At 42.1% G+C, this 61,616-nt stretch overlaps 3 protein-coding genes across 8 annotated transcripts; 1 reads left to right on the top strand and 2 right to left on the bottom strand.

Moving 5' to 3' along the window:
- Nucleotides 1-1,768: 1,768 nt before the first annotated feature.
- micu3b (mitochondrial calcium uptake family, member 3b) lies at nucleotides 1,769-23,730 on the bottom strand. Of its 4 annotated transcripts, none has more exons than XM_079669659.1 (15): nucleotides 23,618-23,730; nucleotides 19,461-19,608; nucleotides 17,254-17,285; nucleotides 17,024-17,102; nucleotides 14,509-14,556; nucleotides 14,343-14,425; nucleotides 14,190-14,261; nucleotides 12,939-12,980; nucleotides 10,556-10,651; nucleotides 9,997-10,085; nucleotides 9,632-9,803; nucleotides 8,017-8,125; nucleotides 6,921-7,078; nucleotides 6,312-6,380; nucleotides 1,769-2,804 (listed from the first exon to the last, which is right to left on the bottom strand). In XM_079669659.1, exons 2-14 carry the CDS (start codon nucleotides 19,570-19,572, stop codon nucleotides 6,312-6,314), a joined length of 1,161 nt encoding a protein of 386 aa, XP_079525785.1. In that variant the 5' UTR covers nucleotides 19,573-19,608; nucleotides 23,618-23,730; the 3' UTR covers nucleotides 1,769-2,804. The 4 variants fall into 4 exon arrangements, with proteins under 4 accessions (XP_079525785.1, XP_079525783.1, XP_079525782.1 ...); XM_079669657.1 differs by lacking the exon at nucleotides 23,618-23,730 and adding an exon at nucleotides 22,550-22,852 and having other exon boundaries at nucleotides 1,769-2,387; XM_079669656.1 differs by lacking the exon at nucleotides 23,618-23,730 and adding an exon at nucleotides 22,550-22,849.
- fgf20b (fibroblast growth factor 20b) lies at nucleotides 23,624-25,504 on the top strand. The gene is made up of 3 exons (XM_079669661.1): nucleotides 23,624-23,918; nucleotides 24,186-24,289; nucleotides 24,463-25,504. Exons 1-3 carry the CDS (start codon nucleotides 23,636-23,638, stop codon nucleotides 24,706-24,708), a joined length of 633 nt encoding a protein of 210 aa, XP_079525787.1. The 5' UTR covers nucleotides 23,624-23,635; the 3' UTR covers nucleotides 24,709-25,504.
- A 4,912-nt stretch (nucleotides 25,505-30,416) lies between these two features.
- LOC307031250 (uncharacterized protein) lies at nucleotides 30,417-57,345 on the bottom strand. 3 transcript variants are annotated; one of them, XM_079668190.1, is made up of 7 exons: nucleotides 56,664-57,345; nucleotides 55,247-55,340; nucleotides 54,495-54,878; nucleotides 54,180-54,312; nucleotides 53,783-53,910; nucleotides 52,270-52,399; nucleotides 30,417-30,903 (listed from the first exon to the last, which is right to left on the bottom strand). In XM_079668190.1, exons 3-7 carry the CDS (start codon nucleotides 54,633-54,635, stop codon nucleotides 30,890-30,892), a joined length of 546 nt encoding a protein of 181 aa, XP_079524316.1. In that variant the 5' UTR covers nucleotides 54,636-54,878; nucleotides 55,247-55,340; nucleotides 56,664-57,345; the 3' UTR covers nucleotides 30,417-30,889. The 3 variants fall into 3 exon arrangements, with proteins under 3 accessions (XP_079524316.1, XP_079524315.1, XP_079524314.1); XM_079668189.1 differs by lacking the exon at nucleotides 30,417-30,903 and adding an exon at nucleotides 42,163-42,300; XM_079668188.1 differs by lacking the exon at nucleotides 30,417-30,903 and having other exon boundaries at nucleotides 45,207-52,399.
- Between the last annotated feature and the right edge of the window lie 4,271 nt (nucleotides 57,346-61,616).

Here is a 61,616-nt window from a genome sequence, read left to right as displayed (position 1 = left end):
TAGAAGTAGTCAGATATTGTACTTGAGTAAAATAAGAAGCACCAGAGTGTAGGAATACTCTGTTACAAGTAAAGGTCCTGCATTCAAAAAGTTACTCAAGTAAAAGTAGAAAAGTATTAGCAACAAAATATACTTAAAGTAACAAAAGTAAAACTTATTATGCAAATTGATTGATAGTTTTCACACAGCTAAAATGCGCAAAATACAGGAGTTTTTTAACTAACAACAACACCAGCATATAATCTGACTTTTTAACACCAATACACGCAAAAAGCGGTGGATTAACTAACGCATTGAAATAGTGGCGTTTTATGGCACTGTTGGCTTCCTTTACTTCAAGTATGATGACCAGTGCAGAGGTTTCATAAAGTGAGTATTTCTTTTCAAATATATATCTTTTGTAATTCCTTTATATCATATTGTAATGTATATTGGTGTTATGAGACAATATCAATAAAACATGGGACTGATAGCTGTTTTTGGTTTGTTTCAGAGGTGCAGCACATTGTGTTTTCTTTACCTGACATCTCCACCTGCTCCTGCTGTTTCAAGCCCAACTGCACCTGCAAAATATTCTGCAATCCTGAAGTATATACTGTACAATACATTTTACAAGCCCACTGTCAAGCTACACACTGACTGTGCTATTTAAATGTGAGAATAAGTCAGATTTAATTTTCCAACTTGTTGCCAGTTATGCGGGTGGTTGGCTCGCTGCAGCCAATGATATGCTCCACAATATGTCTAAGTGTTGCAGTGAGGACAGATGGCTCAGTGAAATGGCAACAATTACAATGTTTTTCAAAAAGCTACTGAGCAGAAGCTATTTCAAAAGTACAAATATGATACAACTGACCCCAAATCAACAGTCTTGATTACAATACAAAATGATATTCCATCTACACATTTAGCTCTATCTTATATCTAAATATAAGCATTGATAAATATCCGGGAAAATATTACAATGTTGTCAGCCAGTCTAACAAAATTACTCTCATATTTATTTATATTTGCCAAGCTGAATTATGGTAATTGTAAGATCCAGTGTCTTTCGATTCTTAACCATAACACAGCCAAAAAGTTTGTACATCTCCTCCTCTGCAGCATCAATTTCGACCTTTATTTCTTTATTATATATTGTTCTGAGTGTAGGTGTTGACAAGTCCAAAATCATTAGCAATGCATGGATGCGGTGGGTTGCATAGCCATTCATTTTGCTTTAACAGGTAATGTTCAGAACATTTTATGCATATACAAAATACGACACAAGCATTAATTATATTGGTTTACTAGTGGCCAATAATGTCACATAAGATACTATTGGATCCTTTACATATAAAAAGAAGATCAAAACACCTGGTAGTGATCTATTGCTGAGTTAATAGATGAACATTAACACTTTTCATTATTCCTCAGAGATCTTTTACAGTCGCCCTTTATTTTTCTTCAAAAGTTCAGGATTAGAGTGTGAGGCTGCAAATGATTACCTGGCAGAATGAATCATTTAAGGTTAGGAAATACTCTGTGATTGGAGTCTCATACACCGACACAGCCGCAGGTTTGTGATGATTAATGCTGTTAATGATTTGCCTTCAGGTTGAGAATAAAACCGATAATGTATTCTTCTGTGCTCCTGCCATCAGTGCACTGTAGCTACAAAGAATAACAGCGGTTTCCTGAGGACGAAGCAATCACTTTATTTATTAGCGGACTTACCATGTGTGTGCTAAAAGAGGAAAACAGAGAATACAAAAAAACCAACAATCAATGTGTTTTCTATGATATTTATTGCACCTTGTCATGTCAAATGCATCAGTGTAACAGTCGCGGCCTGCATTAAAAGACTTATATGGAGCATTTAAAGCTCTTTAAAGAGGCAAAACTAACGAATCTAAACAGAACATTAGTCTGGTTAATATATTAGCGTGTAACATTTTGCTATCTTTTTTCAGCTCCACCCAAAGCAAACATTACAACAATCATTAAGAATGTCTCAGTTACATACTGAACAGTAGTACAAGAGAGTATATTTATAAAGAAGAAGAAGTACAATCCTTTCAGAGCGTAAAGGGAATACGATTTTAATATATTGCTTCTAAACATTTATTTAAGATGAGTGTCCCAAGACACTCGTATGGCTTTGATATATTTATCCCTGCCAGTGGCATGGAAATAGCACTTGTCCTTAATAAGTTAAGAAATGATTAACACTGTTAGCTGCCTGTAGTTAAGCAGTGAGAAAGAGATACAGATTGAGAGGGTTTGTTCAGTGGGGGATCCGGGAGGATTTTAGCTACAGCGCTTAGGGAGAGAGGAGGAGGGGGATATAAAGGAGGGGAGGAGGGGGGGGTGCTGTCCCGAGCTGATCTGTGCAGGGGCTGCAGAGCCTCAGGACAAAAGGAGAATCAAAAAATCACTGGTAGAGCAGAAGTTAGACAAAGTTGGACTTAACAAATAAATAAATAAATAGGATCAGTGTTAACAATCTTAAACTGATAAATATATTTACAAGTCGATGAATCAATAAATATTAAGTATCTTTTAAGCAGTTACATCAACTGATTATCCTATTTAGAGTCCTGCATTGCTGCATTAAGGGGATTGAGGTTCATAATGGGTCATTCTTGTTTGTTTGACCGCTTGCAACAGCTTCCCACATCCTGTTTGTGCAACATCCTGTTTATGTAAAAACATAGTGCAAGAAGATGCTGGAACATGCATTAACCCTTCAATCCTGGTCGTGAGCGCAGATAGGAGGCACAGCTCGTCGTAGTTAAGACATGCACTGATGGTGGGGGTTTCACCTGGTGACAAAACAGAGGGAGAATATAAATACAAGTCCAGTGAGACACTTTGTAAACGTTTAGGGGCTCTATTATTCTCATTTTCAGGTTCCTATTTGTATTTTGGTCCTCTACTGTAACATGTATCCATGCTTTAATGTTCAAAAAGATCTTTATGTTCCTCATACTGCTGCAGCACCTCTTTTCACCCTCTGTCTGAAACCAGAGCCCAGTCTGCTCTGATTGGTTAGCTGGCCGGCTCTGTTGTCATTTGTCAACCACTTAGAGATGTCCCGCCCCTTAGTCTATCACGTACAATGTATTGGAGCACTAGCCAATAGAAGTGTGAATGTTACATAGTGATGTCACTTGAGGAAGTTAACAAAGGAGTCCAATGGAGGCATTTCAGGCAGGAGGGGGAGTGTGTGGGAGAGAAACTCCCTCTGGAGAGAACACAGGGTTTTTAGCCTTTGCAGAACATTTACATGCACAAAAACCTATAACACACGACGACCGGAAAGAGAAAGCCCCAAAAAGCATAATGGGCCCCGTTAACCAACACATTGTGCTGGTATTGTGAATAAGCTGTATTAAACATAACTGCAATTCAATTATTTCTAGTGTGTTAGGTGCTGTTTACACGAGAACGCAAACAGTTGTATCCGCTACTTTTCTCTTTCGCATAGCCCGTTCGTTCACACGAGGCCGTAACGGAAACGCGGAAACGGAACCCGCAAACAGTAACGGGTCCCAAGGTGGATAGATCTGCAAACGGAACGCTCTGGGGGGCCAAACGGCTCCGTGTGTACGTCCTATATGATCATTTCCTGATAACGATGAAGCCATAGCCCCGCCTCTGCTGCTCACTGCTGTAGCATGGTCAGTAGCTACTGTCAGTAGCTACTGCTAGTGCTACTGCTACTGCTACTGACCATGCTACAGATGTTAGTGCAAAATCTACAGCTCCACCATGCTACAGATGTTAGTGCAAAATCTACAGCTCCTCTACCACAACCATCAGCAACAAGTGGACATGGAGAATTAGATGAACTACATGTTGCTAAATCCACCGTGGGGCATAAACAGAAGGGCAACCATGGCAACCATCCTCGGGGGTCTTCTTCAGTGCTTTTGGTGTATTTTGTGGCGGAAGTACAGCGCCACTTACAGGCCCGGCATATGTACTACAGCGTCTCCAGCACTTTCGAGCGGCCTCGTGTGAACGGAATACTTTTTTTATATCGTATTCGGTTCGTTTGCGTTTCGTTTGCATGTAAATGGGGTCTTAGATACTGAGCACACAAACAGAAACACCAACTCTTACAGCCCTTAATCAAACAGTCCTGGAGTGCAGCAGCAGTTCTGCAAGCATGCAGAAACAGATCGGCTCCTCTGCAGGGACCACAGCTGTGGAGCCCCAGCACACAGCAACCAGACACACTGCTCCAAAATGTCCACACTTTTTACTCATGAACTGTAATCTAAAAATATTAAATTAAAACAATTTCCAAATGTGCTGTAGCAGGTAATGATGAAAGTTAAACAAACAGATAAGTGAACTGCTTTCCAGGAGTGGGGTGAGCACATTTAAACTACTTTTTCATGTCCAAGAGGATTATATCTTCTCCTCTAATTTGGCAGGAAACAAGGGCGTAGCTTTCATTTTAACATTAGTGGGCAGATGCACATTTTGAGCTAACCAGTTGAGCCCTGAGCCTGTTTTTCAGGCCTCAGGCTAGAAAATGACATTCCCAGAACAATTGACTATATCTTCACTTCTAAAAGGGGTAAATGAATAATCTTTTTTCTCAAAGGAATGATAAACCTGTGAGTTGGATGTAGAAAAGTCACAATCAATATAGCATTTTTTTTATTTTAAAGTAAATTCAGATTGAACATAATGTAAATGATAGTGTCCGTCCAAAATAAAAACATTACTTATAGTGAAAACCACCCTTGGATGATGGGATAGTAGAATAAAAGCTTTAGGAACATATAATAAGTACCCTGTATCAAGATTGATGCACAATAAGTGACATTTGACCTTTTTAGAGAGAATTAGAAAAAAGAACCCACTTCTGGGGTCATTTGGGTGCATTTTCCATATCTATGGCCCCCCTCGTCGATTTTGATGATTGACACCACTTTTTAACCGTTATAGCCAATAGAATTGAAGGGAAGTTCCTAAAATCCATCTAAACATTACCCATTGGTGAATGAGTGATGCGTAGCCAGAATGCCCAATACCGGAAGCTGTCATACACTCTCGTAGCAGCTAATGTGAAATCTCCGTTATTTACATAAATATGGAATGATGGATTATCAGTAATCATTTCAAAGTGACACAGACACATTGGATTAACCTATGGATTAACCTTCAGCAGTGTTTTTATCGTTCTAATGCCATTGAACACAACTTTGGATCAGAACAACAGCATAGGTAAGAATTTCTCCCGTGTTTGCTCCGTAATGCTACGTGTTGTGATGTCTATGTTTGCTTCCCCTGTCGCGAGTTCTGGTCGCTCAGTGATGATACTTATATGTCTGGAATCTGTGGAATCTCAGCTTACTAATCAATATCTGGTTTGTGCAGATCCGATAAGTAATAAGGGTATTTTGCCTTGAGTTCTGTGCTAATTGCGTTAGCATTTTTTCACTCAGGGCTAATTCAGAGCCTTTGTTATTACCCTTTTGTTTCGTTTAGCTAAACATGGTTAATATTGTCTGAAAGCTGAGTTTCTTCACGTTAAGTGGATACAACAGATTCATAGTTTATTAAATGTTAAGAAGGCCTCAGGCGCTTTTTCTTGCAAGATTTTGCGTTTTGCCGCGGGGCCGTGGGGTTTAACTGGTTTTAAACACTACATTTCCTGCATTTGGATTCATTTTAAGGCAACATTAAAAAAAATTCAATCATAAGAATTCATAATATTAGTACTACCTGTCCTTTACTCTGCTCTGCATTATATTATTGCTCAGCTTATATGGTGGCTTCCGTTTTCTTCTGATAATGCATTCATCTCAACATACATCTGTTGCCAAGGACTTTATGTCAGCAATACAAATGTTGTACCAAAGTAAAAAAGCAAATTTTCACTGTGCTTTCACTCAATGTTCAATAATGAGGAAAACAAAATTGAGGCATATCTCAAAATAGATTTGTTTTCATGTTGTGGCCCTGTCTGCACAAACATCCAGGTCAGGTCCTTCCCTTAGATAATCAAGCGCTCTCCCATGAGGTGCATTTGCTTTGAAACATTTATACGGCTTTAAACTGCACTGCTCACTGCCCATGTGCGGACTTTAAGCTGGTATCAGGTTGCGGGTGATCAGGCGTTAATATTACAGTGAAACTCAACGCCTCAGGCCAGCAGAGTGAGGCCTGGTAGCACGTCTGAAAACACTGACTGGCTGTGTGTGAGGGAAACACTGTTAGGGAACAGTTTTTTGATGAGCTCACATTAAGCATTGGTAGTATATTTTTATTTTTGTTTAACAAAGAACGGACAGTGTGAGATAAGAATTTACCTATTTGCCTGAAAGCTGCTTCTTCATACAGGACTTAAAGCTGGTGAACTTCTCCTCCATCCTGACACCCTGCGAAGAGAAAAAGAGAAGACAGTTAGAGGAACATTCCCCACAGCCACTAGATGGCAGTATCCTTTTACTTAAATCACTGCCTCGCAGGTGAGATGTGTTTCAGTAATGAGAAGTGGCAGGAGTGTAATTGAGACATTATGGTCTGGGAGTATTTAAGTCTACCACAACCTAAAGAAAAAAAGAGACATAATAAGTGCTTGGCTGAAGCTGTAATTGAACAGGAAAAGTGGTGTTTGTGAAGCTAATGGCTGCTTAAGTAGGCCTAATTGTGGGAAAGTACTCTGAAAATAAAAATGTATTTCTGAGCATAAACCCATATTTCCCTTTTTTGCCCTTAACCCACTTGACTTTGCATCCATGTTTCTATCTGTGAGCTTTTTAGTGTCTGCGCTGACAGATAAAGAAGTAGTTGGCAAAGACTGACAATGCAGCTAATGTCTCCCATACTGTAAGTCAGTGCTGCTGATGACACCTCTGTCACCTTCAGAGTAATAAAAGAGAGATAGATGCCATCTTTAATGGCCTCTGCTGTCTCACCCCCCCGCCGCGGTGCAGCCGGTCCTTCATGACGCCGACGAACTCCTTGTGGCTGAGTTTACCGTCGTGGTCCTGGTCGAAGATCTTGAAGACCGTGTTGACCAGATGGCGGGTCAGCTTGATGCTCGTAGCCACGTAGACGGCACGGGTAAACTCCTCTGAGAGGGGAGGAAGAAGAGGAGAAGAATAAATCACCACTGAAGAGAGAATTAGATTAGTACAGATGTATTTAATACACATATTAACATTACTATTAGAATCAGAAATGCTCCTTCCTCCCAGAGTGGCGATATTTACAGAGTTACAGCAAATGGACAGGGCAGTTCAAAAGTAAGGGATACATCAAATGGAGGAAGATGTGATGTGAATGATATACAGATTGTTTTGTTTTCTAAGGGTTTTGATTGAGACAACATTTTAAAGTTTTTTGTCACCGGAAAGGTTTCTACGGAAGCCCTGAGAGGCGAATGAGAAGAATATTACATGAGATTATACTTGCACAACTTTTCACCTCTACTTAGGAAGCAGTTTTATTAATTATTATTGAAATGTTGCTATCCGAGAGTCTCTCTTCCCTCTCAGAGCTTTTGTTTGCTTACCTCAATTGATAATCTCACAGATAAAAGAAGAAAATAGAAAAACGTGTTGAAATTAAATGATCCTGTGACTCAATTGTAATGTTTGTACCCCCATAAAGTGACTAAAACTAGACCTGAACTCCTCAAAAATCAATGCCTTTATTTGTAAAATGTAAAGCTTATGAAATGCATCATGCCAAACAAAGCGAACAGCTGCATGTTTATCAATTAGCTCCTATAATTCCCTGAATTCCAAACATTTTAATTAAGTAATTTCTCCAATATGTGTTTAGTAATATGGAACCCAAAAGCGGTCTTTATTTACATTTTTTTAAATGTAAATTATGTAAACATGAAAATAATTCCACCATATTGTTACAATTGTCCATGTTTGCATAATGTAATTTGAGTGGAAATCTAAATAAAATACAATAACCCAATTAACATTTATATCATAACCATATTGACATTATAATTGTTGTCCATATCTATAATGTCACTACAAACTGAGACTTCACCTTGACCAATGGCGCGGTTGGCGAAGTTGTACATCTGCATGGCGATGGCAAAATCCTCCAGGTTGTTAAGGAACTGGAAGAAGGACCTGAACTCCTCAAAGGTGATTCCCTGCAAGGACAATAACAGCAGTAAAATAAAACGCCTTTATTTAAAAAACATAAAGCTTGTGAAATGCAACATCCTAAAGTGGCACATAAAGCTAACGGCTGCATGTGTCAACACTCCGGCGAAGGATAGCGCTACAATTCACACAGCCCATAATCTGCCTCCTTTCATCCTGCGGGGGGGAATCCTTTAGTGTGTGTGGGACCTTGAAGCCATCAGATAGATAACACAGCCAAACAGACAGAGTATACATTGCTGGATTTTCCCTGCGCGGTATGGACACGCTGAGCTGTCAGCAGCGGGGGGAGGATTGTAGCTTTTTTTGGGAAGAGGTCAGGCCGTTTGCAGACTTTTTCTAAGGCAGATTAACCTGATACTTGAATAAACAAAAACAACAAAAGTGATGAATCCCCAAACATCTCAGGCTTGGCTGATGACTCAAACAGTGAGCCTATTGATCTCCACTCAACCGTCCCGCGGCTACTAGCTCCTTCTCGCGCCGGGGGCCTCGCCAAACAGGCAGTGCACACAGCCGAACAAATGGAGTAATGACTAATCTGTGACGCTTTGCTGTTTTAACAAGGTGGGAGCCATAAAATATCTCTTAGCCTAACGATGAGACCCACTTGATGGTGAATGGGGATCTAGCAACGGGCTACTCCAGGAGTGCCGAGAGGAAAAACACATTAAAGCTAAAATGAGGATGCCTCACTCAACAGCTAATTCACAGAGCGGTACTGAAAGAACCGGAGGAATAAAATACTGCCATACTCACACAGACTTAGAACAGGGGGCAGAGCTTGCCTCATTTAGAGATCTCGTAGATTTGTGATCTCTCTGTGAGTTATGCATGGAACTATATGTTGTCAAAGCGCAGAGACGTCCTGTTATATTGTCGTCATAATGAGGTTGCCAGTTTTGGAACCACAGTGCCTCTACAGTGCCTATATCCCACTGACAGTCTCTGGTGGCTATCTGAACTTCAGCCGGTGCAACAGGCAGACAGAAAAGCTGTTGTTTGTCAATTAGCTCCAATAATTCCCATAAATCCACAAATTGTAATTCCAAATATTATTATTTCTATCCTCTCAAAAAAAAAAAGTGTTTTCAGCAATATGGAAGCCAAAAGGGCCGTTTATGATCATGAATGCTTAAAAAAATTTTTTTTAAACTTACGACTTTACACGTTTGTATTTGTTGTATGATCAAGTGCTATGAAGGGACTGTGAAGAACTATAGGAGGAAAGGAAACTCCTGACCCGGAGTGGACAAAATATCCTGAATTCTAATATAATGTCCAATTGAATCTTTCAGCCTTTGTGAATCTTATAAATCTAAAGAAAGTAGTTGATACATTTTTCTGCATTTTCTGAGGCAGTGGTTTTTGAAGTTGTATTGGATTACATCCTATTGTGAGGCGTAAGTCATATGTTGTCTACCCTTTGTACTTTAACATGAGGAAAGGGAGCTGTCAGTAGAAGAAGTGACGACAAATCTGAAGGGAAACACCTTTTCGTCCGGCAGGCTGTGGCGCAGGTTCTCCAAGTACTCGCTGACGTCGTCCACGTTGGTGTAGCGAAGCAGGATCCGAGCAAAGTCTTCCTCGCTGATGGTGGGCAGGCCTTTGGAGTAGGAGAGGAACTCTATCTCAAGCACCTCTGTCTGCAGGTTGTCCATGAACCTGGAGGAGGAGAGAGACGCATTGCTGACAGGAAACGCCACCACCAGAAACTCACATGTACAAAGGAACACTTAACATGGTCCCAAACAAAGCCACTCAAGGCTCCTGGAGGTATGAAAATGATTAATGGCCATATGGATAATGATTTTCTCCAGACATTATCACAGAGAAGACAAAAGGTTTTTCAACTCACTCGTAAAAATCTTCAAATTTCAACTCAGCTTTGCCCTTCTTCCCAAAGAAATACACCAGCAGGGTTGTCTCTATCTTTTCATCCACATGCTACCAGAGGGAGAAGGGATTCATTATGAGCTTTAAACGAAGACTCAGCCAAACATCTATAAAATGTGCACAAATTCTTAGTTGGAGCAACTAGGATGAGCTGTTTTCTAACGTTTTGATGTATCATGGTTATACCAGGTAAACATTAACAATGGCATTTATCTAGCCATGCTGAAAGCTTCAAGTAAAGATGCTAGTTAATACCCAGATTCTGCTATTGAATAGTTACTCAGGGTTAATGGTTAATCGTTCACTGTGAAAACCAAACAGTGGGCCAGCATTTCTCATCTCTGCAAGATACAATCACGTGCCATGCTACCGATTCGTTAAACATGCTAAAGAAATCTTTGTTAGAATTTTCTGTCCCTAAACTGATGCATAAATCAAAGACTTTTCCCTCACAGACTACAGACAGTGAGAACATGGTGTGTACGGTTACTGTATAACCAGAGTAATGAGGGCAAGGCTACCTCAGTGAGATCAGAAAACAGAACTTGACTTGTGCCACGTCTGAGAACATCCCACATGCCTCGGGCCTCCACATGCTGACTGTCTTTTTTAAGAACCTGTGGCAGCAGTTGAATCAGATGTTAGGAGACAAGATACATGTAGCACATTTCACCGAGATTAGGAGGAGGAATATGGGCAGAAAAACAAGGAAACAATGAGGCAGGCAGGAGGACTGTACGGAAGCCCAGAGAGGCCAGTGGGATGAAAGCATTCTGGTGATATATTATTTAAAGTGTGATTTAAATAGTTTTTTTCCTGCCCTTTGTTTATTAATTCAGGATAATCTTTTGTACGTGTTGTTGTTTTTAAACGGACAGGACACAAGAGGATAAGGAGCAACACTTCATCAGGTTGTAAATAGGACCATTTGAATTTGTCCATGCAATCTAAACACAAAGTACACATTTTGATGAATAAAATAAATGTCTTGTCAAAAGAAAGACATGACAATAATGTTACATGTTAACATTATAACACATAATACATGTACCTTGTGATTATCATGGAGAAATTGATCACCTGGAAAAAACATGAATGCTTTAAGGTCCTTTTCAGAATATCGGGCAGTTTCGATAAGAGTTTTAAAAAAAAATGATTTGCAAAACTTTTTTTTACCTGTTTCTCAAATGAATGTTGTTTTGTAATTCAGTTAAAAATATTATCCTGCAAAACCCTCATACACAGAAAATAAACAAAACTGCATATTTTCTTTTCTCACTTGCCTCTCAGGGGCTCCATAGCACAGACATGTACATACTGAAGCAAGACAAGGAGTCAGACATTATCAGAAGGCAAAGAATAAAAAAATCAAGGGCCCTGGGACAGATGGACTGACATCCATCCACACTCAAACAGGCAGACACAGAGTGGGGCTGACACCGGTGGATCTGAGGGCCCATTAGCCCCGCATGAGCCAGCTCTGCAGCCATGCATGCAGCCTGTTGGCAGGACATGGAGCCAACATCGCTAACACATGTCCAAAGCATGCAGGGCGTGAGAGCTGAGGGGAAACTGAACCCTTCCAGTACATCATCATTTGATGCTACAAGCTAAGAAGTACACATCTTTCACCTACCGTTGTGAAATCGGTTCAAACTATATAAAAGTTAATGGTGCAGATTTAACCAATTCAGTACAATTCACAACGACGTGTCTTGAAAAAACGAAGCCACAATTTTGCTCTCGATGAGGTCATGCTCCTGATCTCAGATTAACATATCATTATCTTTATTACAGTTTACACGCTGTGCTCACTCTGTATAACTACAGCTACACTGAAACACACACATGTTCTTGTAATAAGTGTTATAAGCAAAGAAAGATCACAGGAAATCTATCTTGAGAAGTCAAAAACTAGAATTTCCACTAATGTTGTTGCCTCTCACTCTCATTTTGTTTTTCCAACCTATCATTTCCTCGGTCTAGATGTTTCTCAAGTCTCGACATCACCTCATTCAACATCAGCTCACACACTGCGGAGCGGGAACAGCTAGCTGCCTCCGTCGACACGTGTTCTTAAGTATGGCTTGCTTCACTTCATAATATTTCTTTTTCTTATCGACAGTTTTTTTTTCATCTCTGCAGCCTGAGGGCGAATGTATGTGAGGCAGCCGATAAAACAGCTCTTCCTCTGCGCCGCATCGCCTTCCACCAGAGAGAGATTTACGACATGATCCCACAGCTAATTACTGAACAACCTTTTAGTGCACCGTGCTGCCTGGTCCCATCTCCTCCCATGAAAAGATCCTGATACTCTTGTAATCAGAATACGCTGGGGAAAGCCCGACCGCAGCAATGAACACAGTGTGTTGTGTGTTTCTGACTTTTGAACTTTTTTTCTGGAAAGATACCTGCACAAATCACAACAAAGGCAAGACACACCTAAAGGTAGAGTGTTCAAAAAGATGTCCCTCTGCTAGCCTCTTCTATGTGAGTGCTTTTCACAGTTATCCTCCCTGACTGGCATCTTCATGGTCAAACCCATCACTAAAGGTAACATGAGACCAAATACCGCTCCTCTAGAAACTGTAAAAATAAAACATGGGGGTCCGGGTGAAACGTTGTCAGTCCACAGGTAAGAGCTTTGTGAAGTGGAATCTCTCGCTGACAAAAGGCGAGTACATAAATCATCTCAGCTACCACACACTAAGGCAAGGTGTCACAAAATGCTGGAGCACACAGCGCTTTACTTCGATTCAAGTGAATGTGAAAAGGGTTATCTTCGGTGTCAGCCCCCGAGATGCATGTGTGCAAAAAAAGAAAAACAGGTTTGGAGGAGCACATGCCAAAAAAAGACATGCAATAAGCAGGTCATTTTCCTTTAGGAAAGAGAACAATACATACACTGTGTGGCTGGGATTTGGGTTGACCGTACAGCTGCAGGCTCTGAAGGAAAGGAGAGGGAACTCATTTTAGAGCAATGCATCGTTATGTCTCCAAATCTAGAGTGCCCATTCTAATGATCTTTTTGATGCTTATACGGGCGTCAGATTAATGCAAGACTTTCCAGAGATGCTAACATTTGTCCCGGGAGAGTTTAAGCTCCTTCATGTTGTGTTTGCGCGATAAGACCTCAAAGAGTCGCTCTTATCGCTCCATTCAGCTCTGCCTGTTTACATCCACCTGCATGCGGCGCAAGACAGCCCCGAGGAGATGAAAGGGTCAGGCATGTTTTACCCTGTTTGACCACATTCACCTCTGTACAGCCCAGCTTCTCTCGAGGAGCACAAAACCCTGTCATGTCAGACATTGGCTGAACTGTAAGATTCAGGTCAATGGCAGGGGGCTTCTCGAAATGAGAGAAATACATATAAATAAACAGATATTAAAGTGTACTCAAAGTGTTTATATCTCAAAGAAGAAGCATTCTTTTTCGATTTGTTCATTACGCAAGTTGACATCATGATGATGATACAAAAACGATATTGTACAATCCTAAGCGCCATTGAGCTTTTTTAATTAACGGTACAGTAAAAAGGACTTATTTTCAAAGGTGTCACTCGTTCTGACAAACCCTGAGAGAATCACCTGACTGTAGTCCCTGTCAGCTGTTTAGAGATCTCTTACCTTCTGGAAACTACTATGCGTTTCATTTACCTTAGCTGGAAGTACAATATTGGAGTTTGGACTCCCAAAATCCATCAAATCCGACAAATAATATCTGTTCCAGCCAGGTGAATTACACTGTACACATTGATGCAGATATGTTGACAGGAGTTGTCTTTCATAAGAAACAAATAAGAAAGAAATGCTATGAAGAGATCATTTCACGCCGCCATCTTGGATTTGACCCAGACTTTCCGAGTTGTGTCTCAGACTTAAAGGGTGCATTCCAGTAGAAATGTTTAAGATGTCCGGCTTAAGGTTAGCTATACATTTTTCTGATATTTGGCTTTGAGAGCTTTTGAATGCTGAAAACAGCGGCCTGCTACAGTTGGAAAAAAGGTGGATAGTGGACATTTCAGGAAAGCAAAGGAAAGGAACTGCGAAGTTTGCGATCAACCTCTGTTGGTTCATAACAACCTATAATGCATTGAATTGTTAACATAAACAATATTGACTACAGCGATTTATTCATTTGAAAGCCACTCATACCTGCTGGTCAAACCTATGCACGTCATCAGCAACTTCCTTTCTCTCCTTCTTCTTACGGAAAATTTGTTCCAGCTGGTGAGAAGATTAGGTTATTGTGCAACAAAACACTTCAAATGCATTGCATTGTATATGATCATCCAACGAGGCTCATACCACCAAGAACTCCTTTTTGTCCACCATTTCGTTCCCATCTGCATCAAACATGTTGAACGCAATCCTGAAGCCTGCATGGGGCTCTGAAATCAAAACAGTCATCTCTTTATCCCTGAATCATTTTCTAAAAATATTTCTGTTTAAGTGAGTTTGAATATATACCTACTTGTTAAAATGCAGATCAGGAAGAGGTACTCTGTGTAACTGATGACACCTGATGACAAAAGAGAAAAGGTTAGGAAACCAAAACCTTAGTGTTCCCCTTTCTAAACAAGACAGCATCAAATAGCGTTAACCGGTAAGCTGAAGGTGTTTACATGTGTTCAAAGTCATGCTCCCGAGATGAATAAGCCATCCAAAGAAACGCCTTCAGACGAGAGTAATCTTCTCGCGCTCCCTGATAACATCTTAAAAGGTGCCTTTTACTTCATGCTCGGTGTTGCCCAAACACAAACACAGGCTTTACAACTGAGCTGACCGATCTGGACACAAACCCAAACACATTTTCGGCCCACGGCTTCTGATCCTGTTTGGGGTAACAAGGTGTAATACATTCTCAAGTGATCTGTCACTGATTTGAGAATGGCCGATTCAGGTTGTGTGTCGCGTCCTTCAGCTCCCTTTGTTGTGTGACACGGAGAAGGGAAGAGTAAGTGTCAGGAGGAGACATCTCAGTCGACTCGGGAGGCTTCTCCCCTCTGACTCTGAAAGCATTCCCAAGCTTTTGTTTGCTCAGGGAAGATAGAGAATCGAGCGCAGATAGTTCTGGGTGACTGCTCTGGGTGTTATGGGAACTGGAATCAGGTACGAGGGTTTGCTGCAGGGAGATATTGCAGACTAGAAGAGGACAAAAATGGCGAACAAAGATGTCGTTTTGACTCTGCTTTTTCTTTAGAGGCTGGAAATAAGCTGCTAAAAATATGATGTAAAGGCAACTGAAACAAACTCAGGTGTGAAAAGAGATTTAGTGATGCATGCCATTAGAGATCTGAAAAAAAAGCTTCTTGTCATCCTATCTCTCTCTGTTTGGCAGGTACAGCCTTATAATGACAACAGATCTCTGGCTTCAAAGCCTTAAAGCTTAAATGGGTGGAAGAAAGAACAAAAACACTTTTAAGATTCCTGCCATGTTTCAGCAATACCACACACCTTCACCCCCTCCCCCCCCCCTCCCTGCAGCTCAGCCTCTGAGCTCAAGTAGATGTTGTTAGACAATACAAAGAATTCCACAGAAACACTTCATACAGAGTGGCAGTCCCGGAGATGTAATCCAATGCCATTCTTAGGCTTCATAATGTCCGCGGTGATCAGGGGGGGTGGCCGGTGGGACATGTCTCGACATAGCTGGGTTCAAACAGCTCCCTCATTCTCTAAAGCGACGCTTTGTTCGCAGATCAATCCAGCCCTTTTTCCCTGACAAAGCCGCCACATTTAACAGCAGGATTAAAAGCCCCAAATCCCAGCATTGGCACTTAGCTAAAGCAACAGAGGAGGGAGCAGAACAGTGAGATGTGAGGCTCCACTGGCTCGTATGACCTACTGAGGTCCAGGTGGGAACATCGGAAAGATCCTTAGTCACTCAGACAACTTCATTTTCTTCATGAAATGTTATTTTGGATCAAGGTTTGCAGGTGATCATTACACAAGTCGCATAAGGGAGAATAAGGTTTGTTGTGAAGACTCCAATTGTGATGCTAATGCATTTTCCGTGGATACAACTTTTCATACAATTGACTCCAATTTAGTTTGTATTATGCACAGTAGTAATAAAAAGGGAAGCCAAGCAAAATACATATTGTCATTAGCATTAGGCCTTTTCTCCTGTGGCTCCCATTTACAATGTTATGAACCTGCGTAATCAGTGGCTATTGGTACCATTCTAACACGTCAGACATCTGATCATGTGCCTAGGTTGTTAAAATGTGACCGTTGTGAAACTGAATAAAGCTGATTCAACATAATAACTTCTTTCAGTTCAGACATCAATATACTTGGTTATGTTTAGGAAAAGATTGAAACAACATCTTGCTGCTTACCCATGTGAATCTATGACACAGTAGTTGCTGTAGCAGCCCCCCTTGTGAGCCACATCTATTAGGCTGTTAACCAATGACAATGCAGATGTAATCGCCGTGTACTATTCGGGCGCCTGTCTAGGCTTTTATGGAGATTTGTGGTGCAAAACTTTATTTGAGTCAGCCTGATTTTAAATCCATTCGTTTAGAATCATTTCCAACTGCTAAAGAAAACGTTTGAGTTTGGGTATATGGCAATATAGAAGTTGTTCAATCAAAGCTCAAAAGAGCATCCAGTTAAAAAATATACAATAAAGTCTCCAAAAATGAATAAATAACTTATTTCTCGGAAATGTCTACTTTCTCTATAATTACAGTTATATAGTTATTTCCAGCAAAAGTCATAGTTTTTTGCATTTTGTATACAAGAAAGCAGGAAGAATCATTATGCGTTTCATCAATTGCAGTCCCTCCTGCAGAGGTTCCCTGAGAATGAATCTAGATGTTAGCGACTGATGGAGAGATAAGATAATGTTTACAACACTGCTCTGGATTACACGAGGATGACACACAACAGCGCACACTCTGAACAAAGCATTAAGAGGAATTACTTCAATTCAGTGGATTCATGTGCTGAGCTGTGGCACATGGAGTGGGTTAGCTCACCTCGTTCACGCAGATTTCTAAACAAATTGGATGATCCTTTCCAAACAGGCGGGGTGTCAGCCAACATCTTGTCTAAATCCTGAGAGAATAGAGGGAGATCCCAAATCACTCATTCATTTCTAAATCCTGAGTAATCACAGCGTCACGCGGTGTTTGTGGGAATGACAGTAATTACAGAGGTTTCACACAGAGGAGAGGAACCAGCGCTTTGATGACAGAGAGAATCTCACCTTGTTCGTGAGGGACTTCCATGCTCTCCTACCTGAAAACACAACGTTAACAGTCAGTGTGTGATGTATGTCTGACTGAGAATTCAAGTACATTTACTCAAGTGTTTTGACTTGAGTATTTCCCTTTAATGCTTTCAACTTACAGAGGCGACTCAACTACATGTATCTGTGAAACTTCATTTATAATATCTTTCCTGTCAAGTAAACACAAAACAAATAAAGTAAATAAACAAAAGGATGAAGTGTTTCTTTATAAGTTAAGAACGTATTTAAATGATTTTAAATACACTTTTTAAAAAGACTCTTGGGTCAGCTGCAAAGTGTATTGTCAAAACGCTGAAAACAGCTATTTCTCTTATAAGAAAATGAATTTTAAGAGATAAGTGGTTAACAAAAATGCTGCACTTATATTAATCCTAAATCAACATATATATATATATATATATATATATAGTCAAAATCAGGGATTCTGAACAGTGACTTCTTTCACTTTTGATACTTTAATACTTTAAGTATCAAAAGTTAAAGAAGTCACTTATTTACTTAGAGTTGAAGTAAATGTTGCTGTTAATACTTACAAACTTTAATTTGAGTTTTGAATGTAGGACTTGTAGTGGATTTATTTCACAGGAAGTACTTAAAGACATATAAAGGATCTGAATAAGTCTTCCACTACTTATGAATATAATAGTACGCTTTTATCGGGAATTCTATATAAGGAAAATAGAATTGGGAAACAGAAATTAAAACAGGTGTTTATGTGGACAGAAACACAAGCTGTGTATTTGCATGAACGCATTCCGATGGTCAATAAACCAGCAGATAAGATAAGGCACGGATAACAGTGACAATAGCCCTCGTCCGACACATTTTAGAGCCTCTTTCTGAACCTGGGATTATTGTCATGGCTTCCTCTCCAACAAAGAGAGTGAGCATGCTTTCCTCATTAAAGTTTAATAACCATACCTCATGGATCTAATATGAATAATTGACATGGCAGCACTTTTAGTTTGGACTGTAATGATTCTACATCCCCACTATCCCCTGCTTCACTTCTTCACTGTCAAACACATCCACAATATAACCATAACACATTCAGATCATTGTGTGGCAACACATCAGCCAGCAGAGGTCAATTACTCAGCATGCTGATACATTAGAGCCTCTTATTGACCTTCCTCATTAGATTCCAGTGAAGACATGTCCAACACATTACAGCGTGCCACACACCTTCCATCATAATCAATCACAGTAATCACAATGTGTTATCGGTACATTTATGACAGTTGTTTGGTCGCTCCGAGTCTCTGCGAGTTTGTTGCCACATAAATGAGCCATAAAAATGGGGTTGCTGGTAAAGATGCCTATCTTTATGCAGGTGTTATGACTGAAGCTCTGCAAGCTGCAACTTATTGTCTGAGGATGACACTTCACAGGCCCTCAGCAACATGTCAAGTTCCAGGAAAAAACACAAAAAAAATTCTAAGTGGAGAAAAGCGGGTTTATCTGATGACTTGAAAGAAGTGTTATTAGGTAAATGGTTGCTCATTAGAGAGGAAATGGACTTATTTCACTCTGAAAGAATGATTGAGCTAAACTCATTTGAAAAAAGGACATTTAGTTGGGAGGTAGTGAAACGTTGGCCTGCAGAAAAGGATTATCTTCAGCATCGATTCATCTGCAACTTCATTTCTTGATTTATCATTCAGTCCATAATATTTCAGAAAATTGAAAAAAAGGCTGTCCAAATATTTTGAAGTCAAAGGTAATGGCTTTCAATGTCTTGTTTTGTCAGTTCAATATGATTTAAAACAGAAAAAAGCAGTCAATCTCCATGTTTGAGGGACTGGAAACAGCATTTTCTGACATTTTAGCACGACAAATGACTTTCATTTTAAAAGATACGTTAACTAATAATGGCAAGGTCTTTTTATTCTGCCTTTTCGAAAAAGAAAAGAAGCAGGAACTTTATTAGGAAATCACAAAATGGTGTTTTAACAAGAACAAAACAGGACCTTAAAATAGAACTTGATCTGTTTCATCAAAATAAATGTAGAGAAATCAATGGACGAGAGAAAAACACTCCGATTTAAGAAGCTATAAAACAATTCATAAATGAATCGTGAAAACTGTTGTTGGTTAATCTTCTTCCTCCCAAGGGGTGTTCAGTATTATTGGAAGGAGCTGAGTAATAGGAATACACTCACTCTTTGGTTGATTCAAGGTGACGGACTCCAGGAAGTTGAGTGGCGTCATGTAGAGCTGGCCCTCGTGCTCTACCGAACTGAACTGGCGAAATCTGTTTTCATTGGTCGACATGTACACATCTCCATCGTCCAAACCATAGGTCCGTGCCTGTAACCCACGCACACACATACACACACACACATATACACACACACACACACACACACACACACACACACACACACACACACACACACACACACACACACACACACACACACACACACACACACACACACACACACACACACACACACACACACACACACACACACACACACACACACACACACACTATCATGAAATACTTCAAATCATCTGTACAGTGATAATACCGTCTGAAAGATGCTTTTTGTGAAGCTTGTCTTGTCACGAAGGGCCTCGCTCACAGGGAACAACAAAGAGGCCGATGCTTTCGTTCAGTAATGGGGTGCATGTTATGTCAGCCCTATTTCTCATCCCTGTGCGCCAGATAATGTCCCTACAACTGTTCAAACCAGCCAGATCAGAAGGCAGGACTGGTGAGGACTGAGTGGATCTCTCTGTCAGGTGGCACAGCGCCAGGTCCACTGGGCACAGAGCAAACACCTAGGGAATGTGTGCCCCCCTCTGCTTAACCATTAAACCCCCTCTAACCACCCCCGCCTCTCATCAAATGTCAGCCCCTCAGCCAAGAGGCCAGTGTCCAGTTTCCTGTGTCCCTGGATTCCTGCTGCCTGTATGGACAGCAGGCAGGCTTTCCTCACTCCAATATGAAACACGGAAACGTGTGTAGCTGTGTGAAAAGATCCTCGTTGACATGTTTGTTTACATCCTCTGTGTGCTCTATGAAATCCTGTTAACAATGTCTGAACTCAAGAGACTTGCTGTAGCAGGGCTGGCATGTAGGCCAATTGAGAGTAATAGACAGGGGGTAGACACAATAACTTATGTTGATCAAAGCATTACAACGCTGATTTTAATAACTCTGTAAAACTGTTGGAAAGATAAGCTAATTCATTAAAGGAAAGAAAAGTAATGCATGAACAATACTTTAAATAATTGATCACTAAGGTGACAGGTTTCTCAAAAACAGGTGCCAATATTTCCTGGTCTTCAGGGCAGCAGCTAATGGTTACTTTACTACTGATGATTCTATCAAGTTGTTTGGATGAATCAGTTTGATGGAAGTAGGTGGCGTCAACAAATGTCATATACTATTACTTAAAATAGAGAATACAAACTGGAAAGAGTGATAGTTTATTGGAATAACTAATAGATTAATTGACTGCTGTAAATTGAATAACTTTGTATTTAGAAGGTGTTGTTGAATAAAACAAGAAAACTGACAATGTCACGTTGAGCTCATGGAAGTTGGGATACCACTAGTGTCTTGTGTTTATTTCTATAATTATGAATCATTCAAATGAACAAGGAATGGATAAATCAATATGATTTGCCCACCTCTCTTGATACATAAAGGGCAGGGAAGTGCACAGGTACGGGCTAATGTTGCCCGGGCAACGGCCCGTTTGGCCTTTTTGGCTGACCTGCCCCTCTGGAGAGAGCAAGAGTTTCTTTTTCTTTTTTCTGTTGTTGCCGAATCAACATGATAAGCCCAGTATTGTAGCGTCTCGCTGCGGGAAACACACTTTGTCAGCGCTGTCATCTGCCGGTGCGTTAAGACCACCTCAGTGTCGGATTTTCATTTTGGAAACTTGATTTTGAGTTGTCTCATGGCAGTTAGGGTATAAGGGATAAACCAGGGGACTTTACTTTCTCTTGATACCGGAGGTTATTTACAAAAGAACACATAAATATAGCCTACTTGTTGTTATTGTGCTTCTCTCTTTCTGTGTCCTTTCATCTGTAAACTCCCTCGACGGGGCCGCTCGCTCTCTTTTCTTGATCGCCGTCTCACGGGGGAACACTTCACTGCCCCGCTTCATTGTAGGATTTCTGCCATGTCTCTACCACTTCAGTTTGACCATCTCTGTTACTTAGTTATGGAATACTAAATAAATAAGTAATTGTACCTTACTCATAAAGAATGATAAGAATAAGAATAATGCGTATTGAACTGGTTTCATTAATTAGTGAGTTTATTTAAGGTAATTAGTTAGAAGCCCTATTTTATCAGTATGTCTGGACTGCACAGCAGTTACAATGGTCTGGTCAAACTACATTAGAACAGAATTGCCCGCATGTTGTCTTTAATAGTTACTAACATTAGACATTTTAATGAGATATGGACCGCAAAACAAAAAATGTCCCATGTTTTCATTTTTAAAATCAAGTCACCGAATGCAAGTAGTCGCCTTAGCTTATTTTGTTATGAGATGTGAATTACTGTTCAATTTAGTTGATGTAATAATCATTTGGTTTCTTTTACATTAAAAACAAATTACAATTTTCAAAAGGTCTTATGTTTTTTATCGAGGGGAGGCCCTTTTTCCAGTTTAGAGCAAAAGCCCCTCCAAATGTCTGTGCACGTCCCTGACAAAGGGTGTAAGATAAGAACAATATAGTATCTCCAAAATGAACAATACATTTGAATTAAAAACTCTCTCATATAATGTGAACATAACATTAATGGTTTCTCAAAGCTCCAGCTATTTGAAAGACTATAATATTACATTTATGTTGTTAATTAGTCCAGCTGATACAAACCATGAAGTCAGTGTATTGTAAACATATCTACCATGTGTTTTTCCTCTTAATGTTCCCAAGGCTAATACTTAGTTATTATACGACATATAGGCCTAAGCAGAAAACGCAGGCAACCCCCTCACTTATGGTAGCAATTAGGTCACGTGATCTGACTATTTTGCCTGTTCAGCACCAAAGGTCGGGATAGCTCCTCGTAACTACGTCACATTAATGTAGTTTCACGTGCACACAATATGATAAAAGCTAATTGTGATGGAAATGTAGATGCCCCGACCATTGTCAGCATATGTTCATTTGAGACACAAATGAAAGGAAAATGGAAGGGTTTTTACACGACACTAGGTGACTATAATATGTGAGATAAATGAAGCTGCGCAGCTTGGCAAATGTCCCACTGTACCTTATCGGTGGCAGAGACTGATGGCAGCGCCAGATGAAAGAGTCGAGCCTCGACATGGCTCTTCAAGCCAGAGCGCCTGTACGAGCAGCAGTAGTAATAATAGTAAGCAGCCCCGGTCGCAGCGGTTCCTACGGAGACAACTTTCAACACTTTCGTTGCTTTCTGCTTCGTAAACGTCCCTGTCTTGAAGCTGTTAGTGAGTAAAGGGATAAGCCTGCGCAGGGCAGCCATGGCTGTTTACACTAAGGTGTCGTAACCGATAACACACTCACTCACGGCTAAGAGCAGCTCGCGCTCAAGCTGCCTGCTGCTGCTGCTCCGAGCTCGCGAGATATGCCGTGTGTATTTCAAATCGCTCTGGGATTACAAGGCGTCAGATTCGTGAGAGAGAAGGAAATGTTCAAATCTTTAGACAAACATAGAAACACACTCTGACCTATTTCTTATGTCTCATATTGATTTTAAGTGTCATATTTTTTGGGTTACATTTTTTATTTGGGTTTTAAGTGATGTAATAGCTTAGTATAAACCCACAGCCCACCAACAACTATCTCTCTCTCTCTGTATATGCCCTAAGGAGAAGGGGGAAAAATCCCTGCCAGGGCACGTCTGAACTGTGACAGCCCCGCCCATTACTAGTCCTGTGGTTTTGCACCTGCCTCACCACCCCTGCCACTTTGAGCGCAAACCCTCCAGGAGCTCCTGTACCTGCACTGCAGCGTTTCCTCAGCCCGCACCACTGAACCCAACACTGGCGTGTGCCCTTCACGGCTCCACTGAGGCATCACGCTGTGAACAGGTATGCTACACAAGGGTTATCTGAGCGGAAACTGCAGCATACCCCCCAACTGATGAAGACGCAGCGGTGTGAAAAAGGAGAAAAGAGATAAATCAGTGCACCCAGCAGCGGAGATATTGTGAGTGTTTATATGTAAGGGGTGAGAACTCCGTGTAATCACACAACGGGTGCATGTGCTAAGTAACGGGGGACGTAAACATGCAATAAGTGGCAACCAGGTAGTGTACTACGCACGAGCGCTCGCTCCGGACCTCCTCACTGAACTTTACCCGCTGAGCTTTGACGCGATGGCTGCTGCTCTGGGGGAAGTTGGAGGCGTCTTGCACGGCATCGATGGTGTCCCACAGGTCGGGTCCACTTTCTTACTGACCCCTCCCGGGGACAGTCCGACCCTTCTGGGGGAGCACTTCATGATGTCCGGGGACAGGCTCTCGCGCAGCACCGCGGCGGATTTAACGCACCTCAAAGGGATTCTCAGGAGGAGACAGTTATACTGCAGGACTGGATTTCACCTGGAAATACTTCCGGATGGCTCGGTGCAAGGGACGAGGAAGGACCACAGTCGTTTTGGTAAATACTGAGAGATTCATTTTTGTATATATGTTGGTAGCAAACACTAGAAGGAAGTAAAGTGCATGGCCACATTTATACAAATATCAAAATGTTAAGCAACAAGAAAATGGTGAATAAGAATAATGCCAATAACAATCTTGTCATATAATTCTCTTCTTTTTAAAATATATAAATTGTGATAAAACACTCCAAAAGGAGCTATTTTATAATATTCTTTCATCCTTGTCAAAGTCTGTACTGAGCACCTGTGTTATTCTTCTCCAGGTATTTTGGAATTCATAAGCCTTGCTGTTGGGTTGATAAGCATTCGAGGGGTGGACAGTGGACTCTATCTGGGGATGAACGACAAAGGAGAGCTGTATGGATCTGTAAGTACCTGCTTTGCTTGTTAATGTCACCCAAATCCTTATTTTTGACCATTTGATGGCACACAAGGAGCTTTATTTGTTATTTATCAAGTTTCGGGAATTTAGTTCAGGATGTAAATTAAAAGAAACTATGAATAAGTGTTTACTTTCTGCACCACTCTGTTCTTTTTCAGGAGAAGCTCTCAGCTGAATGTGTCTTCAGGGAGCAGTTTGAGGAGAACTGGTACAACACATACTCGTCCAACCTCTACAAACACGGAGACAGAGGGACGCGTTACTTTGTGGCATTAAATAAAGACGGGACACCAAGGGACGGGACTAAATCCAGGCGGCACCAGAAATTTACACACTTCTTGCCCAGACCTGTGGACCCTGACCGCGTGCCGGAGCTGTACAGGGATATCCTGGGACACAGCTGAGGCCTGGGAGCCCGGTCCAGTTCAGGAATAGCTGCTAAAGCCCTGGCAGGCAGGGAGCAGAGAAGAGGAGAGGGACCCAGGCAGGGGTGTGCCTGGTGCAGGCTGGGGGACAGCAGCCCGACCGGCAGGGATAAAGGCACCGGGGCCTCTTGTAGGAATGCATGGGCCATCTCTCAGCAGCCAGGAAGACGGCTCACGCTCGGCATGAGGGGCTTGTTTGTCTCACAGGGCCGGACGACCCTTAAAGTACCTGCGTGGAATAGGAGATGAATGGGAAGCTGATCATGGGGCATCTCCTCTGGTCACACAGGGTCCATGGGAATCTGTCGAGTCATGAAATAGTACTTTAATTTTGTCAGAGAGCCGTCGTTTGTTCAGAAGGACTTTGAAGGAATTCAGTTTTATTTTGTTTTCTTACCTGTGTCTCAACCTGTTTGTAAAGAGCAAAAAGTGTAACAAATTATTTATTCATTTTTAGATACATATATTTATGTTATATATTTATTTATTTGAGAATATATATTTTAATATAGGAAAACCCACTAGAGACTGTATCGATTATATAAAGACTGAGACATTTTACCATTATGTCTTTTATTCAGAAAAAAGCTCAGCTATAGTGAGATACTGTAATCATTTCAAAAATATGAAACATATTGGCAACATCTGGAAACAGCCCCATGTATGTGATAAAATGTGCCTTTTATCACAATATGGCAATTGTGAATCAATTTAAAAAATAATCTTTGTAATGTTGACATTTTAATTCTAACCAAACTACTGTTACATGTGTTAAAGGAGGAATCTGAAGTCAACAAATTGACATATCAAACAATAAATTGTTCAAAATGTGATCAAAATGCTTTTTTTGTCAGCCTATTTGATTATAAATGAGGGTATTTTGTTGGTGTCAACTTATTACCAATGTTTCCTTAAACAACCCATATTTTTATTTTAACAGAGCAGTATTTAAGACAAGCAAACTTTATTGGTTGCCTTTGTCTTTCAGAGTTTAAACATATAAACCGGCTTACGAGACCTATGTTGTCTTTCTTTATGGACGCCATTATGCCGAGAATGGAGTCGTAGACCTGGAGCATGCATAAAACTTCAAAGGCCCTGTCCTGAACGTAGAGGCCGAGCAACAACATGATCAGGACCAAATAAAATCTGACCTTTAGCTCGAGTTCGCAACTTTAGCAGCTGTATAAAAGTGGAGGTCAGAGCGATAAGGATTAAGTAACCTCTGCTGACAGTTTGAGAATGATGGGGAAATGTCTTGTAAAGTGTATATTTGTGTACAACATTTGTACCCAAAAACAAGCTAACCAAAAGTTGGAGATAGGAGGTACAAAGCAGCTGAATTACTCATTTATTTCTGAGAAGCGTGCACAGTTTCCTCCACGGCTGAGGAAAGATCTGTGTCGAAGCATGAAAGCTCAGCCTGTGATCTCAGCGTGTGATGGCGAGCCAGCGGGGGTGTATCAACCAGCCAACTCTCTCCTGTCTGCACCGTGATACTGTGGGACTTTCCCATCTGCACACCTTGAACATCTTCTGTCGTCAATTAATGACAGCACCTTCCAGTGTATTATAACCTGCGTGCGCGTGGACATCCCCCGTCCAGCGGGTAAACACACGCCAAGCCTTTAACAACATGAAACAGGACTCTGCCGCTTGTTTTCGGAAAGATGCTGTCACTGCTCGTCTTTCCTTAGCTTCAGATAAAAGTTAACAAGCGTGAAACTGATGGACGGGGCGTGCTTCATTCCTGTCCCGTCCTATCTTTCCCAAACTGAAGAGCGTGTTGCTGCAATACTCGGCCATGACTTTGACCTGCAGCTTCTTTGTTGTTGTGTCATTTTCAAGATACCAGACAGTTCTTGCACACTGTTGTTTTTACCTGCAATCAACTTTATTGAGAAATACAACGTTTCAGTCACGTCAAAGTATTTAACTTGTCTTGGACTCGTGCCTTTCTGGTCTCGGAATTGTTTTGGGGTTGACGCATAAAGAAACTGAATAAGCATTATGGGCTTTTAACTTTGCTACATTTATACCTTCATTACAACTAGTCTGTTGTGTACTATTTTGCCTGCATTATCAAAATTAGCTATTGTCCCAATGTGATTGCGCAGTTGCTCAAGAAAGCAGAGACTTAGGATCGGAAAGACAATTTTGACTTTTATGGTCTTGTACAGGACTCAAATAGTTCCGGATTCAGATTGGACTTGGTCTCGATCCACTTTGGATTTGGTCTTGATTAGGAATTAATTAAGTCAGTCTTGGTTTTCGGTCCTTTTACCTTTTATCTTGCAAAGTACCAAACCATATTTTCTAATTAAGTTCATGCAGGTAAACGGAAAGTGTGTGAGAGTCTTCTCCTTTCTTCTCTTGGATCTTTTTGACAGCTAACCCTAACCCTAACCCACAAATTGAAAGTGTGTACAAGCCTTCATTCAAGATTTTTGGGGTCCTTCCATCACCCTTGTGCAATTAAAAAGCAGACTTTTTGCAGTTGTAACCACCTTCACCCCCTCTTCAACCCCCCTTTTGAAGGTCATCCCTTTAGACAAGCTGGAAATCCTGACTTATGATACCTGATGCCCAGAAGTACTCCCCGGCACTTGTGTAACCGATGTTTTCTCAGTCTACAAGGCCCTGAGACAGATGCTTTTGTTCCCCCCCCTCCAGGTGGTCTCCTCTCTGAAAACACTTAAACCCCTCATCCGCACACACTCTGTAGGGCCGTCTCACATGCTTAATGGACACTCCCGGACTTTCATCGCCTCCTCAGCGGCGACCTTAAAGGGCTCTCGAGGAAACCCAATCAAGTGTGAGCCTGTGTGTGTGTGTGTGTGTGTGTGTGTGTGTGTGTGTGTGTGTGTGTGTGTGTGTGTGTGTGTGTGTGTGTGTGTGTGTGTGTGTGTGTGTATATGGCATGGGTCCATGGGGCAGGTGTGGAAGTCAGTGATCTTCAGTGTCTATCTTCACGGTCCGGTCAGACGGCGCAGGTGTTCCCTCAGCACTCAAGCTCTCACAGTCTGATCTCAGACCTGCTGTTTGTCAGCTGGGGATATGACTTAGCAGCAGCAGCAGGAGGAGTAGGGTGGAAATATAGCCGGCTTTGTTGTCTGCCCCCAATTATCAGAGAGCATAATTTCTATATTTAGAAGGCTGCGTTGCAGAAGACAGGGGAGGTGCCGAGAAGCTCACCTGTTGGTGCAAAGCCATGGCCACTTCTAAGAGTGTGTTTGCACAGGGATGGTGTCTGCAGCTTTGTGTCATTTGAATCCTGCAACTATTGATTTCAGGCTCTTTGTTGTTTGTTTATTCCTTAGTAAATTGCTGTGCGCACAAATTATCAGCTGCATGTGTGTTTATAGGGATTACCGTAGAAGTGTAAGTATAGCATTAGCCGCTTGATACTTTTCAGCTCTCATTCGAGTCCAGAGAGAGGCATTCAGGGGAAATCTGAAGGCAGTCAATTCAAAATATACATTGGTCTATCCTGTAGGTTTTGTGGTGTGAAAATAAAATCATGGTTAACACTTGCTACATTGTATTCGGTTGAGTTAAATCACTTTTAAACAGCATAGGATTTTGCGGTCTACCTTCCGCAAGCAGCAATTAGAGCAACATACCTGTTTTACTGACACTCAACATCGCTATCTGTCAGCTCCGGTGGAAAATATGTCCGTCTGTTTGCATCTCCATGGAGACATTAGTAGAAAACAGCACTGTTTAGGTGTTATGGGAAAGAGAAAGAAGAAGACGGGCACTGTCAAAGTTGGAGAGAACAACACTGTGGTGCGTTTGAAGCCCCTGCCAGCCACTGAGTGACATTTTGTTTAACTAAAGAGATCTGAACAGACAGTAACTGAAGGAGGCATCTGAAGCATCCCATACTGCACACAGACACAGAGACAGGTCTCTCGGAGGTAAATGTGATAGGACTGAAGTCATGTGATATTTGCTTATCAAGATAACAGGGTTTGACAGTGTTTTGTTTAACGTTAAATATTATTTAATTAGTTTGCAATGAAGTTCTTGGTTGATATAACAACATGTACATTCCATGATTGTACATTAAAAATGAAATATTAACACCAGAGGAGCCTACATTTAACCAAAGGAACTGGTAAGGCCACAACAATGGTATACTCATGGATGTCAAGATGATATCAGAACCTCTTTAAGTTTACTCATGAGACGCAGTGCTTGACAACAACTTATATTATTATTTATACATGTATACTTATTCTACACTGCAGAGCAAACGTATACATGACAAATAGAGTTCCTAGTTACTTTCCTAGTTTAGTTTGATACTTGATTTTAAGTACAAAACATACAGTATGATCCTTTGATGAGAATGGTGAAAGTAAACCAAAACAGTGAAGTAGAATAAAGCCAATAAGTTGAAAGACACCGGAATGTTCTTTAGAGCTGACGACAGCAGTAACATATCACCGTGTGGCGTGATCATTGAAAATTAGAATATTGCCTCATGCAACTTTAATTCATCTCTATTTTTTGGGAAAATAAAAAGTGTTAAAACCTCAAATGCAGGACTTTAACTTGCATCAAAGCATTGTTTATATTGTTGTATTGCAACTATTAGTATTAGAAAGTGGTTTACTTAAAGTTGTTTCAAATAATCTTGATATTAAGGTCAGCTTTTCTCAGTCTCTTCTTGCTGTTTCTCCCCCATCTGCTCACATCTGCTGACCCAAAAGTGTGTGAGTCCCTGCGGAGCGGCCGTGGCACCCCTTCCTCTGGCCCATGTGTCCACATTACACAGTCACAAATTAGGGCTTGACATTTGGGCGCTATAATTGCCCCCTGAAAAGCATCAGGCATCAATTAGGCTCTCAGCACCATGACAGGTTATCCCTACAGGACATAATCGCCCTGCTGGACTGCCCACCAGGGCACACACACACACACACACACACACACACACACACACACACACACACACACACACACACACACACACACACACACACACACACACACACACACACACACACACACACACCAAACACACACTCATGGACACACCTTTTCTAGTTCAATTTTTTGTTGCAATCAAACCAACTAAAGGACATAAACTGCATATTTGTCTACAAATCATTTGACATACTCGCATAAAGGCTCATTTGAAACGATAGCTGTGTGACAGTGCGTATGCCGTGCAGGAGGAGTGGCAGTAGGTCTCTAATAACAGAACAGATCCCTTTGATTTTCCGACTCTGGTGCCGCCTGACAGTTTCTGCTCCCACAGGGCGTGGAGATCTTTAGGGTCAGAAGAAGAGGTCAATTGGTTCATTTCCATAGTTTCTACTTTAAACATTCTTGTGGGCTTTGGAAGCAATTTAATCAGCAGTGAAAACACTGGTTAGAAGCGAGGAATTAGCCGCCGTTGTTAACGATGCAGCATAACAAGATGGATGTGTCCCACAGAGACATACAACATGAACTGTGTGCAGCTGGGCCAGATTTTGACATATGAACTTGCTGCTCATTAGAAATGAAAGATAATACACTTAATGGATGTAATGTTTATTTAGAACATTTTGCGTAATTGAAATAAAGCTGAGAACATTAAGAACACAAGTAAGAATATGAGCAAATTGGACTTGCAATCATCTTTTTGTACCTTCTTTTTGTTTGTATATAATATAATGTAGTGGGGAGATGATATATGTTTCATATAGTATAGACTATAAATACCGTATATTGGATATATATTGGAATAGCAAATTAATAATTGATATTAAAAATCAAAGATTCTCTAAATGTATGAGCAGTTCTAGTTATTTGATGCAAGAAAAACAAACATTCCTCTTCAGCAACAGATGACCTCACTGTGAAGTCACTAAAGTATGTTTGCCTTGATAGATCATACTGTAAGTGTCTATTTTGACCATGAGAGCAGCAAACAGCCAAAGTAAAGAGTCCAGCTATGTGTAATGCTCGCTCGCTGCCTGGATAAAGAACCTGATAGAGAAAAACTGTACTCTCACTGCCTACCGGTGAAAGTGGAAATGTGCTTTGTTGCCCCTCAGTCAGGCGGAAAATTGCAAACCCATTTGTCATTGTGTGCCAAGATGCAGAGGTCAGTCAATGGATTCCTTCATGACAAGATTACGGAATCGAATGTTTTTCCACGGCCTCACCCTTTCACACCTGCACCTCCAGGTAAAATAACAAAACAAGGGGAGAAAGAGAGAAAAGAGGGCTTAGAGCGAGGGACTTAAAGACAGGGCAGAGAAAAACGATACGCAAGAAGAATTTACCGTGAAACCTTGCACGTCTATTGCCCATTTCAGCTTATTTGAACCCAATATTCGTTAAATGCACAGTGGCAGATGAAATGCCAGGTTTTGGCCAACTTCCAAACCAGGAGAATACCGCTAATTATTCCTGTCTGTGACCACAGAACATTCTTATGGGCTCTAAAGGATGTTGTTTGTTATCCTCTGGGTCAAAACAGCAACTGCTTGATGTAAGGTAATAACAGAAACACTTAAGAAAAACGTTTCCACTGCTTGATTGACTGCTTAATCCTGGGGAGAGGCTACGAGGCTGCAGCCTGTTTGAATGTCTCCCAGTGTGTGCACCAAACATATCATGGCATAGCGTTTGCAGAGATAAAAATCATAGACATATTGATTGAGATTTTGTTTTATAGAAATATACAAGGGGACTCTAAGAGTGCAATTTTAACAATGAACATATTATATCTTAAAATTTGAAACCGTTGCAAAATGTATGGGATTCTTCATTGGCCCGTGTCACACCCTTCCACCAAGTTCCAGGATAAGCTCTGGTATTCATATTTTAAGTTTTAAAAGAAAGGCTGTGTACCTGTTTGGGGGGAGCGACCACTGGGTCCAAACGTGGTCATTCCAGGGTAATGGAACATTGAATAGATTGCTGCAGAGAGGATGTATGTCTGTAGGCTGAACCGGAAGCAAGCATCTGAAAGGCTACCTCGACAAAAATCCAATGGGATTTTTCCATTGGATTTTAGAATATTACAAAAACCTAACATACCTGTTATATGACAACTAAGCTATAGGCGGCTAATGCTTGGGGTGATGACTTTTAGTTGTCTAATTTAGCCACTTGTTAGCATTCACCTTTGTTATGATACATACAAGTTTTAGATATTCACCATTGGGCTATTTACTGACGTAATTTATGTCTTAGAACAAAACGGTAAACTTCAGTTAACCAAATACCTTATTTTGGGCATTTAATCATGCTAGGTTAGTGTGAAATCTTTTTCACCTTGTTAATATCAATTCTTGTGAAGTAATCCTTAAATTAAGAAGTGTGAACAAGGTATCTCAGACAATATTTCTGCTCAGATAGAGTTTAAACAGGGGTTAGCTCCACAGTCCATTAATCTGTAGCTCTTACATTGTATAAATCATAGGGCTAAACATGAACAAGCCCCGGCGAGGCACCAGTGATCCAAGAGTGCCACTGGTGTCCCAGAAAAAAAAAGGCTATGCCTACACAGATAACCACTTCAGAGGAATCAATGTGAATCAATGGAGCTGTTACGATCCAAACTCTACATTCAATCATTATTACATCACTTATACAAAACCTGTATGTGTGAAGTGAAAGGTGGATGAAAGTGGATTCAGACAGTTTACACAGCTGCGTGATGACAGTAACCTCAGATCATACTTAACATAGACTTTTTTTTTATGAAAAGAGAAGGCATGATTAACATTTCACAGCTGAGGCTGCTCTCGCATTGATCTCTGGGAGTGTTAGCGGGGCAAAATGTTGGGGGGGACTTCAAACAGGCGTTGCAGCAGAGCTCAGATCCTCCTCCACAGTAATAACCTTGAGTGCTTCTGGAAGAAGGAAATTCCCTGGCCAGGAAAGACACATCACTCCACTACAGAGGCAACGAGCCGGGCTGCAGACTCCACCTTGAAATAACAACTCACAAGAATTCTACATAGAACAAACAAGTGGTATACTATCACAGTCAGCGTGAAGTCAAACTTCTGTTTGTCTGATTGGACTAATCCTGAAATGGTGCCATTATTAACTATATTCTGTTTTCATATAAACATTTTCTTGTGACAATGTAACTGATTTCTCCTGGCTTATCACAGATTCAAAGGTTAATCAGTCACGCCTCGATTAGGCCTTTATTTTTGACAAACCCTTATATTCCCAGTATCAAAGGCAACAGGTGAATAGCTGCAAGATTCAAGCAAGAATGGGAGAACATTTACCCTTCAAAGGTAACTGTTGGAGACATATTTTCCATGTTAGTGTTTTGAGTAATATTAGCATGCAACTGACATCTTGTTAAAAATGTTTAGCAAATGCAAGAATACAGTTGAGAGCATTTTCATTCCCAAATAGGAACGGAAATAAGGATGTAAACTAGAAGAGCACTTGGAGATAAAAGACTTTCACAGGGAAGTTTACATAAGTGAAAAATAATGTGTGTCCACCTTGTGATTCCAATCTGCTCCAAAATATGATAGGATTGTACTGATGCAAAGTTGTGCTAGGAGATAGATGCTAACATCACAGTTAATACACTCACAATGAAAATGAGGTTTACTAGGTTGCTTATAATGTTGACCATGTTAACTGTCTTTGTTTAGCGTTTTTGTATGCTAACGGTTACTAATTAGCATAAACGCAAACTACATGTGACACTGATGGGAATGTAATGATTTATTACAGGTATTAGATCATGAATAGCAAAATATTGGATAAGTGCATTAACTAGCATGAACATTTCAACTAAAAACAGGGTAATTTAGAAAACAAGTGCACATTTTCAATAGCTAAGACTAGAAACCCACATGCATCCATGTGTGCATTCTTTGTAGAAGCTTTGGCCTCTTTCTCCTCTTGCTCCTGCACAAGGCCTGCATACCTCTCCACGTCCTAGTAACTAATCATCTTACAAATCTTGCCAAGAAAAGAGTAGCTGAACACTCAGGAAATATCATATTCAAGCTTTCTAGGGTTTCACCTGTGCTTCCCAAGTTCATTTCCCATGCCTCCACCAAGAAGATGTCAGTAGTGTATGCTTCACTGGGCAGAAATTACACTTCAAAGCCCATGGAGCTGGCCAGCAGAAGAGTTTGAGGATTCGTTCTAATGTTCCGGTGTTTGAGTGGAGGACCATTTATATTCCCACAATAATGTTTAATACTGGCCTCCTGTCTGCTTGGCTGTGCTCCATCACTGACCCAGGTGTGTTTTTATTGGATTCAAACGTATCAGTGCGGTGATCAGGAACCTGTTGCCAACTAGGTAGGTCAAGTCTCGGTGTTATGAAACCAGAAACATTTGTTAGGAAAAAGAAAGACAAGGAGAAAGGATTGGATACAGAGGTGACATTCACTTCAAATACAACTTTATAACTTTATAACAGCATTAATTGAAGTTAAAAGAAAGGAGGCAGGATAAGCTTCTCTCCTCTGCTCGGCAGGATCAAAGTGCCTCTCTGTGCACATTAGGAAAATACAGGGGACTCATTTCAAGCGCTCAAAGTGCCACATAGATGCTTAGCCGCACATTCCCCCTGTCAGAGGCAAACAAAGACAGTTTTCTGGGAGGAGAAAGGCATGCCGTTTCCTCAACATGCCTCACCTGTTGTGACCAATCACAATAGCAGTTACAATCCCGAGCCCTGAAGGGAGATAGGTGAGGGTTTATGTTGTCATTGGTGGATGTTTTACAATCGGGTGAAATACATCTTTTAGGTTAATGTTTATTTTCACAGGGACCACCTCATTCCTTTGGTCTGACCCAGAAGGATGCAGTGTGTAATCATAGCAGCATTGATAGGAGCATGTTTAAATGTCTGCAGAGCAGCAGACGTTACACATTCAGTGAGCTTCTGCTGTGTCAACAAGCAAGCTGTCATCCTGTGAACTGGAAATATCCATTGTAAGTACGTACATTTTAGTGAAACACAAGCAGTGCCAGATACTGGAGTTCTTACTTTGTAGTTTCTCTTCATAGTGACATGTACCTATAAGAACTGTGTGGAGTAGATGTTGTTTTCAGTGACAGTGAAAGTGCAGCAAAGGGGAACATTGTGCCAGTCTCCAGAGGACAGTGAGAGGTGGCTGCAGCATTGTGTTCCTGTATCCGTCATGGTTGGTAGAGCCGAACCGAACAATGTGTCAGTACACACAAATAAGGATTAAAAAAAGGAAATTCTTCTTGTGGTATCTTGAAATGCAGATGTTTTTGTTTCATAGAGTCAGTAGAAAAAGACTTGTGTGCTTGTTTTTGTTCTCCAGCTAGCTAATTTCCCTGTCTGTAGATTGGTCGGTATTTTAAGGGGATAATTCAAAACAGGAGTCAATTAAGAAAATCCCTGTATTCAACACTTACACGTAGTCATATGATCTACTGTTAATATTGAAATAACTTCCTCTACAATGTAGTTGAGTAGAGTTTGTTGGTGCTGCTCACAGCTGGGAAAAATGTGTTTATGTGTCTCTTAAGAAACAAGGCCCTGGTAGCTTTTTATTTGGTGCAAAGTTTGAATAAAAACTGTTGACATTCCATTCACTTCTACTACTAGAAAGGTTAAAAAACTCAAGAGAACAAGAGATAGGGAAAGTATATTTGTCTGCTCTTCAAAACATTGTTTTATCAAATGAAATCCCAGCACAAATGTTAAATAAATCACACAAAACAAGCTTTTGAAGTAAGATTAGCCAATGTTGAAGAAATGCTGTGGGTGAATATGAATGAATCTGCTGGCACTGCAGCTCAGGGCCTCACTGCATCTCACAAATCACAGCCTGTGGAGAGATCCTGTGCCAGGCTGAAACTCAGAGCATCCTGCAATCAGCAGAAATCTGAACGTGCATCAGATTGATGTTAAGACAGTGCAGATAGCCAGTGGGAGAAGAAGTACTCAGATCCTTTACTAGGGTAAAAGTACAAAAAAGTAAAAGTATTAATACTCCATTACAAGTAAAAGTACTGAATCATACTGAGTATGATCAAGAAAATGTACTTAAAGTATTAGGAGGAGTAAATGTAATCAATGCAGGGGAAAAAATGAAGAATTATGTAAACTTAATTAAAATATTTAATCGGGAAAGCAGCAAAACATTCCTTTTAAAAAAAATCCGGAACCATGAAATGTTTTCCACAAACTTCTTGGAGAATTAGCTAAATTGTTGTTAATTTATTTTCTGTCATCCAACTCATTGTTTTAGATTAGGTATTTAAATGTAATGTTGGATAGCTTAGGCTACATCAAAAATGTATATTAAAAAAAATCTTCATAAGGTTTTGTATACAAATCTGAATCTATTAAGTAGCCTAGTAACTAGAGCGGTAAAACAAATGCAGTGAATTAAAAAGTGCATTATTTCCTTCTGAAATGTAATAGAGTAGAAGTATAAAGTGGCACAGAAAAGTAAGTCCAAGTACCTCACATTTGTACTTAACAGTACTTGAGGAAAAGGTACTTAGTAACTTTACAATGCTTATAGCCTTAAGCTTTGAGCTGTCCAGAGACCATAATACAGAATTTGCACACATATAACGGTGAATGAGCAAATTATCATTTTGGGAACAAGTTGTCTTCACAGCCTCCTCTTTCTTTCTTTTGTGCCTCTGAAAAGCAATAACGTGCAAAAGTATTGTCTGTTCTCTGCATCATGAAGGCTTCTGCCTGCTGTGATGTTGCATTGCAGAGAGGAGGAGAAGATAAAAGCTGATGACAGGGTACTTTCATGTTACTTATCGTGGCTCCCTATCAGGGCCATCTAGATGGGCCAGACAAAGTACCACCAGGTCCCGTAGCTTTGAGCAGAATCTCATCTGTTTCATCGTACCTCCCTGCCTTTAGTCGCACGGGGAGATGGGAGGCTGGTGGTCCGCGCATTTAGACCGCAGTGAAAATAGAGGGGCGCGTCTCAGTGACAGATAAGTCTAGTCTTATTCAGGAGGCATCTGTGTTTTATGATGGACTTATAAATACAGAGCTGGATGAAAAGGGAAGAGAAGAAAAGCTCTGATAAACTACACACACATCGTCTCACGCAACACTTCTCAGCAGGAGATAGCGTGCTCATCTCTTAAATGTCCCCTAAGCTGTAAGACGATGCATGTGAGGGTGGAGGCATTTAAGAAGAAACAAGAACATATCAATGCATATATTTTCTTGTTGAGCAAATAATAAAACACAAACAGATACACTTTGTACAAAAGTAAATCACTGCAGCAGTGCTGCTGTGAGCTAAACGCTAATAAATCTAGGATAAATGTAATTAGAAGTAAGACAAATTGAAAGTTGATGCTAAGTCAGGATAGCGCCAAAGTTATTGTGCTTTATCATCTGTGGATACAGCCGATCAAGTCGATATACCAAGTGGTGGCCATAGGGCCATGGTGCTAGCGTGGCTCAACCCAGTCTCACGGCATTTCGTGTTATAGTCACGAAATTAATTGAATCTATTGATTCGTGTTCACCGACAATGTATTTCTAATGGTAGTATGTTTCGTGTCTGCACCACGTCTTTTTGTCCGGTCGGGTCTTGGAAAACCGGAAGCTGTGTTGTTCATAAAAACATTTTCTTATTCAATATCTTACCCTAAGCCTAACCATACCTTTTATTTTAAATAGTATAATGTCTGAGTTTTTTTTGCCGTCCGTGAAGAAAATAAATGGGACTCAGAGCCTCAGAATACTGAAATCTGTATTTTTTTAATCTGTTTTTCCTTCTAATTTGTTATTATTTACATTGCTTTTAAAATCGTTTTGTGTGACACGAAATAAATTGCGAAATCGTGTTGGTGAACACGAATTAATAGATTAGTTTCGTGACTATAAAACGAAATGCCGTGAGACTGTGTTGCGTGGCTAGCAAGCGTCCGTCACTGATGAGAGTTACACCACTGAAGCCTCACAGTGCTGCTAATAATGACTACCAACATGGAGAAAGCTTTAGGTATTTGGCAGCGAAGGTATGTAATTTCCTTTTTTACCATAGTTCTTGTTCCATGCTTGTTCCTGCATGGAGCTGCTGCGGGAAACCCCAACTTCCCAAGAAAGAGTCTCTGCACACCTGCACCATCACTACCAGGTGTCAACTTGTGACTCCTTCATAAAAAAGCATATTTTCCGTGCTTGTAATGTGTGTGGGAGTCTATAAATATCTTGATTGCTGTCGTGATTTTTTTTTTATTCAGTTTTAGACTCTCTTCTAAAAGAGCATCAGTTTCTGATATTTCCTGTGTGGTAAATTTGGAGCATGTGCATCAAGGTAGCTGTCATCTTTCACCCTTTATCTCCAAGTTACTGTTACATATCTACTGTAAATTAAACCATAATACAAAATCAAACAAAACTGCAAAGGAACTAATTTTAGAAATGTCTTCAAGTTGTTCAAACTTTTGGCTTCAGACACTGCGGTCCCCAGAGGAATTCTTACATTGTATAGATAAGGACAGGCGGCTCTATTTGTCAGTGCATGGGGCCCCTTAAGGGCCCGGCCAATCTGATGTCCACACACTCTCTCTGCTGCACTCTGACATTTTCTCAGCAGTATGAGGTTACATATGAGGAAAAAGACATCTACATCATCATGCCTCTATTCGGCAAACAAAACGGCCTCCCTCCTGTTTCTGGTGACATAAGGACGAAATGTCAAAAGTTCCCAAAAGGTTGCGGGCCAAACAAAGTATTCTCTAAATGAGAATGGACAGGAGCCGGTATTTTTAGATGACCTATGTATCAGTTGCTATTTTTATCTGCAGCTTCTGTTTGGTACGACGACCTGTGACCTATGAGGTTCTTACTGAATTTTAGAAAGGGGCAAAGAGCATAAAGTATACTGAAGTACATCCCCAGGATTACAAGAGTTCCAGGGTGAGAGTTGGTAACCTGCGGTAGCTGCAGGCTAGCAGGGTCACAGCCCACCCAAGGGGGGAGGGAAGACAAAGGCTCAAGAGGATGTATGTTCCCAGACACAAAGTAGACAGCTCCAGAGCCCAAACACAAAACACAGGAAAGCATTGAAAGACAGCCAGGCAAGTTGGATGCTAGCTATTTTTCTTAAAGCCATGAAATACAAAAATTGGCAAAGAATGAGGCGATGTGATGAAGCCAATAGAGGCCCAATTTTAAGTGAGATCATGCTGACAATTAATTGCCCTGTGAATCTTAAGATATCTCTAAGCAGTGCAGGAAAGGTTACAAATTGGATGGCGCAAGCAAAGCATTGACAATACACTCCTGATCGTTGATTGCAGCGGGGTCCCTCAGGAAGAAAAGGTTATAGGATCTCTGAAAAGGCGGCCATTGTTCGTCATCTCCAGCAAATGACTTTGTAAAAATGAGAGGAAGAAAGGCAAACCACTGGACCAACGTGATAGCAGCCCATGAAAGTGGAGAGCACTGATGCATGAGAGGAAAGCGCCTTATGTCAAATATAATTGTCCTGCCTTGAAAACGAATCTAGTAATGTCTGATTTGATTCCCTCCTGTTTGGCTCAAGTTACTTCCTGTCTGCTTTAAGCATGTTCTCCTAGATAATCACGCTCATGAAGAGATTTTGGGGTCTTCCGATGTCTTTGTCCACCAAAGAGCTGAATTTAATGACCTCTTATTTCCTGTTTTTTCTTTTTGTTCGCTTGAAGCTTGAAGTTTATATTGTGGTGACCACCTATTTAACCACTGGGACATAATTCAAACTTGGAACTACAGTTGCGGCTATTGTTCCCACAAGGACATGTTATGTGTTACCTATATATAGTGTGTGACCTCCTGGCTCTTTCTCTTGTCGACCCGGACTGCAACCAGTCAACAGCTCTGTAATAAAGTACCATTTTGCACCTTCCTTGAACCGCCTCTGACTCCCTATCTCTCGGCACTACACTGGTGACCTTGATACGTCTTTAGAAGTTTCTGGGACGGACCCGAACACGGCAAAAGGAAGTTTCTTTCTCGAAATGCCAGGGATGATGGGAGGCGTCCGTGGCTGCCACCGGCACGCGGACTGAGGCTCGGTGTGCGCCCCGCGGAATGGCTGGGGATGTTGCTCGCCATTCCCGCATCGGCCTTCCGGCAACAGGTGGACGATGCACGACCTGCTGGGTCGACCAGCAACCCGATTGCTGCCTCGTGGGTTTGTTTCTTCAGGGCGTGCGGCTGCACGTCCTGGCTGCGCTAGTTGACGGCGACTAGCGGCTAACCACGTGGGGCTAATGACGGCTAGTAGCTACCCATGGCTGCCAGTTAGCGGCTAACGGCTAGCGGCGACTAGCGGCCAACCACGTGGGGCTAACGACGGATAGCAGCTACCCATGGCTGCCAGTTAGCGGCTAACGGCTAGCTGCTAACGGCTAACGGCTAGCTGTTAACAGCTGTTGACGTATTTCTGTTAACATCTGACTGTTCGACCAGCCGGTTGACCTCGTGTGGACACTCTCACCTTTTTCACCACCTCGACGGCGGTTCCAGACGCCACTCACGTTTTCATCGGCGCATGAGTGGTGCACTCCTGGACCCCCTCTCGCCTCAACAGTTCCGGACGTCGCCCATGCTCCATCGGCCCATGGTTTGCGCGCTCGGGGACCCCGTCTGGCCTCTCATCTGTCCACGGCTCCTTCCTCCCGGGGAGACTGCTCCTGCCTCCCGGGGATACCTCAAGGCTTGCCGAGGATTTCGTGCCCGCCGCCGCTGTGCGTTTGCCTGCGGCCGGGATGCTCTCCTGCTTCCCGGGGATACCTCAACGCCTGCTGAGGACTTCGTGCCCGCCACCGCTGCGCGTCTGCCTGCGGCCGGGCTGCTCTCCTTCCTCCCGGGGAAGCTGCTCCTGCCTCACGGGGATACCTCAACGCCTGCTGAGGACTTCGTGCCCGCCGCCGTTGTGCGTCTGCCTGCGTCCGGGTTGCGCTCCTTCCTCCCGGGGTGACTGCTCCTGCCTCCCTGGGATTCCGCTCCATCCTTCCGGAGATTTCATGCCCGCCGCCGCTGTGTCTTCACCTGCGGCCGGGCAGCGCTCTTTCCTGCTGGGTTCTCCGTGACACCTACTGCGGCCCCCTTACGACGGCCCGTTCCGACCCGCCACCGGTGGGGGTGCCCTCGCCCTCGTTAGGGCCCCTACCCTCTCCTGCGGCCTCCTTTCGTCGGCCCTTCCAAGGCCCGGCCCTCATTGCCATGTTTGAATTCTGGGGGGGCTTGTGTGGTGACCACCTATTTAACCACTGGGACATAATTCAAACTTGGAACTACAGTTGCGGCTATTGTTCCCACACGGACATGTTATGTGTTACCTATATATAGTGTGTGCCCTCCTGGCACTTTCTCTTGTCGACCCGGACTGTAACCAGTCAACAGCTCTGTAATAAAGTACCATTTTGCACCTTCCTTGCACCGCCTCTGACTCCCTATCTCTCGGCACTACAATATAAAGTCACTGCAACTTCTTTTAAATCTTAGTTTGACATCTTGGGAATTATGTGTATTTTCTTTTCTTGCTGAGTTAGGCTCCATAAGAAGAGTGATTCCTTATCTGTAAACTGCGCTACCGGCCAGCTAGATTACACAGTTAGCCTTTTCACATCGTTAAACCTTCTTATTATACTTGTTCGTGCTGGTAGGCAGATTATTTTAACCTTTGGTTTGCCGTGCTTCTTTATGCTAAGCTAACTGCTGTAAGCTCTAGCTTCATATTTACTCCTACACACACTAAAAAACAGTTTTTCATGCTTTGATCTAAACACTAAAGTCAACACTCACAATTACAATGCTAACGTGTTAACGTTTAGGTTTCAGGTTCATCATGTTTTATATTAGCTTAGCAAGTTAGCACGCTAAAACGTGGCAGCACAGACGAGGCTGTGGGAAATGTTATTTGTTTATAAGTATTTCTTCATGAAGTAAAAAGTATATGAGCAGAAAGTAAGTAATGGACAGATTAAAATGTTAACCTGAATCAGAAAAATGTCAAGAAATGATTCACAGTGAGTAGAAATCAGTCTCTGGGGAGCACACATTTCTGTACAAAATATAATGGCTTTTAATTTAACCCTTTTTTAAATATTCCATTGTGCACCAAAGTTCTGGGTATCAAATTTAGCTAAGCTGCTAGGGTAGAAATGTACTATTGTTACCTACCGTCCACACGATTCTCTTGACATGCAATTAATTGATGACATCTGGTGCCAAAAAAAAGAACACTTTTTTTTTAAATAACCACATCCTCCCTGAGTGGAGGTACCAGCTGTTCAGTGAAGATGGAGAAGGTGGATGTCTCCCATGGTCACTTGTCATGCTCCATCCTTCTTCTGTCTGCAGTCCTGGGCTGTTGGCTCTTTGGTGAGATGTCTGCAGTGGCCCTTTTCCTGACTTTTCTTTTGCCCGTTGCTGCTGGCCTAGAAGCATGTCCAGCTGTCCCATCATTCTGTCAGCGCCGCTGTCTCCCTCAGCCCCAGATTAAAAACGCCAAAGGGGCCGCCAGGAAAAGTGGCTCGCCCCGTCTCTCAGGACTTATGTCAAAAATGTTTCAGTCCTCAGGTAATTTGCTACAGTCTGGGATCCTTTCACTATTACTTCAAAGAGCCTCGCAAAGAGAGAGAAATGAAAGGGAAAAATGATATTTAGTTGTGGGTAGTGACAGATCTACATTCTTGAGTATTGACATGTGATCTGAGTGAGGAGTCCTCCTCCACAAGGGATGCTGATAAAAAGCACTCTGTGCATGGAGTGCCATCCAAAATTGAGCTAGTTAAACAAACTGACTCATCCCCAGAAGAATTCAAAATCTTTCCTAAACAAATAGACAGTACTAGATGGTTTAATGTTCTTTTTTTGTTTCAAAGTTGGAAAAAAAACTCCTAAACTGTTTAATAGTGGCTAATCAAATGTGACACATTACAAGTGGTTAATGAGCATCTGCATACTGTTACTCAGGATGTTTACAACTGGACATCAGTTAAAATTAGTTCCTTTTTGGCTAAGAAATAAGGTGTTGATTTTTTATTTCCTTGAATTGCCGTTCCGCCCGAGGCAGTTTTTTCTTTCTCTGGAGGTTAAAGTGTCTGAATGAGCCTTAAATGCTCTTGGATTGGTGCACGTAAATGTTGGCAAGAGAAGTTTGTTCTGCCCTCTGTGTAAGATAATCCTCTGCTATTGGACTTAAATACAAACTGGTTAAGACCTGTGGAATGAGGAAGAGAAGTGGAAATGTCTGTGAAATGTGACTTGGAAAGCCTCACAAGATATTTAGATGTATCTGTCCATGTGCACTCTTGCCGTTTGGATCGATATTTAACGTTTTTTCAATACTTGAAATGTACCAACACAAAGGTATTCAGAGAACCTCAGCAGGCCGTGACAAACCTGTGACATCTCCAAAGCACAACGTCTCAAGGTTTTCCCCAAATCAGGAATGCATGGGTGCATTCATGGCAAACAAAAACGAGTGATTAAAGAGGGTAACAGGATCAGCTCTAATCAGTGTGTCAATGCCAAGGAGTTTTGAACCATTGTCAGCTCACTCCAAGAAGTGATCTCTCCCCCTATTCATTATGTGCCGTGCCGCAGCAGTCGTCCTCTCTGGCGTGAGCGGCCTTCTCTGCTTTCATGTGTCTGTGCAGAATGATCAAACCACGCAGATAGACAGTGTGCATTAACGCTGCCAGTGATGGGCCTGCCCTGTCATTTTTCTGACAAAGAACAATGGCCACCTCATAACTAATGGCACTCACACATAGAGAGCTTCTTCAGAGGAAAATAACTATTATAACAAGACATGTTCTATCATGTGATAAATTCTGTTTTCGCAAGCCGAATACATCTGTGCCTCCCTGCTGAAAGTATTCAGAGATGCAGTACAGATTTGATCTTAAGAATACGAGTGGGTTGAGCATTGAGAAACCGAGGAAACGATGGTAGAATAGTTCAATTACATCCTCTGACATGACAGCACCCCTTTATCTGTTAGTCTCATTGTGAGTGAGAGGTCAGGGAGGGATGGAGATCACACACTGTGCTGCACAACAACGCTGTGTCAATGCTGCCCTCTGTTGGTCAGGGGTATGACTTACCTCTAACTATTTAGTATCTGCACTGTGGGAGCTTCTAATTTTATCAAATGCAAATAACTAAACAAGGTAGCTGATTAACAAACATGTAAGTCTTACATATATAAATAATCTATAATCAGCGATAGCAAAGTATGTTATGTGGAGTTATATTAAACAATACAATGGACACTTGAAATTGCAAAAAATATAATGATTGGGGAGGAACAATGTGCCAGCATTATTACAGCCATTGAACAAGCCCTATGATTGGTCTAATGAAAAAATCCCTTTGTTTTGTGCATTGAAAAAAGGCCTCTGTTAGGTCCATTGAACACGCGCTTCTTTTGGAACATTGAAACAAGCCCTCTGATTGGTCTACTGAAAGATCCCAATGAAAAGCTAATTGAAATTAGACTTCAGATTATTCCATTGGAATAAGATTCAAGATTGATGGATTTATTGTCATGTGGACATTAGCTGCATATGGCAATGAAAAAAACTTAAGTCACAGGCTCCTCCAACAGTGCAACATGAAAATATATAGAACGTAAAACAAATAAAACATGTAAAATAGCGCAAGAGAATGATTTTAAGATGTGCAAGTAAATACAAATGTGCGGGCGAGGTTAAAAGCACACAACAAAATGTAAGCAAACACTGAAAAACTGAGTTGGAGAGGAGCCAAAGACACGGCAGCCATCATCACCGGCACCATCTTCACATGTTCTCCATTCCATTAAAACAAGCCCAATGATGGGTTTCATAAGTAATCCAATAGGTTTAACATGGAATCTCATACACTTCACATGTAATGTTGTGGATTTCACATGTTATCATTTAGATTTCCCATGTCATCATGAAAATGTACGTTGGCTTGGTACACCACAAACACTTTCCAAAGCCACAGTGAGCATGCAGTATTTTTCGAAGCATATATACTGTATATCACATATTCAATATGCGATTTGTACTTTTCTGTAAGGGCATGCAACTTCAACTTAACCCTGCTCATTCATGTTAACCTAGTAGACAATAAACTAAAAGGAAAATACACATGAAAAATATATAGAATAATCAGTAAGAAGAAGACCCAGCTCTGGTGCTGATTGGCTCCCTGACACCACAATAGAACAGTTCCATAAGGCAAGGCAAGTTTATTTATGTGGCACCTTTCAACACAAGGCAATTCAAAGTGCTTTACAAAAATGAAAGACATTAAGAAAATGGCATTTAAGAACAGTCATTAAAAAGCAAAGATCACAGCAAATTTGAAATCTAAAATTCAACACCCATGTAGTTAATTTAACACTATGAAAGAGTTTATATGGAAACCACCAGCAAAGTGTTAAATTAACAATTTCCAAAGTGTTGACAATATAACACTATCATAGTGTTACTATACTAACTCTAAGATACCATACCTATATAAGGCATATTTATACTTTTTATTTTTCAAAATACCAAACAGATCATGCATTTTAGCCATTCCTCATTTCGCTCAATTTAACACTGTCTTTGCATGGGCTGATTCTGTGAGAACAGCACCATCTACAGGCCTGGCATATGTACTACAGCGTCTCCAGCGCTTTCGAACGGCAATGTCCGTGGCTGTCTCCTCCTGATTGGTGGAGTTGGCCCAATAGCCGTAGCGCCACTTCTGTGACGTCATAGAAGTGTTCAAATCTGGATCAGTCTGTATCAGATCCGTTGCAGTCCCTTTTTAAGAGATTTGGGTATGGAGGAAAATAGAGAGGGTTGTGTTTTCTGACACTTGGTGAGTTCCCTGGAACACCGGGGACACATATTCATGAATAAAACATGTACAAAAGTGCATTTTGCATGATAGGTCACCTTTAAGTGATTTGTAAGATATCCATAAAGAAAAATCTGTTTACAGTTCTGTTTCATATGGGTGTTGAGAGATGTATCCATAGATCTCTTAATTTTTCTCTCGAAGTGCACCAGATTCATGCTTTTAACTTCAATATTTTAAAAAACATATTCCCGGGGGAACATGCCCCCGGACCCCCCTAGAGGAGGTGAGGACCCCCCTAGAGGAGGTTAAGTCCACGGTGTTTACATGCTTATTTATACAATATGTGTGCTTATGCTAACATCATAAGGCAAAAGTTGGTTCCGTGTTGTAGTGAGAACACGCTAGAGTGAGGGGGGCCCCCAAGCCAAAGCTCGCTTAGGGCCCCCAAAAGTCTAGGGCCGGCCCTGATTAGCCTCAACCCTCTGGGAGTTCAAAATGAACACTAATCTAGTGTCAAATGTAGTGTATGATGTGTTGTCTTATGATGTACAACAAACTGGTGTTAAAAGTTACAATGACCAATAAATAATTCCAGATATCAGCATACTGTATATGACAAGTGCTTTATTTGAATGGTGGCATGTCTCTTAAGACTGACAAATTCTCCTAATATTCAATTCAACCAATATTCAATATTGTTCAACAGCAAAAATGTATATAAATAACCCTCTGTGGCAGTTGAGGTCCAAAAATGTTGTTTCTTGCCCGCCGTGCCAGGCAACAAACAACATTTTTGGACCACACACACACACCCAGTGTTTCAGTACAAAAAAAAAAAAATGCCAGAGGGAGAAATAAAAATGACAGCACATAGCTGTCTAAGACAACATAAAAAATGGTGTCATTGGCACAGACATTTGCAGATCAAAAGGCTTATGAAATTGCAGTGCATCAGGTTCGATGACTGAAAGACTATCCTGCTTAACAACATTAAAAGGCATAAAGATGCTCAACAAATAAACTTTCCATGTCTAATACCAAAAAATGAATTTCAGCTCTCATCAGAAAAATACAAACAATCTGCCCAAACACTGGTATCTCATCCATCAAGTCTAAGCAGACAACAAGACCGGTACGATACTCAATACCTTGACATTTGACCCAAGGTGTGACACTTACTTCACTAGACAGATTAAGCTGGAAATGTTCTGAAATAATCTCACCATTTTCAAGATCAGTCAACATTTCTGTTTTAACAGGCCCAGACTCTATGCCTTTGATGGGAAGGGATTCCCAGTGATATGCAATACCTATTTGGCGTTTCTTTGCAAGGGATTTGGTTATGTTCCTAAAGTTTTTTATGCTGGACTTAAAAAACTTGTGTTTGGCTTCATATCTCATAGTCCACACGTGTACCAACGGACCAATTTGGCGCATGCATTCAGGATAGTGGATCATAAAGTGATGCTTTGGAATGAGATTCTTTAGAGCAGGCCTATTCAACTGGCGGCCCGCGGGCCAGATGCGGCCCAGAACCAACTCCCGAGTGGCCCAGCCTCCCGTAGCCAAATTCCTACAGTAGTACAGACCATGAACGCAACACTCCGCGTTGCATAGAAACCACCAAACCACAACGCAGCACGTTTTTTGAAAGTGCATCTAGTGGTGCTAGTAATGGTGGTCCTATGATAGCAACTCTAAAACATGTCTCTCTCAACTCTGAAGCGTAAACAGAGACAAAACGGTCATTGATCTTGTGGAGCAGATCCAAGTCAAGCTGGACCTTTTCGCGACCGACTTGAGCACGGGTCGGATGCTGCATTTTCCGACGCTCCCCAAACACATCACATCTCCGGCACAAATCACGGATGTGATGACAGATTTCATTGCGAGGTTGAAAGAGAACTTTGCCGGTCGATTGGATGGACTTGCTCTGCCCACAGAGGTGATGGGCTTTGCCAGAGACCCCTTCACTGTTGCAGAAGAGGGGGACGCATCAACCAGAGCAAAGGAAGTGGTCCCCTGCATCGACAAGGGGAAATATACACTGGAACTTATTGACATGCAGCGCACTAACGGGCCAGCGAAGTTTTGGAGTGATGTCAAAAAACGGCAGTTCCCTAACGTTCAGAAAGTAGCGATCTGTGTGCTCAGTATGTTTGGATCAACATACACATGTGAATCAAGCTTTTCACACATGAACTCAATCAAAAGTAGCACTTGCTGCTCCCTGACTGACAGCACTTTTCACCAATGTCTTAGGATTGCATTGATATCCTATGAGCCAAAAATCACTGCTCTTGTTCAAAACAAAAAATGTCCCTTCTCCCATTGAGAAAGTCAGCGATGACAAATCACAAATGAGGTGACAGTAAGCACCTAGTTTACTATAGTAGACGTGTAGTGTAGTGTTCATTCATATAGTTACCCGTATCCCTTGTTATGGGTTTGTGCACTGAAGGGTAACTTGACAGTTCTTTCTGTATTCATTTAAATGCACTTTGTAATGTGACCAAAACGTATGATTTTTTTGTTATTACTTGAAAAGTGAAAAAATAGTATTGCTACAGTACTACCTCTTTGTGTTGCATTGCTCTTTAGCTGTTTTTTTGTATGTCAGGAAATGTATTAAGACTGCTTGTATTCAGTAAATGCACTTTGTGATGTGCTTGGTTCAAAAAAGATAACCTGAATATTTGACTTCTAAAGCAAACAAATGTAATGCTACAACTGTGCACTTTTTTTCAGATTCTGTTAAATTAATGCTAATTTGTTGTGTTTTTATGCACTTTTTGACCTACCTTTGTTAGATGAACAATGAATAAAAATTGCATGTTTTTCATCGCAGTAATATGTGTTTGTTTAAAATGTGTCACTACCCGCTTTTTACAGGCCGCTGAATGTCTGGCCCAGCTGAATTTTGTAGTTATAAAATCTGGCCCAACTGAACGTGTAGTTGAATAGCCCTGCTTTAGAGGATACAGCTCTTTGAACAAACTATGATGCTCTGCTATAAGATGTTTCAAAAATATTGTCATTCCCTCAGTAATGCTGGGCGAAAATAAAATATTGATGATATGCAACAGCGACAACAGTAAATACCAGTGTCTGTTACCTTCTGGGACTACATCACCAAACATGAGCGGAATGTTCATAATAAGACATAGTGTTTGACTGGCATTGAGTCCAATGCCGTTGCCAGATTGTTCAAGGTTTATCCTTGTAGGACGGTTATTTTTGTCCAAATAGCCAAAGTTGAACGCATAGACCAGGGGTGCCCACACTTTTTTGGCTGGTGAGCTACTTTTGAAATGACCAGCTAACCGAGGTCTACCAACCAAAAATAAAATCCCAAATTGCAAGGGTTGCTGAATAACACGTTTTATTTTTACATGGGATAACTACAATAGGGCTGCAACAAACGACTAATTTGATTATCGATTAATCTAGATTAATGAAACGATTAATCGACTATTCGGACTACTACTGTGTGCCTTGCACAATTTCTCAAACGCTCTTATTTAGCCATCAACTTTTAGATTTAGTTTGAGGTTGTTTTAGGCATGTGGAAACTAACAATGAAGACAATAAAGATGAATACTTGATTCAAAAATACATATATTATTAAATTAACTTAACAAATTGTGAACAAAATTAACATTGCTTTTTATTTGAATTAAATAAATAATATTTCACATCAAAAGAAACAACAATGTTTTAACAAATCTTATTAAATAATCTGATGACAGAACTGGAAACAGAATAGCTGAAACTTTAACAAAATAAATAACTCAGTTACCTCTAATCATTAACCCATGTTTGTATAATGTAGTTAACTCCGTGTGTTGCTGCTAGCATACATAACACCTGACGTGGAAACGTTACTCGTGGATGGGGCTACAGAGCTACTCGAAAGACAGTCGAACCCGATGCATTCCTCCGTCTGAATGTGGTGCACTTTTGCTAAATGTTTAGACAAATTGCTCGTGTTACCGCCCTTACATGCTAAACACTTTTGGTGACGAGCATTGTCCACCTCAAGACGGGTAACATGTAACCACACCTTGGAGCGCTTCTCTCCACCATGTCCTCCGTGTGTTGCTGCATGTACCAGATGCGTGTGTGTAAACTGCCCCGCCCCCTTGCAAACAGACGGGGGAGAGAGAGATCTCTTCTGGATTGGAAAGATAGAAAATACACCGACCATAGACGCATTTGTTTGTCTTTTTGCATGTTAGAAACGAGTTGGCGACACTAAGACTAAGAGATAATGTTTGTGTAGCAATAATACATGACCTTTCTCTTTCTCAACTCGCTACTCGGAGGGAAGTCGCTGTCATATGCCTTGTGAACACTCCGATAATGCCTCTCCACGTTACCTTTCTTTGGCAGAGCGACGCTTGCTTTACAAATAAGGCAAATAACCTTTGAATGTGACATCACAAAAAAAGATTCTCCCTCCCATTCTGTGTGGAAGTGGTATGTCTTTAGCTTTTTGCTCGTTCCCGCACTCATTTTGTTGTTTGTCTCTCCCGGCACTTGACTGATTTTGTATCGCTTTGCATTCTGTGTTAACAGACTGGAAAGCAATAGGTCGCTTTTTCTGTCAATCAAGTCAACTCCTGAATTAAGTGGCAGGGAGGCCAAAGGAGGAGGGATCAAAACCTGTTTTGTCTATTTTAACGGAGCTGGATTTTTTTAAATGTATGAATGACTCGCGATCTACCAGCATTGCCCCCGCGGTCGACCGGTCGACCGCGGTCGACGTACTGGGCACCTCCATAGACTCTTTGGAGAGTGTCCTAACGAGAAATGAAATTGGCACATAAATAGAAAAACAGCAGCTTGACTTCATATTGTGCTACACCTTCTAAGATGTCATGCATTATGTCAAACACAAAGTTATCACATATGTTGAAGTATGTCAAGGTATTGAGTATGCTGTTACGTTTGATACCATAACAATGGCCTTCACCTGGGTTCTGAAGAAGATGACTTTAATGTTCCTCATTTAACAGTTTTGTGCGCAAAATCAGCCGCGGGTCATCCTGAGTGAACACAGTCTGAGCTGATGTTTTGTCAGTGAGACACATCCTACAGTAATGGTTTGCACTGAAAGATTCCACATATCCAAGAAGGCCATTTAAGCCTAGATTGTCACCTATAATCTGTGCAATGGTACCATAGATTGGTTGCTCAGCAAACACATTCATTCCCTGTTCCAATACTTTTATATCCTCAACCAATGGACTAAGTATTCTGTCAATGCCTTACTTTTTCCCGTCCTGAGAGTGAAACAATGAAATGAGGTGGATATTCATTAGAGAAGAATTCAGGCGCGGTGGCAAGTTACGAAGAGTGAAATATAAACATCCAAGTTTATGAATGCCTTGTTTAGACCCTAATGGGTTTGCCGTTTCAAAATCGTCGTAATAAACTTGAAGTGCATTACTGTACTTGGAATAGGATGTTTTTTATAATACTGTCCATCGGAAAAGTCCTGATACATGTCACTTTGTCTGGTGTCATGAATGTGTTGACATGCTTCCTCATTCATGAAAATAAACTCCAAGGTCTTCAAGATGGGTACATAAATGAAAGTGTCGTTGACTGGTACCTGTTCATATATTCCAGAGATTCTGTTTCTCTTTGAATCGAACACCCAAGTGCACTTCGACAACCCCCCATTTGTCACTGAAATATTTCCTCCATTTACTGTCTTTGTTAAAGTCAGTGAAATAATTATGTGCATTTTTCGAAAGCTTCCTCAACTGCGATACGACAGGCATTATCAGGAGGTACTACACTCAACACTTGTTCCTTCATATTTGTGTGAACTTCATTGACATACTCTTCCATGCTTTCAACAACGGACAATATAACACTATTGGCAACACTGCCCTGTAATTTGGCTATAAGGGTGCGTTCACACCTGCCTTGTATAGTCCGGTTGAATCTAACCCTGGTGCTTTTAGCCGCTTGGTGCGGTTCATTTGGGTCGGTGTGAACACAGTCCGAGACCTCTTAAGTGAACTTAGCGTTTTTACCCCTTAATGGTTGAACAGCATTTCCGTGCACATGACTTGTGTTTAAAGTTGATAGTCCGTTTGAGTTTTGCCCATGTGAACGCAAACCGAACCTTCTGAAAAATGATACAATGTAACAAACTGTGGTCTGGTGTGCACCAGAGAGCTGACTATTAGGTGTGAATGCACCTTTAGAGATAGAAGATCCAGACGCACTGGCCTGCTGATTTGGCAAATCTTGATCCATGTCAGAATCACCAACACGTAAAATGTCTTCCCTGAGAATAACAGCTTGTTGAACTGGTGATGAAGGATTATTGCTTGAAACGACCCCATCCTTATCATGGTATTTATTCAAGTGTTTTCTAAAACCTAAAAAACTTTTGAACTGCAATGAGCAGCCATCCTGAGCGCATATCAAATTAAAATGTTTTCCTGGATACAAGCCATGAACAAGCTTAAGGTGCCGAGTTAAGGATCCAGGGGCGTGTCAAGCAATAATCTGCAAATGTAACACTTATACATTACTCACAAACTTAGTTCTCAGTTCCTTGACCTTGGGGCTCTCACTGGTGGTGTCAACATCTATGTTATAGACAGTTGTTTGCAGAAATGTGTACATGCTTTTGAGTGCTGGATCATAGCAAGTCCCTAAGACAAAGTGAAGCTTAAAAAGTTCATCAATTGCTGCTAAGGAAGTGTTAGCCTCACAGGGGATGAGCTTCTTGTCGATCAGAATGAAGAAGTTGCCGATGGCCTCCTTGCTGGTCCCTGAATCAAGACGAAATGGCTGGCTCGTGTCGATATGGCTCTGAAGGTGCTCATCCAGACTCCTACAGGACTGAAGGACAAGGCAAGCAACATTTTCATTTTACATGGCTAACTATGCGCATGTGTGTGTAATATGTGAGTGTGTTTTTAGAAATAGTTTATATTTGCACTAGCCTAGTCCTACATAGTGACAGCCAGTGGCGTCGCCTGGCCTGGGCATTCGGGTTTCTGTAGCCCCGGACAATTCTCCCTCAATAATATAATACATTAACCGTGCTTTACGTGAACCTCATCATGACACAAGAGAGGACGGCAGAACTGTAATTCCCTGTGTTCAGTGAATGCAACAGAGGCAAGACACCAGACCAATCAGAGAGTTGCATAGAAATAAACGTGCGCTTGTGTCATTCAAGCTCGGCTCTGTGTGTGTGTGGCAATAGCGCATTTAGTGTGATAGAGGGAGAGAGGGAGAGAGAGGAGAGAGGGAGAGAGGGGGAGAGGGAGAGAGGGGGAGAGGGAGAGAGGGGGAGAGGGGGACCGGTGCCAGCAGGGACCGTGTTGCTACCATCTGGTTAGCTAGCTGCGCTAACGGACATAAGGAGCTGTTTGTTCCACAACAAGTTGGAGGAGAGTCCTCTCCTCTCAGACTGAGAGACTCAGGTGAGCTAAAGGACTCTCTGAGTGTTTAGATAGTTAACTTTAGTCTAAGTTATCTCCGTGGGTCTCAAACGGTTTGGTCACAAATGATTCAAAAGATTATCTCCGTGGCACACCTTCATATGATCATTATAGTTATAAAAAAATAAGAGAATAAAGGAAAAACCGTTATGAAATGGCAGTAAAACAAGAATACAGTTTAAAAGGGGAGTGATTTGTAAAATATCCATAAATAAAAAGAAAATCTGTTTACAGTTCTGTTTTATATGGGTGTTCCAGCCTGGACCACCACCACTAGTGTGCCCTTGAGTAAGGCACTTAGCCCTTAGTTACTCCAGGGAGAATGTCCCTGTAATTGGTAATTGTAAGTCGCTTTGGATAAAAGCGTCAGCTAAAAAGAAATGTAATGTAATGTGTTGAGAGATGTATCCATAGATCTCTCCATGTTGCTCTCAAAGTGCACCAGATTGATGCTTTTAACTTCAATATTTAAAAAAAAAATCTTCCCGGGGGAGCATCCCCCCGGACCCCCCTAGAGGAGGTGAGGTCCGCCCACCACTCGTAAAAAATAGCACTTTACCCCTGCCTATAGTCCGTGAGCTGATTATCGAGCCTTCATTGTAACAGTCGCGGGTGTACTGTGTGTGTGCGTGTGGGGAGTGTTGCAGTAGAACATTCCACTGTAGCCACTGTGGGCTAAGCCCCGAATGTTTTCAGGTCCAGGCGACGCCACTGGTGACAGCTCTCTGTAGTAGTTCTGGTGGCTAAATCTAACATTCTTAAACCTGCCACATACCTTGTGAAATACGACCAGATGGTCAATGGCCTGAGCTACACTGATCTTCTGGGTTTTCTTCCTTCCCGTAGGCTGGGGTGACAGGAGGTGCAGAAGGAGGAGGATGGATGCCATATCACTGTCCCACTCTGTAAGAAAAGAGAACAATGATACATTTTTGTTTTTAACCATCTGTATAATGTCCAACAGTTCATAGTGCATGTACAAGCAAAATACAAGACATGAAGTCTCACAACACAATAAAGTTTGGAAAAAGTGAAGTGGCCTGAATACTTTCCTAACCCACTGTACCCTGGCATTCTCCAACTGTGTGGTCATACACTCCCTCCAGTCTCACATAGACAATTTACAATAGGCAATATGACATGATATGACAATGCAGTTCCTAAAACCATACCTGGTGATTCCAGTGATGGTTCAGTCAGCATTTCTGCCTGTTGGATGACCTTTGCTTTGAAGGAGGCTGGCCACTTTTCCAGTAGTTTGGATGGAGGTTCTGACCCAAAGAGGAGACTGAAGTCTTGGAGAATCTAAAACACATATACAGCACAAACGCAAGAACAACCATCAGGTTTACAATTGACTACTAATGCCAATTTCACAGGTGTAGATCATCTCCATTTAACCGAAGGTTGCTTAAAACGTCTATCAAAATAGATTTACTAATAAATAACATTCTTAATAAGCAAAAGTAGGAGTAATAAAATATTACCAATCCTTTAGTGTCCAACAGCCGCGGAAATACTGAAAGGACAGTGGAGGATCTGTCAGGATCGTGGACAAGGCGCTGTCTATATTCCAGTGTGTCTCTCATCTTCTTCATGATGACTTCTCTGTCGTTTGTATGATTCATCACAGATATGAGCTCATCTGGATGATCATCACAGATATGAGCTCATCTGGATGATCATCACAGATATGAGCTCATCTGGGTGATTATCACAGTGGCCTATCTCTCTCCTTAGCATGGGGCCTCCATTGTCTTCTATTCTGGAATCCTTGGACCTCACAGGAAGTCGCGTCGCTCTCTGAACAGACTTCAGTCGCCACGCTAGAAACCCACCGCCTTTCTGACCGTCATAAAAATGCTCCTGACCTAAAAGGACATAAGAGGAATGGTAAATGGACTGCACTTACTGTATATATAGCGCTTTGGATACAATTGTCAATTCACCCATTGACACAAACATTCACATAACCAATGGCGGCAGCTGCCATGCAAGGTGCAGGCCTGCTCATTGGGAGCAATTCTGGGTTCATTGTCTTGCCTAAGGACACTTTGATATGTGGACAGGAGGAGCCGGGATTTGAACCACCAACCCTGCAGTCATTGGACAATCCGATTGGACAGGAACTACAGGAATTCTTAAATGCACTGGCATGTTATAGAAATCCCACAGCATTCAAGGAACCATGTAAGCCATCTAAAACACTCTACTTTGATCATAATCAAGAATAACTCACATATCCTGTCTTCCCATGTGGATCTTTGAGCGAGGGAAACAGGGTAACAATCCCCAGTGCATACTTCTCTTTGGTCAATCGCTGAGGGATTCTCCTGTAGAGCAAAAACAGTCAGTGGTTATATTTCATTCAATTAAGTCTAAGACCAGGGGCGCCGTAAGGGGGTGAAAAGTTAGGATGATTCTAAGGGCCCGTGACTGACAGGGGCCCCAAAAAATGTTAGAACATTAAGAAAAAATGTTTAAGTAACCTTTCATCAATCATCAATAATTAACATTAATATAACGTTATATTGATGATGTACTCACTAAACTTATGATTCATTTAACTTATTTTCTTCCAAAAGTTAATTATTTAAAGCATCGAACACCCCCCTCTATTTACATGTAATGGTTTGGTCCTGCCTCCAAACGCTGTGCAGCACCGGCCCTTTCTAGCAGAGAGACTAGTGAGAGCATGTGAGGAGCAGGGATGCTAGTACTTCAGTGTGTACGATGTCTCAACGACTAACAAAGTCAGGCTTTCAAGAAAGAAAAGAAAGGAGAGAAAGACAAGAGAGAGGGACTAAAGGGCGACAGTATGTCACCCAGTTTTTCAAAAGAAAAGGTGGGTGTGGTCCATGAGTGGTGGAAATTAGTCTGTTAGTAAATAATAATAATTGTAATGTTTTGCTGTCATTAAAGGTGGGGTAGGTAAGTTTGAGAAACTGGCTCGAGATACACTTTTTGTTATATTCCATGGAATGCTCTTAACATCCCGATAGCAATGAATATCTTAAGTGCTTTGACAAAAATCCATAAAAAATGTAATCTTTGGAAGCCGTGGCGCTGTAAAAAGCACGACCAATCATTTGAGCCGGCGCGGCTAAAAATAACTGGATGGCCTACCTGCCTGTCAGCCTTCCATATGTGCACAAACTTATCTCGTGCCCTCATTGGTCATGTGCACGTTTGTGTGTGTTGGAGGAGGGAGCTCTGTAAGGAAGTGGCAGATTTTTTCCGTTGTGTATTTTCAAATTCTAGCGCACTCGAGCTGGTTTCTCCAAAATGACCTACCCCACCTTTAAGTACTGTTAATATCTTCACAGAAAATGCTGAGGTTTTTAATTTCACTCCTCTTTTAGCTGACATTTAATAAATGCAGGTAAATTTTTAGCAGCAGTTGTCCCTCCCCTGGTGCCAGGACCCACAGATCTATCTCTATCCTTCGGCGTGAGAGGACGCTGGCGCTGACTGTTCGCCGCTTCTCTGTCCGAAAATCTCGTCTTTCTTTGTGTTAATCTAAGAGTTTCTGACCACTTTCTACTGCTATAGATTGCTAACTATTCTGTTGTTTTTTTGTTCTGATCTGGACATATTTGTTACACCCGATTGCCATTTTTGACGGACGCTTTGGTTCTCTACCCTGCTACACCTACCTGCTAACGCTGCTCCATCCATCAAATAACCAGCCCCATTCTTCGTCCTGCACCTCCCCGTGGGCCCTGACTCTGGTTCTTCTTCCTGCCGGTCCCCCCATCTGCTGTAAAGGACAGCCTGCAACTGACCTCTCATCCTGTCTGACGGCTGCCAACAGCTCCACTTTCAGCGCCGCTGGTCTACAACCATAGCCAGCGCTGTGCTAACGCTAGCATCTTACCGCGGCACTACGATGTTACGATACTCTGTCTCCCAACTTTTTAATTTCAACAACTTTTCTGCGCTTCCTCTAAGCTTGTCTGTCATCAATTGCCTCGGGCTTCTACGCAGACCGAGGTATGTCCATAGAGGTTCCAAACGCAGATTTGTTTACTCCCAGTCCGGAAAATCAACCATAACATCTATCTGGTCGACTAACCGCCATGTCCCACAACTGTCATGTCATCTGAGCGCACTTATTACTCCATATTATGCACCCACCACTGGTCCGTTACAATCCCAGCTGTACCGAAAACCTGGAGTGGATTCCACTGCCCTCTTCTCAGAGCTGGTCCAAATTCCTGGAGTGGATCCCACTGCCCTCTGCTCAGAGCTGGCCCAAATACCTGGAGTGGATTCCACTGCCCTCTGCTCAGAGCTGGCCCAAATACCTGGAGTGGATTCCACTGCCCTCTGCTCAGAGCTGGCCCAAATACCTGGAGTGGATTCCACTGCCCTCTGCTCAGAGCTGGCCCAAATACCTGGAGTGGATTCCACTGCCCTCTGCTCAGAGCTGGCCCAATTACCTGGAGTGGATTCCACCGCCCTCAACCACCAAAAACTGATAATAACACACTTCCTTCCACCTCCTCTCCGCTCCTCCCCCCCATCTCACATTCCTCCCCGCACTGTCAACCTGGACAACCTCTCACCTCTTCAGCCTGTGACCATACCACGCCCCTCCCACTCAACTAATATTGCCCTCCTTAACATCCGATCACTCAACAAGAAAGCCCTCATCCTCCATGAACTAATCTTGGAAAAATCCCTTGATTTCCTTCTGCTCACCGAAACCTGGCAACAGCCCGATGACTTCTTCTCCCTCAACCAAACATCCCCCCCTGGCTTTAAATACATCACTAAACCCCGCCCCTCCCGCCGTGGTGGCGGCCTTGCTGTAATCCACAATCAGAACATCCAGATCACAGAACTAACCCTCCCCTCAGTATCATCCTTTGAATTCATTGCCTTCAAAGCCCCTCCCTCACTGACAGTCATCCTCATCTACCGGCCTCCTAAACCTCATCCCTCCTTCCTCTCCGATTTCACTGAGTTCCTCACACTTGCCTCATCCCTGTCTCAACGTCTGTTACTACTTGGTGACCTCAACATTCACATTGACTCACCCACCTGCAAGCTGGCATCCGAATTCACAACCCTACTGGACAATTTCTCTATCACCCAACATGTCACCTTCCCCACCCATGAGAAAGGACACATTCTTGATCTCGTCTGCTCTACCAACCTCCCAGTGATTGACCTCCACCCTTGCCCATTTCCCCTCTCCGACCACAAACTCATACAACTCAACATTGCCCCCCCCACCCGAAACCCCTGCCCACCCAGAAACATCACCTTCCTTAATCTACATTCCATTGACCATAACCATCTCTCTGAACTGCTATCGTCTAATCTCCCCCTGGACGCAACCCTCAGCTCACCTGACGATCTGCTCAACCACCTCAACTCCACCCTACTCACCTCCCTCAACACTTTAGCCCCCCTCAAAAATAAAACTGTTACTTTCAAGACCTCCTCACCCTGGTTCACACCCGCACTGCGTAAAATGAAGCAGCGAGGCCGCCAACTTGAACGTCTTTCAAAGAAATCATCCCTCACAGTCCATTACATAAGCTACAAACTCCATCTCAATGCATACAGAGATGCTCTTATTGCCGCTAAATCTGCCTACCTCTCCAACATCTTCACTGACCCCTCCCGTAACCCCAGGACCCTCTTCTCCACAGTTAACAAGCTCTTCAAACCTCGTGCTGATAACCTCCCTACTTCTACTTCCGCTACTTGCAGCTCATTCCTCCAGTTTTTCGCAGACAAAATTAACGCCATTAACCACTCCTTCTCAGCTCCATCTGATATACAAGCATCTCCCCCAACCTCCACCGCTACCATTTCTCCCCCCATCTCCCTTGACCTCCTGACTCCTCCTCCCCAGTGCCGCCTTTCCCAGTTCAACCTCGTTACCCCAATTGAAATACTCCATCTGATCGGTTCCTCAAATCCCACAACCTGCTCCCTTGACCCTCTACCCACTCCTCTCCTGAAGTCCTGCCTCCCCGTCCTCTGCCCCTATCTTGCTAACCTTTTCAACTCCTCGCTGTCCCATGGAACCGTCCCCTCTGCCTTCAAAACTGCTGCCGTTACTCCAATCCTCAAAAAACCTGGTCTTGATCCCTCCTCCCTCACTAATTACCGCCCCATCTCCAACCTACCATTCCTCTCAAAAACTCTAGAACGCATTGTAGCCAATCAAATTCACTGCCATCTCCAAACCAACCAGCTTTATGAACCCCTTCAGTCTGGATTTCGTCCTCACCACAGTACAGAAACTGCACTCGTCAAAGTCCTCAATGACCTCCTCACCTTTGCTGACACTGGTTCCCTCAATATTCTCATCCTCCTCGACCTGAGTGCAGCCTTCGATACCGTGAGCCACAACATCCTGCTCACCCGACTCAGGGACATTGGTATTGAAGGTATTGCACTCAGATGGCTCCAGTCCTACCTCACTGAACGATCCCACTTCATCTCCCTCCCCAACCACTCCTCTGCCACAGCTTCAGTCACCCAAGGTGTTCGTCAAGGATCAGTACTTGGACCCCTCCTCTTCATCATTTACATCCTGCCCCTCGGTCAGATACTCCGCCACTTCAACCTGGACTTCCACTGCTATGCTGATGACACTCAGATCTACCTCAGCACCAAATCCCTCCATAACCCACCCCTTACCCACATCGATTCCTGTCTGACAGCTATTAAAACTTGGATGCAACATAACCTCCTCAAACTGAACAGCAACAAAACAGAACTCCTCCTAATTGGCTCCAAATCCACCCTCAGCAAGGTCACTAACATAACACTCACCATCGATGGCACCATTGTTTCCCCCTCCAATCAGGCACGCAACCTTGGCGTAATCTTTGACCCCACCCTCTCCCTCGAACCTCACATCCGCCAAACAGTCAAAACCTCATTTTTCCACCTCCGCAATATTGCAGAAATCCTACCCTCTCTCACCCGCCCCGCAGCCGAACGACTAATCCATGCCTTAATTTCCTCCCGCCTTGACTACTGCAACTCACTTCTTTACGGCATCAGCACTACATCCCTCAACAGACTCCAACGGGTTCAAAATGCAGCTGCACGTCTCCTCACACATACCAAATCATGGCATCACATCAGCCCAGTCCTCAAAGAGCTCCACTGGCTTCCTGTGTCCCATCGCATCAATTACAAAACTATGGTCCTCACCTACAAAGCACTCCACCATTTGGCCCCCCCTTATCTCACAAACCTTCTCACTCCTTATCAACCCCCACGGTCCCTCAGATCCACCGCAGCCGGACTCCTATCCATTCCCACATCCACACTCTGCAGCCTTGGGGACAGAGCCTTCTCAGTGGCAGCTCCTAGGCTCTGAAATTCCCTCCCCCAAGATCTCCGTGACTCTGAGTCCCTCACAGTCTTTCAGTCCCGCCTCAAAACACATCTTTTCAACTCTGCCTACCCATAAGCCCCCCTCCTCTCAATCAATTTCCTCTTGACTGCCTTTTTATTTATTTTACTATACTTACTTGTTTGCCTGTCCTTGTTTGTCTACCCTCCCTCATATTGTAAAGCGTCTTTGAGTCGTGAAAAGCGCTATATAAATAAAATGCATTATTATCTCTAGGCTCTGCAGCCCTGTCCCCCCATAATGCTTTGCAGTCTTCCCATGCTGCCCATTGAAAGCCAGTTGGCTAGAAAGCTGGACTTCAAGGACTTGGATCAGTGACTTAGCCTGTAAAAATGTTATTAAAAAGGCATGTACACCAATAAAAGATGACTATTGAGGTCTATTGTCAGGAATGTTAGTGTAATATCAAATAGTGAATTATACTGCAGCAGAATGTTGCAGTAGAATTTGCAGTCGGCACAGTGTTATATTTTCACCGCTCAGTGTCAGTAAATATTGTGCAGTTAGCATTGGACTACAAGATAGATGCAAGCCTGTACAGGTAGAGTTATTTAAAGCATAAATGAGTCGGTTGGGTTCTGGAGGTGTGGTTACAGCATTGTGCTTGATTGGCGCGGCCTGTGCCTGGTGGTGATGCCCAATGTGATATATTTTCATGGGGCCCAAAATCCCTGGCGGCGCCCCTGTCTAAGACACTTAGTTTTTAGAACAAATAAACGTAATGAGCTCAATTTCTGTAGAAATACAATTGCACCAACTTCATCCACACTTAAAGGTAGGGTATGTAAGTTCGAGAAACCAGCTCGAGTGCGCTAGAATTTTAAAATACACGACCGGAGAAAATCAGCCACTTCCTTACAGAGCCCCTCCTCCAACACACACAAACGTGCACATGACCAATGAGGGCACGAGATAAGTTTGTGCACAGATGGAAGGCTGACAGGCAGGTAGGCCATCCAATTACTTTAGCCGGGCCGGCTAAAATGATTGGTCGTGCTTTTTACAGTACTACGGCTTCCACAGATGACATTTTTTTATGGATTTTTTGTCAAAGCACTTAAAGAGCCTGTGACACGAACCCAACAACTGTTGTGCAATGAAATAGTGGGCTACTAGTAATCTCGAACCGTCAGTTTAAAAAAGAAAAAGCGATACCGTTCCGATAAATATCAATAATTTCGAACATCGCGGGAAAATTCCTTCGACTCATTTTGAGGTT

Source organism: Notothenia rossii, assembly GCF_949606895.1.
Source record: "Notothenia rossii genome assembly, chromosome: 3".
Lineage (NCBI taxonomy): Eukaryota > Metazoa > Chordata > Actinopteri > Perciformes > Nototheniidae > Notothenia > Notothenia rossii.
The sequence above is the reverse complement of the archived record's forward strand: the minus strand, read 5'-3'. Positions and strand labels throughout refer to the sequence as shown.

Excerpts from the sequence above, each read along its gene's own strand:
- micu3b (XM_079669657.1), bottom strand. The coding sequence starts at position 22,780 with ATGGCTGCCCTGCGCAGGCTTATCCCTTTACTCACTAACAGCTTCAAG. Across the intron at positions 14,557-17,023 it reads TAGAAATCTGCGTGAACGAG|GTGTCATCAGTTACACAGAG; the intron begins GTGAGCTAACCC and ends TTTTGTCATCAG. Across the intron at positions 7,079-8,016 it reads CAACCGCGCCATTGGTCAAG|AGGAGTTTACCCGTGCCGTC; the intron begins GTGAAGTCTCAG and ends CTCCCCTCTCAG.
- fgf20b (XM_079669661.1), top strand. The coding sequence starts at position 23,636 with ATGGCTGCTGCTCTGGGGGAAGTTGGAGGCGTCTTGCACGGCATCGAT. Across the intron at positions 23,919-24,185 it reads GAAGGACCACAGTCGTTTTG|GTATTTTGGAATTCATAAGC; the intron begins GTAAATACTGAG and ends ATTCTTCTCCAG. Across the intron at positions 24,290-24,462 it reads AAGGAGAGCTGTATGGATCT|GAGAAGCTCTCAGCTGAATG; the intron begins GTAAGTACCTGC and ends GTTCTTTTTCAG.
- LOC307031250 (XM_079668188.1), bottom strand. The coding sequence starts at position 54,635 with ATGAATCATACAAACGACAGAGAAGTCATCATGAAGAAGATGAGAGAC. Across the intron at positions 53,911-54,179 it reads ACCATCACTGGAATCACCAG|AGTGGGACAGTGATATGGCA; the intron begins GTATGGTTTTAG and ends CTTTTCTTACAG. Across the intron at positions 52,400-53,782 it reads ATCTGGTCGTATTTCACAAG|TCCTGTAGGAGTCTGGATGA; the intron begins GTATGTGGCAGG and ends CTTGTCCTTCAG.